This window comes from Rhinichthys klamathensis, unplaced genomic scaffold (assembly GCF_029890125.1).
Source record: "Rhinichthys klamathensis goyatoka isolate OS25496 unplaced genomic scaffold, OSU_Roscu_1.1 h1tg000006l_1, whole genome shotgun sequence".
NCBI classification, from domain to species: domain Eukaryota; kingdom Metazoa; phylum Chordata; class Actinopteri; order Cypriniformes; family Leuciscidae; genus Rhinichthys; species Rhinichthys klamathensis.
The window spans coordinates 260839-321786 of record NW_026606559.1 but is presented as its reverse complement, the minus strand read 5'-3'; the positions used below and the strand labels follow the sequence as shown (position 1 = coordinate 321786).

Genomic DNA, 60948 nt, shown 5'->3' with positions numbered 1-60948 from the left:
AAATGGGACACAATGTATAATAAAATACAACTGCAAAAGTCCCCGAATCAGGGATTTTGAGTGTCAACGTTTTGCAAAACAAAAACCTAAAACAAAGATAAAAAGGGTAACTGCACAGCTCCTTCATAGAAGCCATATATGTACATCCTGTTGGACATCTCTAACAGGACAGTTTCATTTCTATGAAACACTGAATAGCCTCTTTGAAATCAACCTCTGTTCCATTTTCTATCATATTTTCATGTTTTTGTCTCTTTTTGCCCATACGCTTATCACAGTTTTTAAAAAAAACTGTCATTATTAATGATTCTGATGTTATGTATATAGTTCCTTCCTGCTATTGATGATCCTTCAGAGGCTCATAATGACTCAAATGTTTAACAAAATGATTTAACAAATAAGCTGCATGGACTTGATCACTCTCACAAACATCTATATACATCTATCACCATCTACACACACAGAAATATATTTTTAAAAGAGCAGATTGGTCATTTCAAGGAGCAGTCTGAGACACAATCTGACCAGAAGAAATGCTTGAATCCATGTCAAACTAGTCTTCATCATCATCATCATCACCAAAGGACAGCAGACTGTTGTTCTTCACCTTCACACCAGCTTTTGACTCTTTCTTGTCGCCATCCTCGCTTTTCTTCTTCTTGCTAGAGCTGGCCGTAATGCCTTTGAATTTATCAGAGGAGCGTTTGACAGGCTTCTTAAAGACGATCTTTCCGTCAGATGGAGGCTGTTCATCTGGAGAAAATGAAAGCATTTACTTTATACTCACTGAACACCAGAACATTAAGGGAGACTGGATTGATTTTCTACTTTTCCTATCATAACTCACAGACCTCTACAAATGTACCTGCCAGCTTTGTTATAATAAACATGTATATGCGTCGCAAGTAACTATCATTAACAAACCAGTAACCAGACAGAAATAATATAAAATTTAAAGAAGCCAGAGTGGGAGTTTGCAACTTGGGCAAAACTGAAAAATTATATTGCATATTTGCTCACCGTCTCAAATAAAAGCACATAATAAAACTTGCCTAATAGTAATTATTTATGTTACTGAATAATTTTCTTCAGTGAAAAGACAATAAAATTGGGATATAAAAAAATATCAATTCAATCCGTCACAGTAGTCTATACAATGAGAACAAATTGCCATTGCACAACCTTCGAGAACAGCCGCTTAGCAATTTAAATATTTAAAATGTGTGCAAATTTCACCGCAAAAGATCAAAGAGCTTGTATAATTATCTTCTTTCTTTCTTTCTTTCTTTCTTTCTTTCTTTTCATTTTTAGGCAAGAAAAAAAAAGTCTGCCATCACCCACATTCCGTCTGAGTAACACACAACCTAAAGGAATGTGGAGGACTAAAATATTTAATACATTTAATTGGCAAAATAAATATTTAGGTGGAAATTATGTCAGTGTCATTAAAAATCAAACCTTTTCTTATGAATAACATCTTTTAATGTGAATACTGTACCAATATTTATTGTATTCGTTTTATGAAATAACTAGAGCTATATTATGAAACGTAAAAATAATAAAAAGTATGCTTTTATCTATGGAATATTTATAAAAAATAAAAAAACATGCACCTTTATTTAATTGTAATTTAGATAATTATTGCATTCAGAGTATGTGGGTCATCATCAAGAATTTACTTAGAATTGCAATTCTAATGAAAGGTTTGGTTTGATCACATTCTTATCCATGAAAGCCATGCACGTCCAACGCATTACCTGTGTCTGAGTCTGTGTCCTTTGTATCTTTTTTGACTTTCAGAACCTCTTCAGCACTCAGATCTCCCTTCTTCAAGACCACGACCTGCGGCATCTCGTCCTCCCGATCACTGTCAGCACTGTCACCATCATCACACTGCGGCATCTGCTGCTTCTGCAACAACAACATTTACTTCATTTCCCACACTAAACATGTCATGAATACAATAGAGGCCGTCTGACAACCGATGGGCTGCCTAGATAGACAACATTGATTTAGGAGACATGCGTTCAGATAGCATTTTTACGCTAGCATCTCACTATGTTTTGAGGCATGACCAATGTGACTAAAAACACTTACCTTAGTGTCCACTGTCGGCCCTTCTTTATAACCAACATCATTCTTAAATTTCTTCAAAAAAGATGGTTCGGCTGGCTTCACCCATGATACATTACCCTTTTTACTCATTGTGTTTGTAGTTCAAATCAGACTGATAAACTGTAAATGTGCTTAATGTTTCACAAACACTAAACACACAAAAGCCAGGCGTGTAAATTTTGCGTCATCAATAAGTGCCTGGGAATGACCAATCAGCGCGCGCCTTCATGATTTCTTACATTGAGCAGCCAATGTTGCAGGCTACTAACTTTCCACAACATTTCCTCAAGAGGCGCTTGGCGGCTCAGAAAGCCGAATTCTCCATTGAGCCCCGTTTATATTACAGTGTTTCCCCCCCTATTGGAGACATTGTATACTAAACTGTATAATCGATTAGATGTATAGATTTTAATAGCTATTATTTGTTATACAAATGGAAATCCAAAAAAGCAATTCTGACAAACTGACTTTTAAAAATGTGTGATTATGCAGTGATCACAAACGAATGTGATTGGTCCATTATGAACAGCATTGAGAAAAGTAACACGCATCACAAGAAGCCTACATATTTTTCTACATAGGTGATAATTTTAACATAAGTAATCACACTTCAACATTAAAAAGCAATTACACGGGGTGAAGATGTTAAATACGACGTTTTTATTTAGGTCAACAGTGCATGTTTTTTTTTAAGTCCCGCCCATTATTGACACCGTGATTCATGCTGACTGTCACTCTACCTGTTCGATTTATTTCTGTGATGCACAGTAGGAAGTTTCATTATCATTTTATGTCTTAAAATGTTGTCTTATGTCTCAAGATGGTGGTAAAGTAGTGGTGTTACCATAGTCAAGTCTGGGTGAGGCAGTAGGACCGAGCTAGAATTATGTTGCCTGGGGTGTTTTATGCGTTGATCGCTGGGTTTTTGGCAGCTTTAGCATCATCTTCTGCTAAGTTGTCCTTGGGTGCTGATTATCTGAAAGGTGTGTGTGAAACAGCGCGGATCTGGATAGATGGTCAAGGAAACACCACAGGAGTTGATACCACAGCTTGTGACTGGGTAAGAAGTGTTATGTATATATATATATATATATATATATATATATATATACATATATTCTTATATCAGAATAAATGTGTGTGTGTGTGTAAGGCAAGACACCTCAGGTGAATAGGGTAAAAAAAATGTTACTAATAGATATCACCATACTTCACCAGTTGATTGAGTTTAGTCTGAAAAAAAACATTTTATGAAAAGCCAAAATCTTAAAATTGACAGAAGCATTAAAAACACTGTTTTTGCCTGTAGTGTCTCGCCCTGAATGAACAATGAACATAATGTCATTTTAATGTTGTCATTAATCGCAGTTACATATACCTCTGCGGCTGCTTTGTGGTGGTCTTCTGTTCACCTGCAATGCTGTGATGTGGACCTTCTTCGCCAAAGCCCTCCGACACTCGTCTTCCTCTGCCCGGGCCACTGTGACCACCACTGCCTCAAATTTTATCTTCTCTGTAAGATTGCTCAAACCCTCAAGTTCCTATTAGAAACTAGTTACTTACTCGTTTAATATGCATTGTCTTTTTCCCAGGCTATCCTTGGACATGTGATCTTTGGCGAAACTCATGCCACGTTGTGGTGGGTCGGTATCATTTTGACCCTGACAGGGCTTCTTGTCTTGCATGGATCGACTCCTCAGGCTCCACGGGAAAATGTGGAAAAGAAATATGAGTGACAGAACAACACAAACATTGCCTTAATCTAATGCTTGAAGTCAGATGGTGTGTAACTTAAACCATGTAAAGCTATTGAGCTAATAAGAATTATGCACAACTGTATGATATGTGCTGAATGTTTTTATTTCTGTCATGGGATTGTTTTATAAAATCTTTATAGTTAATTTATTATTGTGCTATGTGCATCATGGTAATGTTAATAATGACACGATGCAAAGCCTTGAAATGTGTCTCACTTTGTGCCTACAGTCCTGCCTCAATCATGTAGGTTAATGCATACTTCAGCCGTCAAGGGCACATTATGCAAGTTTATAATAAATTAATTTATACTCTTGGTAACTACTACCTTAAATATGTATGTCATACTGTGTAAATATATAATGCTGATACACAAACACTATTTTATTTTTTAAATGTATTTATTTTTGCTGTATATTTGACCAAATACAGCTGTGGATTTCATTTTGTTTTACTGCTAAACTTAAAGGTGCTCTAAGCGATGTCACGCGTTTTTTAGGCCAAAACATTTTTTGTCACATACAGCAAACATCTCCTCACTATCCACTGGCTGCCTGTCCCCTGAACACACTGTAAAGAAACGCGATCTCTGTAGACAGCCCAGGCTCCACAAACAGCAACAAAAGCAAACTGCGGCGACCCGCTCCCCGAAACATAACAAACTGTTCCAGCCAATGACCGACAAGAAGGGTTTGGGGGCGGGGTTTGGGGGGTTAGTGTGCGGATGAGGAGGAGGGAGGGTCTAGCTAGCCTCCGTTTTGTTTGACAATAGTTCGAACGTCAACAAGAAGTGATGTCACCCAGGATCGCTTAGAGAACCTTTAATGTTTCTCTGATACATCCTTTTTCAAGTCTTCCAAAGTAAAACCTATTTGCACGTGCACTCCAAGTAGTGAACAGGATGCACACTCAGATACATTCATTTTCGTATATTTTTTAATAATCATAAATTACACTGTTTTGGTTCATATAAATTATATTTGGATTAAATAGCACCTGATAAACAAAATGTGCTTTAAAAAAAAATCCACATGCATTTTTAAATGGAAAGTTCTTCTATTGTGTGTCATTTTGAGCAAACCACTGACCTGGACTCTATTTTGAACCCAACCACAAAGGCAGCATCTGTTGAGCACAGCTGGCCATTACAATGTATTCTGCTCAGAAATCACATCTGAAAATTGACTTGGTGCTACCAAGTCAGCCATGAGAAACATCAGGTAATGGAAAAAATCCAAAACATAACAAACAACGAGCCTGTAATGGAAAGATGCACAAGTATTTTTTTTATTTTTTTAAAAAGGTCGTAAATACAATGAAAAAGAAAGATATGACATAGAACAACAATAAAAATAAGCATTATATCAATCAGATCCTGGGATGGTAAATCGGATATGTGTTTTTGACAATTATGGAAAAGTCTTAACAGGTCTACAAATAAGCACCATAAGTTTATATTATCAAATACTGCACCAGAATTTGCATAGTCATGGGTTTATGCCTGTTTCAATGTCAGGCCATGTAGTACATTAAGGCAACATTAGAGATATTATATAATTGTTTTAACTGTGATGATACATCTTAAAAAGGTCCTATAGGAAAAAAGATCTCTTCCAGTTACTGAATACATGTTCTTTTAACCAAAACCAAATTATAAACTCCCGGGCAAAGAATAAAGGTCCAACCAAAAATGGCAAAATATTTAGTGGTCTTTTATTGGTCTTAACCATTTTAAATCACAAAGAAATCACTGGTCAGGAAATAAGCAAGAATTGCACAAACACTGCAGATAAAATAACTTAGCAAGGAATAGCCTTCCCCTCTGTTTTCTTTAAACATTTAAGCCATGTGGGTAAACTTACAGACAGCTTTTTACAGGAAGAAGAGTCTGTGTGTTGTTCCACTCAATGATGTTAATGGCTTCAAGCAGTTCATGAGTAGTTGAAAAATGTCTCCCAGTTCATTTGAGTTTAATGTGAGACCAAATATTCACTATAGGGTTTAAATCTGGACTCTGACCAGGCCAAAACATGAGCCTGATGGACTTGTTCTCAAGCCACTTCTTGGTTGTCTTTGCAATTTGGGCAAGAGGATTGCCGAAAATAACATTTGAATTTATTAAATAACAACTTTTCAATTGTGGGAAGCAAGCCATTCTGCAATATTCTCCTATACTCCAAAGCATTAAATGGCTTTTCACAGTGAAGCAGCTCACCAATACCAGCAGCTAAAAAGGCTCCCCACACCATGACACCTCTTTCTTCACTGTGGTAGAGATGCATTTATTATTAGATTTCTCAGCAGATTTTCGAAGACACCGCTCTGGAGCATCACCATGTGACTCGGGTTTCATCGTGACCCATCACTCCACACACAACTTCCCATATTCTGCCCAAAACTTCACTCTCTTTGATGTTTTTCCTGCTTTTTAAGTAGCGCATTTGCTTAAATCTTGCCAATTTCCTGACCAATAATTTGTGGTTAAAACAATTTAAAGCTTAGTGTTTAGCCATTTTTTCGTTTTTGCCCAGGAGTGTAGACATTACTGCTCCAGGAACAGCTTATATAATGAAGTACATGTTAATGAGCTAATGACAGAGTCACATCTCTCTGTGCATGACACAAGTTTCTCTTTAGAAGAGTGAGATGTATTTTTGGTTGTAAATACTGTTTTAAGGCACATTGGTACAGTACATAAATGTGGTTTCCAGAGGTAAAAAAGAAAAAAGAAAAAAGAAGAAGTAAAATTCAAATATTCACAGTAGTCTCTTTGCAGGTCCAATTGTGCCATTTCAGTCATCAGGAATTAAGCAGCAAACACCTTTACATCGAATAAGGCTCCAGAGGAATTTCAATCACATCCTCCTCAATGATCTCACCCTGTGGGAACATGGGAACAGGAGCAGAAGCATCTTTCTGGCACGAGAGATCTGTGAAAGGGCTCAACCAGGACACAGAAAGAGGACCTCCGAAAGCTGACTTTATAGCTTCCCAGGATGGAGTCTTCTCCCATGTAGGGTCTTCACGCTTCAACTTTTCAATACCCTGCAAAAAGAAAAAAAACACCACATCTGTGATTCTGTGTCTGTTGAAAGAGATAAATATAATCCATATAAGCATGGAAAACAACATCCATAGTGCCAAAAAACGTACATTCCATTAAGTGAACGGAAAAGGAAAGCAAATGGTTACCACCATGGTTAAAAGAAAAAGGAATGGGAAGTGATTTATTTTACTCATGCACCGGCGTGTTTAATAATCCAACTGGAAGAAATGGTTCAACTGTCACTTTATGGGAAAAAAAAAAAATCAAAAACACATGAAGCATGCGGCATGCCTTCACAGCATGTATCTAAAGAAAAAGAAAAACAGACTATTTTAAATAGCATGCGATCAGGCAAAAGGCACATCGAATGTGTTTGAACGGCCTTTATAGCGATAGCAATCAAGCTTACCTCCATCACACCAATCAAACAGGGACATCAGCCTGATTTAATACTAAACGTAATTAGTTGTTTTTAGATTCATTTTAATTCCCCAAACCACAAAGGCTGGATATGTCTGAGCAAGGGAACCATTCATAAGACAACACGAAAGAATAAAATAAATTTACAAAGACTGTTTGGGGAAACTAGGTTAGTGTTAAAGACAGAGAGGAAGTGGACAGAAAGATACAGACCAAGCACATTTGAAAACATTTAGACCCTTTGAGAGATTACAACACAGTGATTTTGCAATGTGAATAGAATTTCAGCTGCTGAATTTCCTGTAATACAACTTTAGACTTTTCAGAAGCAGAGATGGTTTCGCCTGCGCTTGTGCATTTAAGAAATCCAATGTCAGACACTTTAAAAGTGATACGTTGTTACATAAAGCACTAATGACCAAGTGTTTTAGGTTTTTAATTCACCTTTTGACAAAGAAGAACAGAATGATTGTCTTTTTCATACATACTTAAAAGTTCAAGCACATATCATCCGTTCATCATAACAAAAAATGTATATTAATAAAATGGAAAATATATGCAATTAACCAAAACAATGGCAACAATGGTGAATCAATAAAGTTGTCGAAAACACAATTTATCTTTCATGTAAGCCATAAAACATTTAAAAAATGTGTATACTGTATATAAATGTAGTTCATCTTATGGTCAAATTCCCACAATTTCTTAAGCCTGTTCCTTTCTTATACATTTCTGCAAACCAGGTTTATGGAAACATACCAAGTAAATCAGCAATTCTGTTCTGTAATGGTAAGTGCTGTTATCAATCAAATTGTTATGTATCACAGCAAAAGTACTCATAATATCTCAATGCAGAGTCTGTACATTTATAAAATAATTATTCCGATGGAATTATTTTCACTGTTATGGTTTAGGGGTGTAACAATGATCTGACATTGCACTGATTATGGAATTTATTATTTAATAATATCCAATCTACATGTTAAATTCTGTGGTATAATACATGTGAATGCAAAAACTGGTGGATCACTTTGCCAATATTCAACTACAGTAGGAACAGTCCCTTTAGTTACATTTCTTTAAATTACCATGTCAAGTTATTCTAATCAAAAAATCAAAAGTAATCGAACCAAATTGTGATCAGATGTCATGACTGCATCATTTAGTGAAGAATCATTTAGAATCCAAGCTTTGTCAGAACAAATATTTACACCCCTATTAAATTTCCTATCATTTTTTTTATAAAGCCAAAGTCTATAACCCATATTCAAGAGATAGTTCACCTAAAAATGCTATGCTGTTACCTCATGTTATTCCATACAAACACAAAAGACTTTAGTTCATCTTCGAAAGTCCAATTTTCATTTTTGAACTACCGCTTTAAGGCCTGATCACACCAAGAACCATAACAATAATTATATTGGCACCCACACCAACAAATGATAATTCTGTTTATTATAAGTGCGCATGGCAGGTATGTCATCGGCCGCTTAACATTTTTTAGCTGCTTAAAGTCATGTGGTTTCTGATTGGCTGTCACTGTTGTTATAATTCATCAGCTGGAAAAAAAAATAATTCTGAAAGTGATTCCAACAATATTGTTCCTCTATGTCATTATAATTATACAGTAGCTGTGGTGTGGACTTCCCTATTCTCCTAGTATTACAATCAGGGCTTGAAATGAACACCATTTCATTGTGTAACGCAGTCACTCCTACTAGCCACTTTGGTGGGTTGAATTTTACATATAATGAATATTTATTTTCAATTGTAGTCTTTTAAAAAGGCATCTGAAATAATAAACCAAGTGCAATGTAGTGTTGTCAAATATATATACATTTCTCGATGCATATCGATACTGAAATATCTGAAATGCTTCCAATACTCATTTTGGCAGAACAAACACACGATACTAGCTGCGCTTTTCTCGCTCTCATCGACACACGAACCCGCCTCCCCTCACTCACTCCTTTCATTTGCTCTGGATGAATATTGTTGCTGTTACAGGGCTTGAATTTTGGTGTGGGATTGCTCGTATTGCGCATAATTTTACTCAATCCCACAGATTTTGTGCTCACACTCAAAGTGCCCGCATATAAAGCCGTCTCTCAGTACTAAATTGAGTTCTTTTCTGCTGCTTATTGCGCTTAAACTGTCAAAAACACACAAAATAATGTCAAAATGCCAGTCTTGGTGAGTATTCACGTAAACACAGTCAGTTATGTTTTAAATGAACGACAATGCATGTGCAAAAGTATAATGGATCCGTGTGTCAGGTCTTAAAGTGACAGCAGCCTAATGTACCTGCTGTCAAATTATGAAATAATATCAAAAATATCTATATGTCAGTTTTACCCATGGAATCGATGTCAAAATTGTGGCCAGTGAAAATGCTGAGTGGCTAATAACTTTGGAAAACCACTAGCCACGGTGGCTGGTGAGAAAAAAAGTTAATGTCAAGCCCTGATTACAATAGTTATAGATATCGTTATGGTTATTACCATCCTTGGTGTAAATGGCCCTTGGTGTAAAATGTCTTGTATCTGTAAGAATAATAATCCTTTTTAGTGAATGGTTGTCAGTGCTCTTATGCCGTTAACCAGGAAAGAACATGGGTTTTATATCATAGATGGGTATAAGGAATTAAAAGAAGGTATTTCAGAAAGTAGGTTACATTCTGAAGAGATTACAATAGTGATTATATTAGCATAAATTGGCTTCTATAATCTGCACATCATCATCTTTATTTCAGTGTAGCTAGGCAGAGATGCTTGAGAGTATGACATGAAGCTTCCACTTTCTGTTTTTAATTCAAATAAATAAGAGGCAAGAATAATTGGATATGCAATGATTTGTTCCCTGAAAAAAGAAAAAAAAAAGAAAGATGAAGGTGATTTAGTCTCACTGGTAAATGCTCCGCTCAAGTCCGGATTAATTAAAAGACGCTCTTTAAGGGCAGTCCAAGTGCACTCGAGTCTCTAGCTTAAAGCTTCCTGAGCTCAGACCACATACTGGTAGGGGTCGGCTTTCCCGTGTTCGGGTGTGGAAAACGGGCTAAACCATGCTATCGAGAAGGGGTGTCCGAATACCGCCTTCATGTTCATCCATTTTGTTTTTTTAGCCCATCTTCTCTCTTCCTTTTTCAACTGCTCTATGCCCTAAAAACAAGAGATAACCGAGACTTCAGAGTGTGTGAATATTACAAAACAAGAGGAAAAGAACAACTGACCCATTCCATAAAACAGACCTGTAACCATATTTTCATCTTAGATTAGATAATATAGTGATTTTCATAATGAAAAATCATGCCAATAAGTTTATGTTCAGAATAAAATACTAGCATACTGCTTAGTTCAGTGCAGTATACTATACACTGCATACTGCCCACTTATTTTATAAAAAGATTGTGAAACAATGCATTGCGTAATGATATGTATTTCAAAAAGTATTATGCTACAATTATATTTTAAACAGTTTTCATTCAAATCAAATAAGGATTCAAGAAAGTTAAAAAGTACATCTGACATTACCTCAGGGTTATTTGTCACACTAGGAAAATAGGTCAAATTAAGTGCATTGCATTTTGGGATGATGGTTCACATATAGTATTATTCTTGGAAATATTTTTATCATTTCCTTTCAATAAATATGCAATCATTTTAGTTCATTCATCAATCTGAGAAAGGAAGGTCAAGTTGAACGCATTGCATTGTGGGAAATTTGCTTACTGCACACAATATACACTACCATTCAAATGTTTGGGGTCTGTATGATTTTGTAATGTTTTTTATGTTGTTTAATCAAAAATACAGTAAAAACAGTATAATTTAAAATAACTCTTTTCTATTTTTAATATATTTAGATTTAATTTATTCCTGTGATGGCAAAGCTGAATTTTCAGAATCAGAAATCAGTATCAGAAAGAGCTTTATTGCCAAGTGTGCTTACACATACACACAAGGAATTTACCTTGGTACTGAAGCTTCCAGTGAACATATACAAATACAACCACAGAAACATAGTAGTAAAAATTTAAGAATAAATATAAATATTTAAATAAATTCAAAATCAATACTAACAAAAACGCAACATGAAACAACGCCTAAAAATCCCAAAAAAGTATCCGTGTACTTTCTTCAATGAGTTCTATATCTCCAGACTGGTTTGTCTGATGATGTGAACGCGATACCTTCTTGTTACGACGAACACAACGGATATATATTCACCTCAAAGAAGAAGGAACATGCATTGCATATGCGTGTCGCGCTTTTGTTAGTCTTGATTTCTCACAACTTGTGTGCTTTTTCTGGGCGAGATGGAGTGACATGCGGTGCTAATAGGCCGGGAGCCAGGTCCACTCCTCAGGATGTATTTGCTACCTTTTTTTCACTACACTAACATGACCAGTCGTCTAAGTACAGCATGGATAAGCAGCAAAAAGATCTATGAACCAAAGATTCATTCTATTTTATGCTTTAATAAATCTCACATTTGGTTAATTGATTTTGTATGAATGTACCCTATGTTGCACCCTGACCCCAGTCCACCTAGGGGCATAACATTACTCACTTTTCATGCATTTCACTTCATATAGTATAGCAGTACATAAATCAAGTCTCAACTCTTTTTAGAAATATTGTTCATATGCAAAAAAATATGGAATGGTAATGCTTGAAAGTTCTGTTTTCTCCGATTTGAGGTACAGTGGAGAACTTTGGTTATACCAACTGTAATCCTCTATAGAAAGGTCATCTTGGACTTAAATTGAAGCTTATAAACTTGGGAAGTTTTTCACGTACATTTGAGGCATTGATTTGTATAATAAAACGCTTGAAAATGATCACTTTTGATTACAATTTGTCAGGCGGACAGAATCTTTGTTGTCTTTTGGGGTATGTTGAGGCTGATATTTGACAGCAAAAAGGCAGCAATCCCCAGAATAGCCTATTTTTCTGCTAGTTTGCCCTATCTGTCAGGATACACCATGCAAAATTGTAGGGTTATTTGACCATTTATGTAGCTGCAATACCTTAATATTCACAATTACACCATTCTGCCAAAAGCTTTTCCCAAAAAGGGTGTTTTTTGGCCCCTGAGGACAAATGGGGCCGAGTTGGGGGTGGTCATTATCAACTTGTGATGGCCCAAGGTATAAGATAATAGGAAATAATAGTGAAAAAAAGGTAGCAAAAAACATCCTGAGGAGTGGACCTGGCTCCCGGCCTATAACAGAACAAAGCTGAACGCTGGTCACTATTATATGTACTTGGGGTGTAACGGTACATGTATTCGTATTGAACCGTTTCGGTTCGAGGCTTCCGGTTCGGTACGCATACAAACCGAACGATTCCTTGGACCATTTTTCCTGCCGACAAAATTCGCGCTGGCGCGATCACCACAACGTTGCGCAACATCAAATGGCAAACGTAATGAAAGCGGAACGAAACTGCGCTATTGTGCTTCACGGATCGTTTATCAGTTCGGAGCAGCAACATCTGTGCAGCGGGAGCCGATCTCGATCAAGCGACACTGTTAAACTTCATTTAACTTCATTTATTCACTTATTCAACTTTCATTTGTAATGTCATTTCATTGTAATGTAACTTACAACACAGCGCTAAGAGATCCAGTAAAGAAAACATTTGAGTTCGCCATTGAAGTAATAACATCGCTGCGAGATCTAGTGAGAAGCATTCACATTTCTCCGTTATTAACCATAGATCTCTATTAGATCAAACAGCGCTGACGTGGACACCAGGAGAAACATTGTGCCGTGAATTAACTAGTAGGCTAATACTTTACGTCCACAGACCAGCAACATTCACCATGGATTTAATATAGTAACACTAATTGTAACCAGTTTGGCTGGAATAGTGAAATGCTTTCAAGTACTTCACACATCTTTTTCCAGCACTTCAAAACTCAAATATTATATAAATAAATAGCCTATATGAAGAGTTCAGATGCAAAAGCCTCTAAGTGCCATTTGAAATTTTCTTCTAGAATGATCATTTTTATGAAGCTTGTATATTTAAGTTCAGTAATTTCACTCAAATGACAATTAATAGGCAATCTTCATTGCCATTTAAGTGAAATTACTGAACTTAAATATACAAGCTTCATAAAAATGATCATTCTAGAAGAAAATTTCAAATGGCTTTTGCATCTGAACTCTTCATATATTTAAATGTTATTTTTAATGTGATGACCAAAACATTATTTGTTCATCCTTTAAAGATGACACCCATTTATAAACCTGAAAGTTTCAAGATGAAGGAAAACTCACACTTATTTAAAAAATATTTTTTCTTTTAACAAATAGGAAATTTCTCTTACTTTTTGCTGTATCGAAAACGTACCGAACCGTGACTTTAAAACCGAGGTACGTACCGAACCGTGATTTTTGTGTACCGTTACACCCCTAGGACATTTTTTTTTTTTTTTTTTTTTTTTTTACAAATTCTCCTTTTGTGGTCCATAATAGAAAGAAGGGAATACGGCATTAGAACAACACCAGGGTAATTAATTTATGACTTAATTTTTCATTTTAGGGTGAATTATCCCTTTTAAGTGTCACATGATCCATCAGAAATCATTCTAATGTACTGATTTGGTGCTCAAGAAACATGTCTTATTATTATCAAAGTTGAAAACAGTTGTGCTGCTTAATATTTTTTTGTGGAAACCATGATACATTTTTTCCAAGATTCTTCTTCACACATAATTTTCAAATTAAAAAAACAACAACGTTTTAATCAATGCTAATGTCTTTACTGTCATTTTGACTAATTTAATGCACCCTTGCTGAATAAAAGCATTACAAAAATTGAACGGTAGAGTATATACTGCAGAAATAGTACACTACAAGTAGTATGATAGTATGCTATTCTGAGCAGATGCTAAACACCTGCAATTATCAAAGGCATCTAGTGAACAGTATATACATACACCATTGTAGTCCATCAAAGAGAATCTGATGGCAGGGTCAAATAGCATTCTCCTTAGAATAAGTTTTAAAGGATCGAGTTGCATCTTTAGCATGGGAATATATGTGGGTTTTGTTTTCCAGGTCAGTTGTTAGAAATTCACAAGATCATGTGTTGTGTAAGTATGTTACCTACAGCACTGGACCATTTGAACTCATATGTCAGATGTCAATATCACATGTCACCAATATACAGTATATTTTAATAATAAATAGCAAATAAAGCTGCACGATTAATCATTAAATGATTGAAGCATCCAAGTGATTTTATTCCTAAATGATCCTATCTTTTTGTCAGAACCTCTAGTAAATTTTGTTTAGTTGTCTATTCAGAATCCTAATCTCTATTTTAAACAAAATAAATTCATGATTCTCAATTTATCCAGAATCGTGCAGCTCTACTAGCAAGGTACGGTAACATGACAAATAACCAGCATGAATGTATGTTAGCATACTACTATTCTCAATACACAATGACCTACTTATACTTCTTGTATACGTGTTACATTTCACTTCAAGCACAATAGCATTTTAGATAAAACTGTCCACACATTAACCTCAAAATAACAGCGCATATCAGGCCACAAGCACTACCTCCACCACATTCGCCCACTGCCTAAAGGAAGCGATCTCTTACCGTCTCATCTGTGCAGATGGAATGGATTTGGGTGCCAAACATCACAGAGGTGAAGATGAGGAAGAGGAGGGCCTCAAAGCACAGGAGGATGAGGAGGATGACAGTGGCTGGAGGGGAGAAGGAACTGCACTCTTGGGTCAAGAGGGGAGAGGGAACACATACACACGGGATTAACACAAGCTATACAATTTACTAACACAAGCTATAAATTATTTGTAACTAGAAGAAAAAAACAGGGTTAGCGGGCATCTAGATTTGCATGTGCAAACTGGGACAAAACACGGTTGGAAGAATCTAAACATTAGAACATGGGTTAAGAGATTTTATCTTTTAGCTAAGCTTGGTTAGCAACATTCAGCTGACCTGTTTGAAAACACTGATTACACTGTTTGGCATATATGGATTTCTCTGATAATGCGTATCTTATCTGTAAGAAAGCAAATCAAAAGCTATTCTTGCTAAGGATATTGAGAGAATTTTCTATAAGTCAGGTTCTGCAAAGAGTTTATATTAGTTTAATTGAGAGTGTTTAACATAACTGTGTGGTTCGGACGAGTTGCATCTCTGAATAAAGTAAAATTAAACAGATGCATCTCTGAATAAAGTAAAATTAAACAGAATTACAAGAGTAGCAGGTACAGTCATAGGATCCAAGCAAAAATCAGTCGATCAATTATATGAAATTGCTGTTCAGAGAAAAGCTTTGACTACAACAAGAGACACAACACACCCCTTGAATCATGTTTTTGAATTATTACCATCTCGTCGTCGTTATAGAACACCAAAAGCAATTTTTAGCGAATATATAAACAAACTTTTGTACCAAATGCACTACGTCTTTTGAATAAGGGGTAGGGAATGTGAATGTTGATATTGTGGATGTTGTGTATTGTTAGATGTATTGGGTGGATGTTGTGTATTGTAACTAAAAAGACTCTCATCGAAGGCTTCATCGATACGACAGCCTGATCCTCAACAAACCCGTCTCCATCCCGGAGTGATGACTCTGATCTTAAACCAGATGGAACAGGATAATATTCTAATTTGTTCCAAACCAATCTGACTTCTGACCTAAAATGCTGCCTGAATCATAATCATACACTGCTCGTTCAATGGCCAGAGGAGAACTGTTTTTTTTTCTCTATTCTGCCAGCTGATGGAGTTTTGGTTCCTTGCCATTGTTGCCTTTTCCCACCTTTGTTGCCATAGGCGTGGCTTGCTTAGTTGGGGACATTAAATGTAACATTTAATTTAATATTTAAAATTTTATTTAATATTCAACAATAATATTGATCTGCCTGCATTGACACTATTATAAAAGAACTGAACTGGACGATGACATCACGGTTTACTCCAGAGCGGCTATTTATATATAAATGAACTAAATTAATAACTTTTTTAAAACAAAAATGAAACATCACTGAACTTACTTAAGCTGGAACTTTTATTTTCTTCTGGAAACAAACTTTTTCGCATTATTTTCCTGTTATCTCTGTAAAGCTGCTTTGAAACAATCTGTATTGTAAAAAGCGCAATATAAATAAATGTGACTTGACTTTTGATGAAACTCATTTGAACAGAGTGACTTCCCAAAAAAACCTCCCAATAGTGCTGTGAGTAGTCACCAGCACACACTCTTAACATTAAACACAGGTTAAAATGCATTCATGAGAGGAAAAAAATCAAATAAATCGCAATGTTGCATTAAAATGTCATATAAAAGTGTCACTGGAGCTGTGGTAGGAAGGCTAGCACACATCCTCGAACATATCGAGCCGTGGCGCTCATCTGTGCAGTCTGAGTTTGAATCTAGCTTTCAACATTTGCTTACATGTATATCACTTCCCCTTCTTCATTACCTGCCCTTTGACCACTCTTTAGTACCAATAAAAGTGGCATTACATTACATTTGCATTATATTGCTTGGCCGACATTGCAGCACTTCCCCAAGCACACAAACTATGGTCTACTTTTAGAATACATTTATGGTGCTTTTGCATCCTTTTTGGATATTAAAACCGTTATTTACATTGTAAGTGAATTAAAAAACGACCAGTATATTAATCACAATGTACTGGATAGAAAAACACCTTTGGAATGAGGGTGATTAAATGACAGAATTTTGATATTTGGGTGTACTGTCGCTTTAAGAAGTACTTATGGTTTGCAAAGGTTGGACTTCTTTTTCCCAGTAGACAACGTTCTAAATTGCATGCTTGTCATCTGACCCTGTCATCTAGAGGTCACTGGGGGTCAAGTTATCGGTCTTGCTAACAATAACCTGCTTTTCTCACTTACTTGTCCAGTCATCTTCAAAGCAGTAGAGAAAATGAAAGACCACCATGACCAAGGTATGCAGAGAAATCAGGCAAATGTACATCTGGAAAACACATCAGAATCAACATTAGATGGTTTTTAGTGCTGGTTTCAAAGAATCTGAATGAAATATGAAATAAAATATGCATTTAAATCCTTGATTACAATCAAATTAATATTATTACTACCAAATTCAGAGGGGAGTAATTAAAATCTTATATCAGAGAGTCCAAGACTACTTCTGAATCTTTGCAACACTTGTGTTAGCCACAGGTTGTAAGCATTTTACAACTCTGTTTGTGGTATTTATAGAAGTGTGCAGGATGAGACTTTTTTTAGTACTTACTGTGAAAAGCACAAAATACTTTTGGTTATTTTCCCCGACGCAATTGTTTACCCAAGGGCAATGATGATCCATCTTCCGTACACAGCGCTTGCAAACACTAAAATAAGTTTGAAAGAAAGGGTGGAGAGAGAAAAGAGATGAAAAAGTAACTTTGATGCTTCGAAATGGTTGACCCTGATGTATAGTGCTGCTGCCATTATGCATCTATATGTCTCCATATGTTCCTCTCTCACCTGCAGTGGTGAGCTCTATCCGGCTTAATACTGCTGCACTTGGGACATTTGTAAACCACCTGGCCTGGCTTCAGCTGCAAGCTCTCAATGTACTCCTTAGTGGCGTTGCCCTTTGGCACGGCTCCCTAAGAAAGCATAAGGCAACTTCAGTAACATTTTAATAGTTTATGACACCCTGCTGAAGATTTCGGGGAGACGGGGGCAGACATCACACAAGTCTCTTATCGTAACACACGAGAATGAACATTATTGGTTTTCGCATGTCAACTGAACATGCTTGAGCAGAGCTTCCGTTTACCACAACTGATTAATGTTTATATGTGCATAAAAGCCTAAATTTAATCTGTTCATCATATAAAGTGATCAAGTCTCTTAGGAAAATTTTGGACTAAACCACTCAATTCATATGGATTCGTTTTACCATTTATTCTTTATGAACTTCTTGAAGTATCAGTTGCGTAGCTGTCTAAAGAGGGACAGAAAACTCTCAGATTTCATCAAAAAGATCTTGATTTGTTCCGAAGATGCACGAAAGTCTTACGGGTTTGGAACAACATGAGGGGGAGTTTTTGGGTGAACTATCCCTTTAAATTGCAAACATGCTACAGTGATGACATTTATGCCCAATATTTTTATTCTGCTGTGTAAAGTTTGTTTTGACACCGTCTGAATTCAAATTAATGTATATTTTTTATCTAGGTTGTAAACGGGGTTGTTGTGGGCCCCTTTTATGCTCATGTTAATTCTGTTTGCGTTATGTTGACATGATTTAATGTTCAAAAAACATATTTTCTTTTAATTTACATTGTTGCAGGATTTTTTTCACTCTTTGTGTTGCCTTGTCCAAATACCCACACTTGCTGTCTTCGCACTTGACCACTTGTCTACTTGCATGAAGTGTTCAAGTAGGCGTAAAGACTGCAAGTGTGTGTAGAACCTTTGATTTACTCGATGGGACACACTTATAGTCTTGCAAAAAATGCAAGTGTATACAGAGCTTTTATTTATTGATTTATATTTTAAAATAAACTTCTACATGTCTGTTCAGTAGTTGCTATGTTACTAACATACTTCAAGAAGTTCAAGACCTCAAGTGTGGGTATTTGGACAAGGCATCTGAATGGTCTGTTTTAGTTTCTTTCTTTTTTTTTAAACCCCACCTTCCAAAAAGCATAAGCTGCTCTGATTGGTCAGCCTGTCCCCAGTCAGTTGCGATTGGTCTACCGCTGTCGGAAATGTAACACCCTTACCATAAACATTAATGTTATGTTGTAACATTTTAATTATTATTAAACCATTAATAATAATAATAATAATCATATAACATTATTATTAAAAATAATATATATAAGTGTTAAATATGTGATATATAGTGCTATAATTCCCCCTATATACTGTATAAAATTCCCTCATAATGGGGATGTTGTCTCCCCTACCCAAAGGCACCATGAAAGCATGCATTTATTGCTGTAAGTAAAACCCACCGGGTCTGTGCACATGGCTCTGAAATGAGACGCCAAGGCGAGGAAGGCCAGGCTATTGAACAGGGTGCCGTTCACCAGGCAGTAGGTGAGGTTCTTCGATGGAATCAGCATGAGGAACAGCACGACAAACTCAGCAAAGAAGACAAGAAACCAGGTGATGATCGCACAAACGATGCCGCAGGCATCTCTGATGAACCACATGTTGTTCTGTCGCTCATGACAGGGAGGAAGACACTGTGCGGGCTGCTGGCCACCGGCCTGCCTCTCGACGTCCCTGAAGCGCGGCACTGGACTTCTCATCCTACCACAGAGATGCCATCCTGTCGGGGATGATGGGGGAAAAGGAGTCAAAGTTGGATTAAACCGTCTAATTTCATAGCAAACGTTTGTGCACAGTCTATTTTTAGTTCACAAAACCAAATGGTTAGCAGAAGTATAGACGTGTGAGGACAGTGGATCACAGAAAACGTCCAAAGCGACCGCACGATGAATTAAAATGATTTAAAATAAGACAAAACAAGCATTAAAATAAGCTAAAACGAAAATCAAAAAGAAATGATAGGCCTATTTCTTGTTTAAATCATTCACTCAACAACTGTCATTTTTATGTAAGAACCAGCATTTGCAGTCTTGGAGAACCTCATATATAAAAAGTGTGATTTCTAGACATGGAAGAGTCAAATTAATAAAATGATAGATGGATGGATGGATGATTTTAATTAATACAATTGTTCTAGTTATGTCAAGCGCTAAAACATTTATTGGAGTGGAAATTGCTATTTGTGAGAAAAAATCATTTCAAAACCATGTCATCACAAATTACTAGAAAAGTCCAAATTAGTGTAAAAGTAAAACGAAAGCCTGGAGTCATTTAGTAATTAACATTTAGGCCCTAATTTGGGAAATTAATAATTTAGTAATATTTCATTTAATTGTTTTAATATATTTCCACTAGTTTCTGTAAATAAAGTTTGAAAACAAGCAGTTTTAGGCAGAAGTACCAGAGATAATTTGTGTAGTTATTTAATTGAACTATTGTCTTTGGTAATCGGTGGACTTGGAGTCAAGAAGCTTGAGATCCACTGGTTTAGGAGACACAGAAGGTCATATTTAGTGGACACAGCAGTATGGGAGCTGCAGTCTCTCTGATAAAGTCACTTGAGCAGAACCAACAATGTCAGTAGAGGACACACTGTAGTCCCAGTCTTTTATTTCCCCGGTTATGGCCCAGAAATCAATACTACATCCAACTTTTGTGCTTACTGATGACATTCCTATCTACTTGAGTCCATAATGAGACAGTCAAGCACCGTTCAAGAGTGCCAGACATTATTAGCATTATCACTATGCGTTTCAAAATAAACCTCAATAAACAGCCCAAAATCTGGTTTAACAAGCCAAAGAAGCCGAAACAGGACATAGTAACACAATGGCGTAAATAACGCACTGACTGTGCCAACTGCCAATTCAGCAATAATATACAACAGCATCCAAGCGCACTGTTTATCATTTAATTACATCTCAATGGAATATTAATGACAGTTAATAATAACAACACGATATTGATTGAACAACACTGAAATCAAGCAGCCAGCTGTGTGTAGAAACCTGCGTTACCTGGCCATGGCGATACTCACATATTTGGCGACATTGGTGCTCCTCGCGTTTGCTCGCCCAACCAAGGCCGAGAAGATCCAATGATGCATGGATCACACTAACAGGGGAACATGTTCTAGGTTAGTTTTAACACAGTAAAAAGTGGTTTACCCGATTAATGCACAGAGGCTGGTGAAATGCTGCATTTTTGTGCGGTGCCAGCTCCTCCCTTCGCTGGAGAAACTGATAGCCACACCTCCCTAGCTTTCACTGGAGGCGCAACTGGACCACGATCCGAAATGGAAACCACTTCCAGAAAATTCATCATTGGACTGCTAGGCGTTGCCAAGGAGACTGAAACTTGAGTTATCTTATTAGGGGGCGCTTCGAGGCTCTGAACGCAGAATGTCCCATTGACCCGCATTCAAATATATGGTTGTTTTTATACTATTGTATATATGTTGTACTAATACGATTATAATCCTTTAAAACTGTCACTTCATAAAAAATTGAATCAGATACACAAATGCATATAATCTCCATAACGTATTGTAAAATTACTTTTTAATGTAGCCCTTTAAGTCATCACAAACGACTGTGATTGGTTCGTCTTGTCCAGCGGAGAGAAAAGTAACAGATTCCTCGTGGTATCGCTAGATGAACCACACGCTAAATAGAGTTAACTTCCGCTCATATGTTAAGATTGCTGGTAGCCATTCTAGCCTCTTATTAAATTTCTGTATATTAAATCGACTCAATATATTGAGTAAAATATTATGTGGGCCGTTGATAATGCATTGCATTATTTTTGTGAAACCCAAACAGAGCAATAGTGTCATGAAAAACATCGTTTGATTGTGTGTACATATCTAAAATATAACAAAATATATTTATAACATAAATAAATCAATTTAGTTCAATTTAATCGCTAATTTAGAACTGATGCTAATAATTGTGCGATATATAGATAGACAAATAGACATATAGATAGATAGATAGATAGATAGATAGATAGATAGATAGATAGATAGATAGATAGATAGATAGATAGATAGATAGATAGATAGATAGATAGATTTGATTAATGATATTTCGATTTGTTTTGTATTTTAATACATATATATATATATATATATATATATATATATATATATATATATATATATATATATATATATATATATATATATATATATATATATATATATATATATATATTTATTTTATTTTTTTTTAAGAAAGAAAAAAGTTCATTTTCAAGCATGGACTCTTATAACCTGGCCCTAGCCAGATGAATTTCGCTCCGCCTAGCTTCTAGCTAGCTTCTAGCTAGCTAGGCGGAGCGAAATTCATCTGGCTAGGGCCAGGTTAGGACTCTTATGGCTAAAAATTTAAAGCGTCCCTTAAAATTTGCGCAAAAGAGCCTAACATGCGGGTTGCCAGGTTGCATTCTAAACCACGTTGTTAAACAAAATTATATATTTTGACAAAACCGTACAGATTATTTCATTTGAAATTGTAATTTTATTTAATATTGCAGTCTCTCTGCAAGAACAACATGACTAAGTATTCGTACAAAAGAACCCTGGTTAATTATTTTTGCGTTTAAATCAATGGTCTATATGTGGCACAAATACAGAACCAGTATGAAGAACAGGTGTGTATTTCTTTCTTGTGCAAAAACAAAATTTCCAGTACAAATTGTGTATTTTTGTCTTTTGCTGACACAAAAAAAAATATTACAAGGTTTAACCATTGTGGTTTTAACCAGGTTTTAACCCATGGCGATTATTTTATACGACCAACCTGGCAACCCACGGCGCGGACACCAGACCAGTTCCCTGTTGGTGTGACGTGGGGTGGTACAATGAAGAGACGATGGCTGCCTGCATCAGAGTAATATGGATGAGATTGACCGTCTTGACAGCCGCTATTCATGATGGTTCTGCTCTCCTAAACTCTTTCTTTGCCAAAACACACTAATCTCCCTGTTCGTGCCATCTGCACAGATCAAGTGTTGTATTTGCATCAGACTGCTAGCCCCGTGCTATGGTTCTACCTATATCAACTCTCTTTAATTGACCTGACGGGTGAGTAACTAGATGGATCTGCACCATTTTATAATTAATTTACCCATACAAGACCTGTGAATGTAAACTAAAGCGAAGTAACCTCGTTAGGCAACATAGTTGTTCAGTTAGCTGGCTATAGCTAACATTAGCAATTGCTATTGCAGTTCACTTGATTCCTTGATTGTTGCTGGTTAAGGTCAATATGCCAAAATCGGTGAAACAAAATTGTATGATATAATGCATGGATCATATTAGTTTTTAAACCTCAGAACAGAATATTTGCAAATCCTGCAAATAACATGTGTCCAAGGACTTGGACATGGATTCTTTCAGTACCATCATATAATCCATATGTCTGGATTGCTAATGTTGTTTGTGTTCTTTTTTTTATTTTTAAACGTGATATGTTTCTACTTTGAAATGATGAATTAATACATCACCCTTTCCCTCTGTGCTCTCTTTTTCTCTTCAGATATCACTCATAACATGGCCATTACACAGTTTCGACTTTTTAAAATATGCACCTGCTTGGCATATATCCTTTCATTCTTGAAAAGACTGATTTGCAGGTGGGTATAAATTTCGGTAACACTTTATTTTATGGTGTCCTTGTTACATTTAGTTACTATAGTAATTACTATAGATTGTGCAAAATTACATGCAACTAACCCTAAACCGTACCCTAATCCTATAGAAATTATTACTCACTACTTAAATATATAATTAATTACACTGTAACACGGACACCTTAAAAAAAGTGTATCCTTAATTTATTTCGTTGAATTGTTTGCAGATTTATCTTGTAGATTGTCAATCTGAAGCCTTAGGGCATCTATATGAGCGAGCATCTAGAGTGTGTCTCTTACCACAGCATCACTTCTGTAATGAGTTTCCTCTGCTACACTGTGTTTTGACTGTTGTCTTTTGTTAATGTAGGACTGGAAGGTCACGCAAACTGAGTGGGGATCAGATCACCCTCCCGACCACAGTTGATTATTCTTCACCAAAGCAGGTCAGAGAAAAAATAGGTTGTAAAAAACGTAATTTACAGTATGGCAAAGCGACATTAAATTGATCAATCGTGACAGTGAAGACTTTTACATTGTTACAAAAAAACTTTCTATCCATCAAGTTACTTTTACTGTTTTTACTCGAATAGATGCCATGGTGAGCATACTTTTTCCAAAAACATAAAAAAAAATATGCTTGTTTATTTTTAGAGCTGCAAAATTTATCGTTAAAAGATTGCGATCTCGATTCAAACACCCATGTAATATTCCTAAATGACAGCGATCACAGCGGAACATTAAAATCTGCATTCTGAGCCAGAGAGAGGAGTTGTCAATGTAAAATTATGAAACAGCTTCATAAACAGTCTTTTCAACCACACAGTATCATTATTTCTGTGTTACAGCAATTCATATTATCACACAAGTAGACAAGATAAAAGTTTATAGTTCGGATATAAACAATAGCTAGGTTTACATGGACACCTTTTGGTTCAATCGAAAAGAAATCAATCCGATTGATGAATCCGAACACGGTGTTTACATGAACAATAAATAAAGTAATCGGGTTGATTTGCGCGTTTATATGTCACAAGAAGATTCAAATCGGAATTGATTTTTTGTCATGCACACACTGCACGAATATACTCGCTGTTCGCGCATAACTATTCTCCTATATTGGTTATTTATTTGTTTTAAACAGCAGACTTAATATTTATCCTTCTCTGGTCATGATTTGGAGACGATGAGCATATGAGAATTTTAGAATGACGGGACACTCATTTAGATGACACTTTATTCAACAGGAAAAACAGCTCGTTCCACACGTCATTACGCTGAGCCGTCAATCCGATTATAAGGGTCCATGTAAACGCAGCTAATGATGTCTACGGTAGCGATCAAAATAGAGTAAATCACCTTTTGAAAGTGACTTGACACTTCAAAGAAACATTGTATCATTACATTGTTACTAGAGGTCGACCGATATGGTTTTTTTCAGGCCGATGCCGATCTTTTGAAATCCGGGTCGGCCGATTAATGCTGCCGATTTATTTTGGCCGATATGTGCTTGTTTTTAACCTCTATTTGAAAGATCAAATGTAACAGAAATAATAATTACTTAACATAGACAAAATTTCTCAAAAACATTTATTGAACACTTGAACAATGAACAATCTGCACTTGTACACTTAAATTAAAAATGTATAATGTCAGTGCATTGCAAGTAATACAAGGCTAAAAACATTTCTATCCTCTTCCCAAAAACTGTCCTGAAACATGGGCTGTATTTTTGGTTTGTTTGTTTTGTTTGTTGACGGACAAAGCCAAATGAACATAACCTAATTATCACAAAAAGGGGAAAAAAAACCTTTTAATTATTTAATATTTTTTTATATATAAGGTTTATTATATTTTATTTAATTTAACTTATAACAATAACGTATTTCACTAGTAAATTGCTGTTGAACGACAAAAACAACCACCAGATGGGAAAATGATATTTTACAAAAACTTTAAATTCCCACAACGCACCGTCCGTCTGTTGTTCTTCAGACAACGGCATCCCGCTGTTGGACCTTTTAGTCTACAGTGAAATACAGTCACACTTTACACTGTTTGGCCAGCATTTTAACCATGTTTAATCCAGCTACTAACTAACAGTATGATCCGTTTTCTGAGCATCCAAGAGAAGCACTGGCATAACAGTAGCACCGAACTGAAGCACAGAAATCCGTGTTGATATTCGGTGCGGTAGATAGCTACCCGCTAGCAAAGCAAAGCCAGTCTGTCACTAGCCTATAGTGCGTTGGTCTCTTTTTTTATTACGTTACTTATTTCTCTGCATTGAGTGACAACCCTCTCAAATATAAGCCACGCAAACAGAACAAATAAAAGTCTCAGATTCACTCTGTAATTGCAAAATTATTGCTTACTTATTGTGACATGATCGCAACTCTTCTACTGTGATAATGCAACTTCAACTACGATCCAAAGTAGCCGAATGTCATGTCGCTTATTCAGGTTTTTTCTCGAAGTTGGCAGTAACATATCAAAAGTTTTTAATTAAATATATAGGAGTTATAAGAATTGAATCCTTATCGTTTTCTCCAAAGCACTTAGTTAGCTCCTGCCTTAGGCACTGTATGAGGTCTGCTCACTCGGCTGGAAAATGACTCAAGCGGCAGCGCGCGTCAAACACGTGTTCCACGACAACACTAGGCTGCCCACAGATGCGCCTGCCTAATAATGGGCTTGATATAGGCTACTTCGATATTGGCCGATGCGAAAAATCGGCCGATTAATCGTCCGACCGATTAATCGGTCGACCTCTAATTGTTACACCAGTATGTGGAGACAAGTGACTGTTAAAAAATGTATTGGCATTGATACATTCATTTAAGAGATTCATTCAAAAACGCTGATTCATACAACAATGAAACAAGTGAAGTGTTTATGAGTGAGTCATTGAATCACTCATTCAACCCAATTAAAAAAGACTGTAGGAATTAACTTTTTCTCAGAACCTCTCGTAAATTACAGGTTATTTTGTTTAGTTGTCTATTCAGAACCGTGGGAGTGAGAGTTGTGATCTCTATTTTAAACTATTTTAAACAAAAAAATTGTGATTCTTTATTTATCCAGAATCGTGCAGCTCTAATATATTTATATTACACGTACTTGTGCAGTATTTTATGTTAGTTTATTTCGTTTATGTTTATTTTATTTTGTAGTATAAATAGTGTGAGTAGTGTGTTCACGCTGAAATTCCAAGTAGAAAAAGTGCGCTTTAAATACCTGCATTATCCACTTAATTAACTGAAAAAATAAGTGTGTAATGATGGCAACTTCATGTACTCAACTGTCGCAGCTTTAATTACTTAGCGATGGGGGAGGGGCTATCAGACTCTGATGTTGAATGACAAAATAACCTTATAAAATTCATACACTACATGCTTGAGTCAGTGCATAAGTACATAGTGTGTAAGTGTATAATAATCAAATGGGCAGTGATGATGTGAAGTCACATACTTGACTGACTTACTTGCATTTTTTTTATTTCTACTGATTATTTGTCAGCATACATTTAAAAAAATGAATTCAATAAAACTGTAAAGATGACTGTTTACTAGTATTGACTTCTGCTTGATTAAAGGAGGCAATTTTTAAGTTAATCTCGATCGTTACACCTTTGTGAGTACTCTCTATAGAAAAAAAAACGAACCGGATCGGTGCTTGCAACACGGAGCTGTTCCCGCAAATGCCCAGAGCTCCCACTCAGCTAAAACGGCAGTTATGGGGGCATAAACAAAAAGAGTGTCTTTGTACCTCTTAACAGACACAAAATGCAATTAAAATGTCTGTCCAACATGAACAGGGGCCTTACATGTGAACAAGATGCGTTTAGCAACTTAGCCATTGTTTAAATTCACCTAAATAGTGTTTTAGACGGCAAGCTGTAGTCTCGCGGTGAAGTCCCGTGGGAACTCCGTTGTAGCCGGAAAAGGTAAACAGTGTCCAGGTGGGAGGACTTTGTTTAAATAAAAAAAAAACGGAGTTCTCCTTTAAATAAGTGAATATTTGGGAGCAGTTGTGGCCGAATGGTTAGAGAGTCTGACTGGTAACCAGTTGTGGGTTCGATTCTCAATACCGGCAGGAAATGACTGAGCAAGACACCTAACCCCCAATCACTCCCCGGACACCACAGCAAAATGTCTGCCCACTGCTCTTGTTGTTGTGTGTCCATGGTTTTCAGTGTGTCTGTTCACTACTCACTACTCCTAATGTGTGTGCACTTGGATGGGTTAAATGCAGAGGACAAATTCCAAGTATGGGTTACCATTCTTGGCCTTCACATGTCACTTAACTTAATTTGTTTGTTGTATGATTAAAATAGCCGGAGATTGAGGAGTGGAGCTCATGGGATGAGGAAGCTCCCACGAGTATCAAAATTGAAGGTGGTAACGGGATAGTTCCACCTCCACAGAATGAAGCTGAAGAGGAAGAGCCGGACTATTTCAAAGACATGACTCCCACTATCAGGAAAACACAAAAAGTAGGTTCAATATTTGGGCCTGCTTCATTTCCTGCTACATCTGTTGCCATTCCATGGTCATACGTTTTCTTTTCTGTCCTAGGAAATGTCTTTCTCTTGCTTTCCCTCTAAAACAATAAGGATCAACATACATTTGTTTTTTTATTAGTTAGGGCAAGTGGAAATCAAAACCTGTTGAAATAAAGATACTTTTATAGTTTAATGGAAGAAATTCAAGAAAATCTTGTGACTAACAGTGATGAAAAGCAGGGCAAATGTTGTAGCCCTGGTGCAGTGGTAGTGCTGACCTTCTCAATCACATTTATTTTTGTGTAATACATTATATACACTACCGTTCGAAATATTTAAAAAATAAAATAAAATACTTTTATAGTATTACAGAAGATTTCAATTTCAAATAAATGCGGTTCTTTTGAACTTTCTATTCATCATGGATTCCAGAGGAATGTGTCATGGTTTCCACAAAAACAGCACAACTGTTTTCAACATTGATAATAATAAGAAATGTTTCTTGAGCACCAAAACGGCATATTAGAATGATTTCTGAAGGATCATGTGACACCGAAGACTGGAGAAATGATGCTACAAATTAAACGTTGCCATCACAGGAATAAATTACATTTTTGATTTCCATTACACGAGAGTAGATGTTAAAACTTCATGCTGATTTAAAGTAGTATTACTTTAATTAATTAATACAGTTATTAATAATTAAAGTAGAAAACAGTTATTTTTCTGTAATAATCAGATAAATGCCGCCTTAGTGAACACACAATATTTCTTTCAAAAAAATCTTACACACCCCAAAATTTGTCTATACTGTATTATTCTGTATTATTGATAATGCAGTATATATACATTTTTGTGCTCTTTTTCCAGATTGTCTTGAAGAAAAGGGAACCTCTGAATTTCTCTATGCCAGACAGCTCCTCGGGTTTCTCCAGCCGACTAGCCGCCACTCAGGACATGTCCTTCATCCAGCCCTCTGTGAGTAATACAAAGTAACAATGTTAATCACACGGCTATTGTGAGACCAGTTAACACTCTAAATGAGCATAAAGAGAGAATTTATGGAGAATAATTCTTTATCTGACTGCAACCAACTCCATCAACGCACATCACATTTTATTTGTTGGACCAAATTGTACAACATTCACAAACACTGTCTGTGGGCTGCAGGCAGAGCTGGGGGACATGGACACCTGGCAGGGGAACACCAATGCCTGGGAGGATGAGGCAGAGGCATCCTGGGATGCAGAAGAAGTGCTAAGGTAAGGTACATTACCAGCAGACAATGAGGTGTTCCCCAATTTTATATACAGGGGTTGGACAATGAAACTGAAACACCTGGTTTTAGACCCCAGTCATTTATTAGTATGGTGTAGGGCCTTCTTTTGGAGCCTATATAGCATCAATTTGGAATGACATATATAAGTCCTGCACAGTGGCCAGAGGGATTTTGAGCCATTCCTCTTCCAGAACAGAGGCCAGGTCAATACTTGATGCTGGTGGAGGAAAACGTTTTCTGACTCCTCCAAAACAGTGGTGGCTCAAAAATATTTAGATCTGGTGACTGTGCAGGCCATGGGAGATGTTCAACTTCACTTTCATGGTCATCAAACCATTCTGTCACAAGTCTTGCTGTGTGTATTGGTGAATTGTCATGCTGATACATGGCACCTCTTTCAGGGTACAATGTTTGAATCAATGTTTAACCTCCTAAGTAACAGGTTAACTACCTTTTCTTATAACAAAAATAACTGAACATTTAAATACAATAAAACGATACACTAAAAAATATATATGAAATAAATTAAAGTGCAAAAGAACTAAAAAGAACAATTGGTAACAATTAGGTCCCATTAGTTAACGTTAGTTAATGTATTAAACATTAACTAACTGAGCAATAGCTACATTTGTTACAGAAATTATTATTCTTTGTTAATGTTAGTTAATAAAAATACAACTGTTCATTTTTGGTTCATGTTAGCTCAAGTCCATTAAATAATATTAACAGATACAACTTTTACATTTGAATTATTAGGAAATGTTGAAATTAGCGTGAACTAAGATTAAATAATGCTTTAGAAGTGTTGTTCATCGTTAGTTCATGTTAAAGCAACACTAAGTAAGATTTTTTTACCTTAAAATAATATTTCCAAAATCGTTTCAGTGGTTTATTAAGTCGTACCGGTGAAAGGCACTTATGCCTCCGCTTTGCGGTCCTATATCTGCTATAACCACGCTATGTAAGATTGCCAGATCGGGTCGCGTTTCTGTAGTTCTAATGAGACATAAGAAAACTACAAATTTGACTTGCTTTACGTCAAGCGTTACAATAGTCATTATTTTGTTTTTCTTCGTTTCTGATGTCGCAATACATCATACTTTCATGAAATCATGCAACATACTCTACCTCGTCTGTGGACATCGTTCATTCCAAAGCCGGCGCTGGATAAACAGCGAGCGTGCGTGCGACAGTAGGCTGCGGTAGGCTAAATTATTTACGACAGCGGTAACGGACAATTCCGCTTCCAACCTGCAGGCCGACCGCAGAGGAAAAGTTACTTGGTGTTGCTTTAACTAGTGAATAAACAATGAGAAGCAGAATATTTTCAATCAATATCTAGGGCATGTTTTAGTCAAGGGTTAAAATGTAAAATAATGTTTAAGTTTGAAAATAAACTGCTATTAAGTCTTTAACTATTACATATTTAAGTATTTGGTGCTGTGCTAACACCATTGTGAATACAAAAATCTGAATGGCTGTTTAAAACATTTAAATATTGTTCAGAGCAGTGGCTTTGTTTACGGCTGCTTTCTGCTGATCCTTAAAGGGATACTCCACTTTTTTTTGGAAATAGGCTTATTTTACAACTTCGCCAGAGTTAAACTGTTGAGTTTTACCGTTTTTGAATCCATTCAGCCGATCTCCGCTTCTGGCGGTACCACTTTTAGCATAGCTTAGCATACATCATTGAAGTGGACAAGACCATTAGCATTTCTCAAAAAAAAATGACCAAAGAGAAACTTTACTGCCGTACCATGAGTGCAGCAGGCGTAATGATATGACGCAGCGCCTGAAAATAGTCCCCAGCTCGGTAACTTCCAACGTGACCGGGACTAAGTGCCTGCGCCTGCTGCACTCATGGTACGGCAGTAAAGTTTCTTGATTACTACGCAGGAATGAGAGTATAGTTCCTAGCCATATCAGCCTAGAAAATCGCAACTTTACATTTTTCGTCGGTCTTAGTGCACGATGTAACTACAGAAGAGTCAAGTTTTAAATAGGAAAAATATCGAAACACTTTGGTCTTTTTTTTTTTGAGAAATGCTAATGGTCTTGTCCACTTCAATGATGTATGCTAAGCTATGCTAAAAGTGGTACCGCCAGAACCGGAGATCGGCTGAATGGATTCAAAAACGGTAAAACTCAACAGTTTACCTCTGGGGGAGTTGTAAAATGAGCCTATTTCCAAAAAAAGTGGAGTATCCCTTTAAGCGCCATCTGCTGTCCGAGAGTGAACGTGCGTTTTCATTCAGCGCGTCTCCTTCACTCGTTCCGCCATTTTGCTCATGCGTGTTGGGGTTTTATTACTGTATATTGCACATGTCTAGTCAGAAGTTTCAGTTCTTTAGAAATCAGCTGAGCAGATTATGTGTGTGCCTGGCAATTACACATAATTCACTCTGAGGGAGAATCTGGTGGCTTTCTGCTTGTTTTTGTCCACTAGGTGTCATTGTACAAGCACAGATGAATTCAATCTGCACTGCATTGTGCCAGTCCTTGATTAAGCGTTACTTTGATAAATCATGTATCACATCATATTTGAAAGGTCATGATTGTTGAGAGTTTTTTCCCCTTAATTTCACTGAAATGAACATGTCAGTTAACAATGTTCTGTCTCTGTCTATCCTGAACTCAGGCAGCAGAAGTTGGCTGAGAGAGAGAGACGGTCCATGGAGCAACAGAGGAAGAAAATTGAGAAAGAGGCACAGAGAATGATGAAAAAAGAGCAGAAGATCGCTGTCAAACTTTCATAACATTAATACAGCGCACTGGACACTCAAAACAACAGCCAAACAACTGTTCATATTGCATTTGACCTTGTTTTATCCTGCCCTCTACACTGCTGTCTTCAACACTTTGGGATATTTTTTTTAGTCCATCAGCCGTCTTGGGAGATTTTTTTTTTTGTGTGTGTACATGTCCCTTTGTGGTTTTTTGTTGTTGTTGTTGTTGCATTGGACAGAAATCAGCACAAAAAACCCTTTCCTTTCAGTTATGACTGTTCTTATTGTGCGCTCGATGAAAGAAAAAAATAGTTTCTTTTCTGTCAGTATTTATAACACTTGAACGATTTTTTCCCAGAATAATTTTAGATAAGGAATTCCGTTCTTTTTGGGGTTTTTTTACATTTTGCTGCTGTTTTTTATTTAATGCTTTTTTTTTTTTATGCTTTTTTTCCCACCTGTTTTTCTTCATCAAAGTCTTGTAACTGCTTTAAACACTGGACCTCACCAGAAATCGGTGATCTCAGTATTTAAAAAAAAAAAAAAAAAAAATCAACAATTTTATGCAACCTTGAGTTTCTGCTCTCCACATTCTATTTAGCTGGCTATCTAATCTTTACCAGTCAGTTTACCTGATTATCGTGCTCTTAATTGTGAATAATCCTTCAAGACCTTATATTTCGATCTTGATTTTTATAAAGACAAAAAAATGATTTGGGTAATCTGTGTATAGAGTTAATAATTGTCAGTGAGAATGGAGAGCAAAAATGTACAGTATGTACTAAGACTCGATGAGAGCGCTTTTAAGAGGATGTGGGTTGGTCGTCATGGAAACGCTGAAATTTTTAAATATCCAAATTGGCAACCAAACCATCTTTTATCTTAAGTAAGACACTGTTACTGAGAAGAGCATTAGCTGAGATAAACATTCACAGATAAACATTTTAAGGGAATTTCACCATGGGAACAACTTTGTGTCTTTAACTATTAAAGAATTTCCCATCTCTTAAAAATATATAAATTGATCATGTTTTTTGACACAATGATGATGATGGTGAGCTGAAATTAACCTCTGCATTCTATGATTATTAAGGAACGTGAAGCCATGAGAGCCACAGGTACAGATAAACAATGAAAAACTGAATAAAATCAAAAAAAATTTTTATCATTTATGCTTCCCCCTCATGCTTGCTCATGCCTTTTTAAGTTGTTTTTACAATTTTGCACTGTCCAGCCTTAGCTTTAATAAACATTTGGATGTCTGTTCAGTGGTTTAATGGTATTCGAAGGGTTTCCGAATCTTCTCTCATTTCTTCATAAAAAACAACAACGACGAAACATTCTCATTGTGCTGTGGTAAAGATGATGTCTTGGTTTTTTTTACATAATCAGTAATAGAAGACTTTATTTGGTCTGTTTGTACGCAGACTGTTAAACTGTAAACAGCATCATGAAGCTGTCATCATTTATGATATTCAAGGTCAGACGCATTGTCCGGATGGGTGGAATATTCCAGCTCTGAGAAAGTGATGTCATAATCCCATCTGCCTCAGCAACGCCCCCGGTCGACCAATCCTCCCACAGCCTGACCCACTTACACGGAGAGAGGAAAATAAACTATGACTGAATTATACATTACATGCTGTCTTCTGCAGCCATGCGCATCTTCATCACATTTGTCTTGGGTTTCCCACGACTTTGTCTTTGTAATCAAGACTTCTGGATCATGCTCATTAAATAAAATGTATATAAACACTGTTTGAAGATTTTATGCTCTAAAAATGCATTGAGAGAGAGTGTAAAACGCCACAACAAAAGCTTATTAACACTGTTATCTTTTTCAATACATGCATTGGATTTCCTCATTTCTTAGTCACATATCCAAAATCTATAATAAGCTAAGAGTACATAACAGCAAGCATTTGCTCAGTCTTGACACTTCATGCATGTGGGGCTTCATGTTATGCAACAGTCAAGTCCCATCTGGTAACAGGTTTACTGTGTGTTCTTCAGGCAGCCCTTCCACATCTCAGCTTCTGAATGTAGAAGTGCTTAGGTTCCTATACTCCATACATTTTATATTATACATATTACACACAATGTATACACTGTAAAACCCAACAAGTTATGCTAACTCATTTCATTTGAGGAAACCGATTGCCTCAATTCATTTAAGTTTAGTATAAACAATAGGTATGAGTACTCTGAACTTATTTTATTCGAGTTCACTAAAACAATAATTTTTCTTAAAACACAAACTTCACACTGCATTTAATACTGTATATAGCGGAAACTTCACTTTGAGTAAAAACAGTGTACATATTCTACATTTGTATTATATTTGTGTGTGTCCTTGTATTCTCTAGATTATGGGGACCAAATGTCACCACAAGTTTAGTAATACCAGTAAATTTTGACCTTGTTGTGGGGACATTGTTTTTGTCTTCCCTTTATATCCCCAAAACAGCATGTAAATCATTAAGAATTATCTTTTTTGAAAATGTAAAAATGCAGAAAGTTTTCTGTGATGGGTAGGTTTAGGGTTAAGAGGATATAATATACAGTTTGTACAGTGTTTGTTGTGTTTTTCTATCCAGTTGGGGACTTACCTGAATGCACACAGACTCATGTGGACTAAATTGAGGTATTCCCCCATGAGGAAACAAGGTTATAAATCATACAGAATGAGGTTTTTTTTTTTAAATGTTAAAATCTTTTCTGTGATGGGTAGGATTAGGGGTAGGGTTAGTGTAAGGGGATAGAATATACAGTTTGTACAGTATAAAAATGATTACGTCTATAGAGAGTCCCCTCAAAGATAGTGAACCAGACGTGTGTGTGTGTGTGTTTGGGTCTTGGGCAGGTCTGTCGCTGCCTACAGGATTTATCTTAAAACAAATGACAGTTTATAACCTCTTTATGGTTGTTTCGTCAAGTGAGGGCACTTTATGTCAATTTTCTTTTTATTATTTTATAATTATTATTTTACGTTTTGTTATATAAAGGTCATAGTACAAATTCAAAGTAGCTTTATTGGCATGAATGTGTACAATAGCACAATATTGCCAAAGCAATAGACATATACAAACATAGATAAATAAAAGTGAACAATAAAAAATAAAATAAAACAATTACTAAAATATCAAGCAATCAAAATAATAATTATTTGAAAAATTGTACAATTAATTATCCATCTGAGGTTAGACTGAGGTACAACTGTCTTAAAAACTTCTTAACCATATTTATGTTTTATTTGGATTCATTTTTATATTTATAGTTTTGCTTTTCAAACTAATTTGATCTAAATATTAAAATCCATTATAAAATGAAATAGGAGACATGAGGCATGAAACGTAAACTATTACTTATTACTTGTTTAAAAAGTGTAAAAATATTTTGTATGTGTGTGTATACACAAAATGCTATAGCTGTGACATTAGTTGGCAAAATTATTTGATTAATATAAAAATATGTAATGCTATGAAACACAATGTTGGAAATGCTACTGTAGGTATGGCATAGACATAACAAAAACTATATTTTGGTTTGTTAAAATGTTGCTTTATAAACAACTAGCTTTCTAAAGAAACTTAAATCTTGTGAACAGCAAAGAATTAAACTGCGTTAATCTAGGATTAAAGCTAATCCTGGAGATTAAGACTCACTTTAACTCACTTTGCTGGGCATTAAACCTTTTTCTCTTCATTCTTGGGTTATGGAGATTTGTATTATATTTATTTAAAAATGTATAGATATGAGATGCACCTGAAAAACAGGCCCAGATAATCTACCAACTGTTTTTTGTATTTTATGCACCGATTTTAAAAAATCTGCAGAATTTTACTTCTTACAACAATACTACAACTCTTATTGGTAGCTGAAAGCATGATCAAATTATGCAAACATTTATAACAAGCTAACATGCAAATGGTTGGGGGATGTGTAGTGGTTTTATAAATGACAGTCATTAAATTTTGTAGATCTTTCTGTGGGAACCTATTGTGGGGCTAGATACTGGCAAGTTTAGACATAAGACCAATTTACCACACAATAAAAGGCCAAACTTGAAGGGGTTTTCCATGCTTTAATAATAAATATAATGATATACATCTGATATAAACAAAAATATTGCACATAGCTCAGGCACATAACAAGTGTTCGCTGGCAAATGCTGCCTTTCAGGAAATGTCAGTTTACAGAGCAACATGTGAAAAGCTCGAACTCCATGGAGAGAAATACGGTTTCACTTAACACAAAAGGTTGAACACATTTAAGCTTTGGCAGAAGGTTTTAGTTCTTTTGGAACACAAGTGACATTTTAACTACAACAAAAACGACGGTCAACTGACAGTCAACCCCTATTGTCACTGCAAATGACTCTTATAAAAAGCAGGGAATAGCAGTCAGCAAAGAACAAGACTTGAGCAACATAACCACCAACATGATCAGATTCTGCAAAAATATTTATATATGTATACACACAAACATAAGGGCAATAAATAACAAAAAGAAAAGACAAATCAAGTCCCTTTATATCCCCATAAATTCAACCTTTGTGCCTCAGCTGGCAAAAATACACAGTGCAAAGTAGGAATGTCACAACTAAACGGAAAATAAGTGTATGCGTATAATCACGTGTGCAAAAACACAATTTTTACTTGAAGATAAAGTTTAAGTGCTCTTGTTGTAGATGTGGGTGAGGGCTACTAAGTGTCTGGCCCGTGAGAGACATGGCGGAGTGAGTGCAATCCCACAATGCAACAGCCTCGAATCAAAGCTACAATGTTGTACACTGGAGCCCCTCCGACCAAACCGTGCTGCGAGTAGAGCCACGCCACGGTAGGCAGCACGGGTGCCGCCACAGCAACCAGATCCACCAAGAAGTTGTTGCTCCAGTGGCTTTTCCCCACCACTGCCATGCTAGAGGTATTCTTTGAATTCTTCAGGTCGAAATTCAGCTCCTCCATGAACTCGGGACTCATTCCGGGCTCAGAAACACACAGACCGGAATCACTAGGAGCATTTTGGGAAATGTTGGTGCAAATGAGGCCAACATCTTTGACTTCTTTGTCTTGTGCTTCAGGAGACTTTTCCTCCTTAATGGGGTTTTGTGCTTCAAGCAAGTCCTCAAACTTTTTGGGAACCTGTTCTGAAGGTAATTCCTGGGATTGGTGGGGAGAAGGAATAAGGAGGCCAGAGAAGCCGCCACCCTGGAGCTTTAGCAGTTGGAAAAGGAGAGCTTGGAGATCAGCGGTGTAGATCTCATCCGTCTGGACACCTTTATCTTCTGGACCAAAGGGGTCGCTTGAGATATGCTCCTCGGTGCTCTTTTCCGAGACACTCGTCTCCAAGGTGGACAGTCCTGGTTGGGAAATGATCTTGGTGCCACCGTCCTGGCTTGAATCGACAGCAGTGGACATGAGAACCTGCTCCAGAATCTCTGCTCTGTTGGCCATCTCGTCATTGGCCAACAGCTCACTATCAGCCATCTCCTCCACCGCTTGTTCCTCGCCATGTAGATCCATCTCCAACTTGCCAGCGGTAGATATTTCTGAAGACTCACAGATAAAGTCTAACGTCAGCTCATCCTGTAAGTAGCAGCCATTCTGCGCTAACTCCATGTTGTGGAGTAAGGACTCCAGCTTCCTGTTTTGGATGTTTATGTCGATGAAGTACTTCTGGATGCCCTTGTCCTTCTCCACAAGGCTGTTCTTCATAGTTTCCACCACTTGGCGCAGCTGCTTGATCTCTTTGCGTGCTTCTTTAAGAGCAAGCTGAGCTTCCACACGGTGACATTCCTCCTCTATCCAGTCCTCCCGCATACGCCCCAGTTGGGACTTCAGCTCCTCAATCTCAGTCTCCCTGTAACCCATCAATGTGATATCAGTGTTTGAATTGTGTCAGAGCTCTTGAGGGAATTGCAATTAAAAATCTCATTCGTTTCAGTTTTAGTTGAATAACTTGACCTCAATGCTGCCTTTTCTTGTAGTTTTACTAGAACATAATCATGCAGTGACTACTAACTAACATTAGCTGAATATCTAACTGTTCGGAGGTAAAAACAGGGATTAGTATAGTGATGAATGTGTATGAACAATCATACAATAATGAAAACTGGGCATTTTAACAGATTTCCAATGGAAAATTTGTTCTTAAAGAAACAAAATGTAAGAGTTTTTTTTTAACTTTTAGTATGAATATGTTAGCCTTAAAGTTATGAATAAGCTGGTGTGTTCCAAAACAAAGACAAAATGTGCATTTAGGAGATGTAAGCATTCAAAACTTACAGTCTCTCACTTCCGCTAAAATGGATCACGGATTTTATGACATCACCGCGTACTTCAGCTTCTCATCACATCTTCCGTCCAATCAAATGCTCTCTAGAATCTGAAGCGTCCCACTCCCTATGCTATAAATATACTACCTGGCCAAAGCGACCGTTGACACATCACGGAGCAATATGGGTTGGAGATGTGTGTTCGGTTGCTCAAACGCTCGAGTTTTATTCCGTGAAATGATACGAGAATGAAATGAATTTATTCACACCTCTACTATCAAATCCAACGTATCATCGCTTCCATGGTGCTGTCAAGTACGATTTGCAGTCTGTGAGGTAAACTAAACGCTATTGGCCATTTGAAAAGGGGGAGGAGCCATTCAATATCAGCTTCCTGTTTCAGTGGAAATTACGTCAACGCATCATACAAAGCTGCGCGTTCCAAGGCACTTCAGTGAGCCTTTAAGGGAGTCCCCTAACTAATCCCATCAATTTGAACACAGTGACATATTAGCCCATGTATGTCAAAGCAGAGTCTTACCGGTCAGAAACTGTGTTCTGTGAGTCTCTGAGCTTGGTCTTGAGGTGTCGTATGGATACCTCTTTCTGCTGTAGAGGGGTAAGGTACTGCTCTGGATTGGGAGGCTTGATGCCATGATTGTCTCCGCAGGAATGGTAGCGCACAGGAGTAGTTCTTCTGAAAGTAAAAACAGGTTTACCTTTTTAAAATGTGATGCAGCATGGTAATATGAAAGCTACAACAAGAGCTTAAGTAATGCTACATGGCCTGTTGTGTCTGTAATCAGTTCCTGTTTCCAATGCAAAATCTAAAATGTTCAAGCTTTTCTAATATGAAAAACTTCATAGAGCATACATTACACAAGTCATCACAACTAACTTTATTTTGTCAATTAAATTTAGTTTACGTCAGTGGTTCTCAACATGTGGGTCGTGACACAAAAATGGACTGCAGTACTGTTCAGGGGTGAGTTTCTTATACAACGACGCAACTCGCTGCTTAACTACCATAGTACGGTGCATCGTTGAAGATATCAACTAGCTAGTTACGACTGTTTCCCGAAACCGTATTGTCGCAAATTTGTAGTTCAACCGCGTTGGTTAATTATGTCACACAGGTGGTGGAGTAATAACTTCTTTTAATGAATCAGTTTGAGATCGAATTAATGCCAGATTCTTGCCATGAATTACGGACATGGCAGTCCACACATAATGCAAACAAGAAACTGTGCTTCACAGGTCGAGAGCTGTCGTTCCAACCACATAACTTTGCGATGCTGTTTGCGAATGTTCGTTGGAACTATGGTTTCGGGAAACACAGACTCGTTGATCTATGCTGATTACGAAGGAACTTGCGACCATAGTTGGCTAACGATGCTTTTGGGAAACGCACCCCATGGTCAATAGAGAGAGGGGAAAAAAACCTAAACAATCATGCATTAGACAGCAAAATATTAAATAAAATTATTAAATGTATATATAATATAAGTTTAAATTTACATAATTTAATAATTTTATTTAATATTTTGCTGTAAAAACGTACAGCAATATACCGATATAAAATACAGCATATATATATATATACTTACAGCACATATATATAAAATTAAGGACATGTATTATATGATAAACAATTTTAGTACTGTCGCCATTTGATCTTGAAAGAAAGAAAGAAAGAAAGAAAGAAAGAAAGAAAGAAAGAAAGAAAGAAAGAAAGAAAGAAAGAAAGAAAGAAAGAAAGAAAGAAAGAAAGAATCAAAGTAATGGCCCTGTTATCTGACTAGAGGCACAATCTCCTAGCAACCTGCTAAGTTGCTTTGAAGTCAAATTTGCATCTGTGCCAGAGATGGAACAATAGAAGAACAAACAAGGACTCTGAAAAAGCCCAGGCAGGCATTACAGAGCACACACATTCTGTGCTTGGATAAAAAAAGAATCAAAATGGGGAGTGTGGGTTATAAAAAAACAAATAAATGGAAGCTGTATATACCAGAATGACCCAGAATCACTCCTTTCCACCATGTCAGCAGGAATACCCACTGTTTTTTTTTTTTTTACCCTCCATCCCATAAAAAGGAAAGTTAAAAATCCAGAAACACCTCATCATGCTATTAACAAGCAAAACGACACTCCCTGACTGCGCACACATTAAATATTAATGCCCCCCTCACCCTCTCTACAAACACTTGGCACTGAAAAACACTTTACTCCCATCAGCCAGTCAACAGCTTTGCTGTCTGCATGGGCAAAATGAGAGCAGACAATTTTGTCAAAATCCCCACAAAGCCTCGCAGAGCCAAACCGTGACCAATCTAATCCTTTATTCTGTGAAGAGTTTGGGGACACGATAACACACTATCTGTATGGTGCCTGAGCCCTCAGCCTCCTTTCTGTCTGTTTGTTGGTTTCTGCCCCTGGTTCATACCTTCTGGTAGAGCTGGAGTTGGTACTGCTGTTGGTGACAGAAGGGGCTTTGAGGGGCATCCTGTATGGGGCATAAAGCTCTGCGTCGCGAGAGGCGGTGGGGCTTCCCACGGGCTTAAACACAGGCAGGCTCCTGATGTGAGGCTCACGACTGAGGGAGATAAGAGCAAGCAAACAGGACAGGACTGTGTCATTATGGGAAAGACATGTAGGCTATCTTTGGAATAAAAAACAACCATGCAACACATTCTATCAGAATGCATGGAACTTACTACTGTACATTTGCCAAAATGTGCATCATGCTTAACTTGAACTTGTTCGCCATATGTACACCATTTGCTGAATTTAACATGCATGTAATGAGATCATGTGACAACAATGATAAATCATTGTTTAATGCACACGATTTTATTTTTAAAAAAGTTTTGTTTTGTTTGAGGCAACATGCAAAATTGTAAGACGACTTGGATGAAATATCAAATCGTACAGAAACCCCCCCCCCCCCGAATATCAGCCATCTTGTATTAGGCTACAGATACAGTGCATAAAATAAAGCATAAACCATACCTGCGAGAAGATGAGATCTTCCCTGTGGAGTTGCTGGGCAGAGTTTCACGTGTCTTGTAGCTTCCAGTGCTGCTAGATGAGCTGAAATCTGTCTCACTGACTACAGTGCAAAAAATGGAGATCAAAAGTTTAAAGTTTCCTCTAAAAAAAAAAAAAAAAAAACTTTAACATCAGTACAACTTTTTCCATTCAATGACATCCAAAAAAGACAGTGTGGAAGTATAGACTTCAAACCTAGCAAATGCACAACCCAAGCACATTTCCAATTGTATTTCCAGTAGCCAGAGGCTAGAGGCTTGTCAGAGGATATAGGGTTACACACGACAAACACTGTCTGCTTCCATCATGGAAGAACTATAGCTGGGAAAGTTCTTTCACATTTGATTTCTCTTGAATATCACCTTAGCTGCAAACATAGTTAGCATTAGCACTTAGACCACCGTTTCTTCTTTGACAGCCATTCAAAAGTAATGTATTCCATCTTGCAAGCAACATATTAATTTCAAAAATATATATATTTTAGGTTTTACCAGTGCAAGGGTTCTTAAAAGCATGAAATATTCTTATATTTTTTCCCTGTGTCCTGCAAAGAGATCTAACATTGAGTACGTACTTCCTGGAACTTCCATTGAGATGAAGTAGGAATGCGAAGAGATAACTCTCTGAACTATATTAGACATCCTTATATCAGATCAAGACATGTTTCAGATAATGCAGTATATTTGGGGAAGAAAAATAAATAAATAAATCTATTTAAGCATTTCATTCTAAAAGAGGTGACTGAAAGACAAGGAGAGATCATGTGACAGATCGTGTGCCAAGGATACTGGGGGTAAGATAATTCAAGATCTTCATTTTTTCTAAAGTTTCCCCCAAAAATATACATACACACCTGAGAAGCATCTCTTTCCTTTTGACAAAACCATGATAAAGTGTACTTTTTTAAATGTGCTACCAACTAAATAACCGAACAAATGTGATAACTCACTAACAATCACAAAATTGTGCAGTTGCTCAATACAAATCAAGCTCAAATGCTGTGGATTCTCACAAGCAGTGGGAGGAGCCATCTACTTTTAATTGCACTGATTGGCCATCTACAAGCCAACCAATCAGTGGCCTCAATGAGACAGGGTAATCAAGCTAATGGCACCTGCTGCTTCCTGGATTGTGTTGCCTCCAATTATTTATGCCTTCAAAGTAAAGACATGAGAGAAACCCAGTCTCAAAATTCAGTCTTTATAGGATAGGGGTGTAAGAAATTATACACTTAAGGAATTATTAGAAGGAACAAATTATACAATACACAAAAAAGTTTTCACATTTTTATAAATGACACAGAACTGGTAAGAAAGATATACATTTTTTTTTTTTTTTTATCAAGTGTATTCTATCAAGTAGTGCTCCATACTCCAATCCAGTAGGTGGCGGACAATGCACCTTAAAGTTGGTTTGCCAACCGCCATTTAAACGACAGAAGAAGAAGAAGACGAAGAAGAACCCAAGCTGCGTCCCAATGTGCATACTATGCCCTAAATAGTATTGAAAATTACTAATGTCACTTACTATTTAGGATGGATACTAGTATGCACATTGGGACGCAGCTCCAGTCTCAAGAACATCTAAATAGATTAAACAGGCAGGTGTGACCATCACATTAAATAAATGAATTACGCATCATACTTTCAAAGTAAGAAACAGGGAGCTAGGAAATAGAACTGCATGTGTTTACATGTTTGTGCTTGCATCCCAGTGGATGAGGTTGATAAGGATTTCATGCACAAACTTTCCTTGTAACTAGTCGTGGTTGTTTTAGTGACTAACCAAACATTAGCTTTCTAAACCTAATCATTCTAATTTGACATACTTTTCTGAATACAGAAAAACATGCGGTTCTATAAACATTCACTCAAAGCATGACTATTTGGCCTGATATTATAATCATGTAAATCACATATCTATCAAAAGATCATGTTTTTTTATTCCGATTGATTGTAAAGTGTCCATGAGCATCAGAAATGCACTATATAAAATATAGCCTAATAATAATTATGACTATTATTTGAATAGATAACTTTTAGAATATAAAAAGTAGCTATAGCAGAAGTAAAATGACCTTTATGCATGATGGAGGCAGGCTGTTGCTTCTCTCTCTTGTGCTTCTGTGTGGGTTCGCTCCACTCGGCCACTACGTTCATCCGAACTCTCTTCACTTTGACCGTGCGCTCTCCCAGAGAGGGCGAACCCATTGGACTGTTGTCAGAGCCTGAGAGGGTCTTGGTTGGTGATGCACATTGACTGCTTGGGCATCCAGTATCATCTGAGAAGACAGATCCATGTTTAAATACTGCTCCACAATGATGTAACACACATTTAAAAGTTATGCTATAGTGCTTTTCCTTATCGGAAAGGTCAACTGCACTAGGACATCAACACACAAAATCCATCATACAGCAAATAATGACATTTCAGTGCTCATTTATTTATCTAATACTACATTATACTTGGAATCAAATTCCCAAGTATCCTATCAGGATCCTATCAACCTCACATGGCCTACCAGAGGACAGGCTGTTTGGGCTGATGGTTCTTTTCGAGTGCTGGGAGCTAATGTCAAAATCCTTGCTCTCCTCTTCTGACAATGGCATGTTGGACACCGATGACTCCTTTGCTTTAGTACGCAAGGGGTGGAGGACAAATCGAGGGATACGGCTGCGCATGCTTCCCTTTCCCTTCACCTGCAGGAAATGGAATATTGATAACTGGTGGTGCTACGATTACATAGAGACAAGCAACCGGCATCCCAGGTGAGTTATTTAACCTTTTTTAAAGCTGATATTGAGCTGAATTATGCTTGCGTCCTTAAAGTTATTTCAGTATGCAATGCAAGTCTTGCATGCTTGTCTCGCTGTAAGGAAAATGGGTTTGGGAAGGAAAAGGAAAGTAAGGGAAATGATTTAAAGTTAAGATAGTAAAGCACCTCATATATCTGCAAAGGTCCCATTCTTCTTAAATAGGGAATACTTCAAGTAAAACTGTAAAAAAGAAAGAAAGAAAGAAAGAAAAGGAAACGGGTTATTTGAGCATGAAGTGATGGTATGACAAGCAAACCAGAAAAAGAAAGATAACAGTGCACAAAATTAGGTCATTCCACAAGATGCCAGGCTGTTTTAACCCAATTCATGAATGGCTCTATAAATAGAATGAAGCTTATATGTCTGAAATTGAAGTATGATTCTAAATGTCCAAACAAGACAAATGACCCCATCAGCCACCCACTAAATCTAAATTAATTTCACTAGTGCTTGGAATTTAAACTGCAGGAACTCTTATTCTGAATTAATCCAGTGCTCTTATTTAACATGATTCATTTGACGGTCGGTGAATTTAGCGAGTGTTATGTAAAAGGCTTTGCACTTTGAGAAGGAAGTAATATAGTCAATTTAATCCTTGTCTGTTTTTTGAGAGATGATAAAACCCCACCCTTCTGGTTAACTTATTTAACTGCTTTGGGTGCTCCAGATCTGCTCATAACTAACAGACCAAAACATGCTTCTGACTCATTTAATATAACGTATCACGCTTGATTGACTATGACGTCATCGGTCCATTTCCTGTTGTGTATGTGTGACTTGTTCTTCAGTATCTTTTTGATGTTGGTTATGTAAGGGTTAGAGTTGCTTTCAGTGCGGATGACGTAATTGACCCCTTAGGTTTCACGAAAAGCTGCGTTCTTGCCTCTTTCCATTTTGCATCCGGATGCCATGTTTCATTACAAAAGAAGTCAAAGCACAACCTTTATGTAGGTTTCCCATTCCTTTCAGATATGGAAAACATGTTTCTTGATTTTGAGTATCTTATGTCACTGCATTGTTATAAATTATGAAGTATTAAGCCACTTTTTAAAAATCGTTTATGCTTAATTTAAAGAAAAAATAGGTTGTGTGAACTGTTTTGAAAATGTACACTACCAATTTAAATGTTTGGAGTCTGTAAGATTTTTTTTCTGAAAGAAATTAATACTTTTTTTATAATGATATAAACTATTTCTATTTTAAAAAATGCTATTCTTTTGAACTTTCTGTTTATCAAAGAATCCTGAAATACATGTATCACAGTTTCCTAAAAATACTGAGCAGCACAACTGTTTGATTATTGATACAAAATATTTCTTGAGCAGCAAATCAGCATATTAGAATGGTTTCTGAACGATCATGTGACACTGAAGACTCTGAAAATTCAGCTTTGCCATCACAGGAATAAATTACATTTTCAAATAAATTAAAATAGAAAATACTTATTTTAAATTGTAATAAAACTTTACAATATTACCGTTTTTTGATCAAACAAATGTATGCAGCCTTGGTGAGCATAATAGACTTCTTACAAAAACATTAATAAATCTTGCCAGCCCCAAAACTTTTGAACATTAGTGTCGATTATTATTATTTTTTTTGCCTTATTCAATTAGCTATCAAAATATTTTGACTGTCAAATTGCCACCCATGGGAGCTAGACTGTTCTCTCTTGGAGCCCAAGTCAGAGCCTTAGCAACACAGACCTGGCAAGTGGCAACACAGAGAAACAGAGCCTTTAAAGAAGCCAGATAGTGGTCAGTGAGTGACACTAGGCAGCCATTCACTTAACTGATGTCTTGTGTCAGGACAAGAAGCTTAGTGTTTTTACTCCTTGTCAGCCTAATAGAAAAGCTGAGACTATAGTTTCAGCCTGACACAGTTAGAAGTTACTGATGCAATCTCTCTTCAATCACCTTATCCATCTTATATGGAAATGACTGGCTTGATGTGATAAACAGGAGTGAAGTCACAGTTAGGTTATATTCATTGAATCACAACAGCTTATGTAATGTTGCTCATATTTAATTAAGAAAAATGATTTCATGCATAAAACATGACAGTAAAAATCAACATCATCTTAGATATTATTCTTTAGCCTTTTTATATTTAAAATATACTGTAAATTTGAACTACTTTTTAGTTCCGATATGCAGAAATACAAGTAAACAGACTGTCCTCTGGCTACTAACCTAGTCAACACAACACATTGAGATCTAGAGACACTAAATTTAGTTGCCTCAGCACCAGTGACTCCTCATTCTGTCATTAGTCCTCTAAAGCAACGATGACTCAATGTTATTGGAGACAGAGAGTAATGTGCACAAATGCATTTGATACTGGCTTTGAGTGCTTTCTCTGCTTACTTGTTTTAGTGTTGCCATTTGAGCTTGACCACAAAAGACGATGCCTAAATACAGGTTGACAATGTACATTAGGCAGTGAGTACAAATCGCAGCAATTCCTTTTCTCTAGTTGCTTCTCTTTTAGTCTACACACTGTGCAGCATTCCATACATTTTTAACTGACTAGGATTTTTTTGTTGCAGCAGATGTGAAATTTCTATTTCCAGTGAGAATTCAGTACACTCTAATACTTTTTGGTGATATTTCTACCAGCTTTTGAGAAATATATAAAAATAAGAATATGTTCTTAAGTAACTTGCCTGGTTTAATAAATAAAGGTTAACTTTTTTTAACACACTGTATAGTGATTTATAGCGTTCTGTGTTTTTTCTTTCCGCTTTCCCACAAAGGACAGATGTTTTATAATATTTTGGCTTGCAAAAATGAATCTCAATTAAAACAAAGTTGATTAAGTTACCTGACTGACAAACGTTGACGCTTCTGCCCCACCTAAACAGCAAATATGCATCAAAAACACGATTTAAAATAAACTGCTTTTCTAATGACACAATTTTATGTTATTCCTATTGTTTCTTCAAAATAAACATCAATCTTACACAATGCGTTAAACAATAGCAGTATTGTTTAACGCATTTGTGTACACAATAACACAGTGTTATTCAGATTTAGAGCAAACGTGTTGAATTGAAGCTTCCGTACCAATGTCTTTTTCGAATTAAAAATAGTTCTATCAAATAATATATAATATAACATTCTTTTCGTTAATATATTTTCGTAAAAAAAAAACCGCTGTGGAAAACAACAGTGTGACGCAGTAAGTAAATACACTTGCCTCGTGAAGTGCTGAATGGATTCCTGTGAGTGAGAGTGAAGGATGCGCAGCTCCGTATCCCTTCAGAACAACACAATGCGCGCTCTCGGTCCTCTGCTCTTGTTTTGATCTGATGTGAAGGACTCTCAGCCTCTGTCTGCGTGAGAAGCCAGATTATTCCGCACAGCACATCTCAGTGCATCAGTGTTTGTGCTCAAGCAGAAGAGACTGAGGAGATTGACATCGCCAGTACGACGTGAATGTTCCAAGTGTGTTATGTAACGACTCCGAGCAGCAAGAATTAACTCTTACGTGCCCGAGTGAGATTTAACAAGTCGGTTTTATTGACGTGCACGGTTCACAGCCTATACTGATGACAGTAGTTATTTGGCTTAATGTTTATCAAAAGTGACTACAAGTCCCATTGTTTTAGAGTAGTGATGGATGGTTAGTGGATTGGGGTTGAGTCTGACCTGCAACCTTTTATTTACCAGCATAGTTCTTTCACCACACCCCATGGTGTTTTTATTCCTTATCATAATAGACAGTTTTATAACAGCTTTCTTACCAAGAAGTGACTCCATATGATTCCTCTTTATTCCTAAAATAAATAGAAATAAATAAGCTCGTGCGGAAAATGCAAAAACATTTTTACTTTAATATTTTTGCTTGTGGATATTTTCTTGTGCTTATTCGTTTATTTTTATGTTAAGAAAAAAGTACTTATTAATTTATTTTTAATTAATAAAATAACATAAAACAAAAATGCACTAAAGAAAATAATTTTGTATTTCAATCCAAAGATCTACAATAAATTTTTTTAAATAAATATAGCAGTCTCATTCAGTATCAACATTATCAACATCAGAATGAAAACTCTACACAACTTTTAATAGGATGCACCAGGTAAATGACTTGTTGGTTATGCTATAGCCATACTTTGTCAACAATACCACTACTTTTTTTTTTTTAAATACCAAACCAAAAGTAGCATAAAACTTTATTCATGTATCTTTCAAATTAACACTTGAAGTGTTTGAATCAAGTACATTCTCTATTATTCCTACAAATCCAGCCTAAAATGGTTTAGGATCGTAGGCTGTCCAACTGACCTGCTAAAAAGTGCCCAAAACTCATCTTAAATTGACCGGGCTGGGAGACCATCTGAGATGAGAAAATCAGCTTAAGCTGATTTAAGATGTTTATTATCGGTATAGGGTTCTTACTTGAGTAGCACTGCTGACAGAAAAGACTGAGTGCAGTTGAGTGGAGACGTCGGCTCTCCATGGTGCTGAAGTCAACTCACCAAACTATGAGATCCCATCCCACCCTCCCTTCAGAGCGTCTCCAAAGCCACGCCTCCTTTAAAGCACATGAACGTGCGCACACAGCAGCGTCTGCAAAGCATTACAAGACGAGAGATGGCGTTAAATTACCTCATGTCTCAAAGCACATAACATTACAATAAGAATGAATGTAAACAACATACAGTGCTATAGTTGTACCACCTAACTTCTGTAGATTCATTTCAGCGTTAATAGTGTTGATATAGCATAAATCAGGTTGCCATCTTGTAATTACAGTTAAGACGTAAACGCAGTATAAGCTCGTTGTTTTGGTTCAGGATGACTGTAAACAAAAACAGCTGCTTTTTCTTTGTGGCGTTCGGCGACTGTCTGTCTACAACTCTGATAGCCTTACTGAACACGCTGTGTGATGTCTGCATGAGCAGGGTGCGAGGAGGTATGGAAATATGTTGACAGGGACATCGTAGCATTGAACATTTTTGGTCCGGTGACTGCCACAGAGGAATAAGCCTATGTACATTCAGTCCACTTCTATTATTGATTGTTATCAGGATATGAGAGTTTCAACCAGCATAACAAAAAGTGTTTGTAAAACAAATTGCTATACCCTACCTTTAACGCAACAAATTAAGTTACCCAAGGAAGCCAACTCTGACTGATTGAATATATCTGCTGTTTGTCATATGATGGTCGCGCAATAATAATAATATGGTGTTTCACTGCCCTCTGCTGGTAGATATTCGAACGACAAGTGACGTTTCACTGTTTCAATTATTAAAGTGTACTAAAGTGTGATGGAGTGAGTACTGATGCATTTGTTGTAGGCGCTGTCTATCCTAATGTAAAAAATTTTTTTGTAATAAAGTATCTTTATACAAATATGTACAAGGTTTCATGTTATTTACTAATTGTGTTGTGGGAAAATAATGAAACTAGCCTATGCAATGTGATAGGTTGTCATGCTGAACTGAACATGTGTTTTATATGAAAACGAATACCATTTATTTTGCCTAAAACAATGTCTACCTGTTACATTCTTGCTGTTTCATGATTTTCTTTAGTTTTTTTTTTTCAGATTTGTTTACATTTTTGCCCGTTTAAAGACAGATTATATTCTGTCTCAACAATGGTGCATGCAAATATGGAGAAAATGACTTAAAATTAACTTTCCCTGAGAAATCTTCAACGAAATGTGACAGCTAGCCCCCAGTCTCCCATGTATGTGTCTGACCATCTTTGTTGTGTTAGTTTTGAAAAATGTTATGAAGTTTAAATCGACCTATAGTACACACACTAACTCAACATGAATTTTGCTGGCTTCGGAGGCTTTTCTCAGATTTCTATTCTGCCGGGTTTTTTTCTTCCAAAATGCAACATTATTGCAATGGATAACCGCAAGGAGGCAGTGCAGCGCAAGGTAACGGGACATTTGAAACCGGAGAATTAACAGTGTCTTGCAGCCGCTTATTCTGAGGATAGAAGTGAGACGACTAGTTACAATAAATTCTTTCAGCTTTAGGACTTTAACATACGCATGAGACAAGACTGTCTGGAAATAAATAGCCTATGTCCATAGATTAATAGAGTTGTATTACGTTGAAGATTGAAACTTCCAAAAGATTAAAGTTATTTACCAGACCAGACATTCTCAACTGACCTGCAAATAAGTTCTCTATTTCGACATTTCATATGAATGGTATTGATCTATTAAGCAACTTCTTTGTAAATTGGTGCAGTTCTTCGCGAGACGAAGCGCCCTGCAGGGATGCGCTTTCGCACCATGATCAGCCAGTGCAGTTGATCTGTGAATATTTTTGTCAACCTGTTAACCTCTGTCAACATGTTAGTCTACTTGGAAGACCTGGCATCCTGTTGCGTTGCCTGGTGCAGAGACGGAGATTAGCCTAATGACTTATTTTCCTTTCAGGACAGACTCCTGACACCGAGCAATTGTTGTAGGCTACATAGTATTTTATTAATTTCTGAGACCAAATTTTTTATTTTTAAGCTCTACCCTGTCCTTAAGAGCACATATAATTTCTAAATGTACAATTATAATCATATTAGATTCAGTTTTTAAAAAAAGAATAATTAAGAAAGTAGGCTACATTCATTCTAATATATTATTATTATGTTATTGTTATGTATCGCTATTATGTAGCCTAAAATGCCTAATAATAATAATAATCATCATCATCATCATATAGCCTAATACGTTCACAACTGCTACTACTATACTACTACTAATATTTTTTACATTTTTATACAGAAAAAATAAAATAAAATAAAAATAACCGACAACAACTCAGAAGGTTTTCAGAGAGTCTGGAGAAGTTCTCCAATAAATACTGGAGCTTCTGTGTAGTGGGCGTGACTCGTGAGTGAGTGAGTGTGTGTCTCCAGCCTCGCACTCTTGAGCGTACAGCGCACTTCACTTGAGACACGCAACACGGATCTCACGCTTTCCGCGTTCGTGAGACAAACACAAACCAAAAAAACAAAACAAAACAAAAAACTCCCGGCTTCACTAGGAGACACGGCTCGGCTTCACTTTTGGGGGGGACAGTAACACCATGGATGCCTTGAGAGCAGTCGCCTTTTACACGCTCTTCATTTTCCTTTGGAGTTTACCGTGTTGCCAGTCAGCTGCGCTTCTATCGCAGAAAAGGAGCAAGGGTGCCAGGAGCGCGTATGATGGACAAAGGTCACCCAAATTTCTTAAAGAGATTTTCGCATCCTCCCCGGGCGTGAGTCGTCGGGATGACTTAAAGGACCCGGTTGTGCCCCACGATTACATGATCTCTATATACAGGACTTACTCCGCTGCTGAAAAACTGGGGCTCAATGCAAGCTTTTTCCGCTCTTCAAAGTCTGCAAATACCATAACGAGTTTTGTAGACAGGGGAAAAGGTTTGTTTTGTTTTATTCTCTTGTCCATGCATTATGTGCACTATGCACTCTAGCATTTTCAGTCTTTATTAACTATTCTTCTTTCTTGAAATCTTTATATAGCCTATAATCATTTTAAAATGATGTAAGATATGCTTTAAAACACGCAGACTTGTAAAGCAATAACTTTTTAGTAAAAAAAAAAAAAACTAATTTGCGCTAAAAAAATGATCTAGATTATTGTTAAAAGGGAAAATAATGATATCTTCCGTTGAAATTGGAGGAATAATTTTCAGGGTTTGTTCATGTGCTAATGGTTTGGTAATCACTCGTCCTGGGCCGCAATTTATTGGTCAGCACGACCTCATATTTTGGCTAGTATAAAGTTATATTGGCTTTACATTGACCCGAAGGTAACGTGCCAATAAAACACTAATTGGTCCGTTTTCTAAATGAAGGCAATAAATCATTCCCTTAACATCCTCGCGTGCAAGCAGTCTCACAAACGGTTCTCACAAACCTCACGAGGAAAAATTACTTGCATGCGCACATAATATATTATTAAATTGGCTCTTTTTTTGACCTGAAAGGAAATATTTGTATTTCTACAAAACGGAAAAAATCTTCTTTTTTTTTTTGCTTTTAAAAGTAAAAAAAAAAACTTTTAATCCAGTTTAGAGTTCCCAAGTGGATTCTTTTATTTACTAATGCTGTGCGTATTATTTGCAGTTAAATTGTATTTACTTGCAACAAAGTAATTGTGTGAACATTGTGGAGACAAACGAAAACATGCAATAAAAAGAGCAAGTCGGCGCAAACATTGCACTTTTCGTTTGCAGATAAACGCGCTCGCAGAAAGAAGAGAAGCGCACACTGATTTTATGAAAAAAGCTTCACTTTCCTCACTGATTTTGATTTGATGTGTCATTGGCTATGACCCTTCACTGGACCCTCTGAGGGTTGCTTTGCATCAAACCGCTGATTGGAGTATTTGAACTGGGTGATCTAATTGAGTGTCCATGTCATAACATATCAAACACTGTCTATTCTCCCGTAATGAACTAGTTCAGCTAGTGGCACATCACCAAAAGAGGAGAGCGAAAACTGGAGAGGACCTTACGTCTGTTCAAGTTTGAAGAATTGTTAGGCTACTTTATGGACATGTTGCTGGCTTTATAGCATTCAAATTGTGGATAGTTTAGTGCATTACGCGGGGGTACAGATCAAAACTTTTTTATAAGCATCTTAAAGTGCAGTAGCAATCGGTGTGTAACATTTACCGTCAGTGCTTAATGCAAAATCATACTGTTCTAGTTGCCTGGCTGCACTACAGTGTCTTGGCTATATGCGCCATGCGCGTCATTCGCTGCTGAATGTCATCAAGAATCATTTCCACTCAAGCGCCGTTCAATTATGATAAGGCGGTAATCTTTTTGTGTAACAGGAAGGAATTTCCTCCAAAACAGATAAGACATTTCCCCAAATTTTAGATCGTTATGGTTGCAAGATCAGACAAGAACAAACGGAATGTATGAAAATTACTTTTGGCACTTGTAAGTAACTCATTAAAACGCAGATGGTGCCCCGGTAGCCACACCAAGAGAACTCTCTCTCTCTCTCTCTCTCTCTCTCTCTCTCTCTCTCTCTCTCTCTCTCTCTCTCTCTCTCTCTCTCTCTCTCTCTCTCTCTCTCTCTCTCTCTCTCTCTCTCTCTCTCTCTCGTCCAACAGATTCGAATTATTGGACAAGAATGTTCATTGATCAAAAGCGTAAGATTGTGTGGCTGGGATGATTTATGAATTTATGTTCGTGGCTAAACTTGCCTCACCTATCTGTTTAGGCCGTCGCGTAAACTCGTCCAACTCTTGCTGCATGCAATTGCATTTTATACGGGCAGTAATCACTTTTGAAGCGGTATGTTTGTTTTTGGCAGAAGGGATGAAATATAAGAGGGGTGCACTTCAGTGGGGTGGGAGGGAATTTGGAACTGTTAATTATTTGGTGACCTTGTATTCGATTTGTTTGTGGTCTTATAAAAACGCAATTGTGGAACCATACGTGCATTCAATTTGAATCATTTTACAAGTTCACGCACGGCCAAAAGTCGCATAGCCTATTATTATTATTATTTGATTTCGATTTATTTGTTCTAAATGGCCATTAAAAAAAGGCTTTGAGGTTTGAATTGATTTTAATGCAGTGCATTTTTGTATTTCTGAACATTAAAAAGCAATCTGCTCTCGAACAGCCAAATTAAAATTAATGGTGTTATTGGAAATTATGCACGTATTTATCTGGCATTTTTGTTCAGGCTAAATTATATATGTGCTCGAGGCGTATTTGGAGCGATAATAGTCTAACAGTTCAACTACATTTCTTACATACACAAGCCCACGTGAATTCAGATAAATGCTTCTCGTTTGGTCCGTCAGAGAGATAAAAGGCGGTGATAAAGTGCGACTAGGCCTCTGGATTCCTGAAGGGGAAAGAATGCATTAATTGTGCATTGTTCAACACGTACAGTATGTCGCTTTGTGTCTGGCGCACTCTTTCCCCCACTCTTTCTTTCTCTCTCCCTCACTATAGCTAACAGATCTCTCTTATTATCACCTGCACATATTTATGAAAAAATATTTTGCTAACAGTTTACCCTAGACAGGAATAATGAAAAATATATATAGCTACCCACATGCTATGATTTATAAAAATGGGATAAAGTTTCAAAATATAATGAAAACCCCGCTTTAGATTCACATGATATATTTTTTTAATTTTGTAATTGTTCATGGTGCTTTATAGCCCCAGAGACCAATGCTGATCTGAAGAACCTGTAAAGTACCGCCAATAACTTATTTTGAATCCCAAACGACAAATGTAGCCAAAAGTGTTTATTCAAGCTTGCTATACCTGAAGAACGGAGGGAAACCAAAAAAGAAAAAAAGAAGAAAAAAAAGAAGATATCTCTGAAAATATTGGACAACAAATTTGTGGGCTATACTGCTGTTTCATCATGTTCATTTAGTTTCTCCTTGATTTTTTCCTTCATACAATTTAGTGTGAGTTTGCCCAACTTTCCAACTAAAATAAACCTGAAAATAAGGCGTTTTAGAATGTGAGTCAGCAGAGAAATTATTTAACCATCCATCTTCCTTTTATTTTTACGACAAGCAGCATTAAAATATTGATAAAATATTTTAAAATGTTGTATATGCTTGTTACGGTTACCAAACATTTTAGAAAAACAAAAATTAAAATATTTATCTAAAACGACGAAACTGTGAGTTAAGCTATTGCATCTTCTTCATCATATTCGTTTCTTTCTCTCTCTCTCTCTTAAATTAGCTATCTCTTATGCTTAATTTTGTATATATTTTTTCCTCTGTTCAACTTTGTTCAACAAAGACTAAAAGAAAGCCGAAAATAAGGCTTTAGGTTTTACCTGGCCTCTTTATTAGAATGTGAGTCACTCTAAGTGAATCTGACTGCAATTATTTCTCTTTATCTTGCAGACGATCTCACGCTCTCTCCTTTGCAAAGACAAACTTATCTGTTTGATGTCTCAACTCTCTCAGACAAAGAGGAGCTGGTCGGTGCTGAATTAAGGATATTTCGCAAAGCGCCCGGGGATGTCCAAGCGTCCCCATCAGGCGTCTACAACATTCATTTACTCTCATGTCGATCAGAGAGGCCACTGGCTTCCAGATCCCTTGATCTTCAGGATTCCCGAAAAACAGAATGGGAGGTTCTGGACGTTTGGGGGATTTTTAAAAACAGGCATCAAGGGAATCAGCTTTGTCTCCAGCTCAAGGTTACGCATGGCAAAACTGACACTGAAATCGACCTAAAGCAACTGGGTTTGCACCGGCACGGCCGAACGCAGCAAGAAAAGGCCATTTTGGTGGTCTACACGCGGTCTAGGAAGAGAGAAAATTTGTTTAATGAGATGAAAGAGAAGATCAAGTCTCGCGGAGACCATGAGGAGGAGGAGGAGAGCGCGCTGCAGTTTAAAGCGCGGCGCAGACGGAGAACTGCGCTCAATAATCGCCATGGGAAAAGGCATGGCAAAAAGTCCAAATCGAGATGCAGCAAAAAGGCACTGCATGTTAATTTCAAAGAGCTGGGATGGGACGACTGGATCATCGCTCCCCTGGATTACGAAGCCTACCACTGCGAGGGGGTGTGCGACTTCCCATTGAGGTCGCACCTGGAGCCGACCAACCACGCCATCATTCAGACGCTCATGAACTCCATGGACCCCAACAGCACGCCACCGAGCTGTTGCGTCCCCACAAAACTCAGTCCCATCAGTATACTATACATAGACTCCGGCAACAACGTCGTGTACAAACAGTACGAGGACATGGTGGTCGAACAGTGTGGCTGTAGGTAGCGAATCACACACGAGGGTTTGGCACCAAGGCATAAAAAAAACAAAAACAAAAACCACTTGAACGATGCGTAAAGACGCGCTTGAGCCGCCCAAACTGCGCATTCTCACCTATGCAAAAGGGATTCTTCATCAGAGACATTTTGACATTTTAAATGATCTACACCGGCCAATGCTCATGGTTGTGCCAAGAGCGCGTGCATAGTTTTTCTAGACTTGGAACAAAATCTTGTCATTTTCCTTACACATGCTGGGTTTCTTTTTGTAATTACGTGCCCAAAACCCCAAATATTTCTATAACGATTCGTCTCTCGGACGAGGCAGGTAGAAGAAACGCCAGATTCAGTGCATAACCGTATGGACAGGATTGACTGAGGATTGTGTTACACCATTATCTGTGTGGACTCAGAAGAATGTGGAGACGGGCACCTGTTCAAACTCATCTGTTAGTTATATCGATAAGATACTGTATGGTATATGGATATGAATGAATGAGTAAAACACAGTGCCCTGGAAACGCTTTTTACGACCAACGATGCGTAATCGAGTCAAATTCAGGGCAAAGGTGAATGTACCAAACACTAAAGCGATTCTGCTTCATCCCTGCAGTGAGAAACAGAGAGACTGGCAGATGCTTTTGAAGGAGCATCGGACAACTGGTTTTTTGAAGTGCCTGGACATTTTTACTACGGTAAAAATCCACAAAATGTCATTTTGTACTTTCAGACAAGTCAAAAAGTGGAAATCCATCAACGTTTGCATCTTTACAAAATGCACTTCCGCAACTGTCCAAGTAGTCTGGAAGGAGCGTTTTTTCACGACCTATTGACTGACAAGAAAAGAAAAGAAAAAAAAGAGACTCGCAAGCGAGATTATATTTAAATGCACATTAGCTTTGAATGCACTGTTGTTCATTATTTGAGCTGTAAATATTTGTAAAGTAAAACCTAAAGTGCAACGTATGAAGAAATGCAAAACCACATTTCTTTGTTAATGTACATTTATAAATGCACTCAAATCGCTATAATTTCTATTCTATAATTATTTTATTATTTGTGATGTACAGAGTTTTCATGATAATCGTGTATTTCTTACGCTGATAAAACAAAATTAATTTAAAATGTATTCATTATTGCTGAGGGTGGAAATACCATTATCGATGTCTACCTCATAATTGCATAGAATATACGTCCTGAGGTGCATTCAGCTAGAGTTTAAGGTTTTTCCCAAATATATATATATAAATACAGTATATCAATGGATAATACTATATCCACACTATTACTGTACTAATAAAATGAATAAATGCACTTTGTGTGGTGCCAGTGACTCCCCAGATCCATTTAAATATTTTGTCTTTAAAAAAAAATATTTTGAATGATATATCATAGTTTTTGTTTTCTCTCATTTAGTTCCAGTTGTTAAATGTGAGAAAGTCTATCAGACAGATCAAGGTTTTCCTCTCTCTCTATATGTAGAGAAAGATATCTCCTCAAACAAAGATTTTAATGAAATGTGATTCTATTGACCGGAGTTAAAATAGTTAGTTACACTTTATTTTAAGGTGCCCATGTTACTGTGTAATTATATTACTGAATTATAATAATGGTACTTACTATAGTGTTAGGATCGGGGTGTTGTTTGGAGTTAGTTGCATGGAATTATGCACAATTTATAGTAATTCCTATAACATTTAACAAGGACACTGTAAAATAAAGTGTTACCAAATTGTTCAATCTGTAAAATTACACATAGATAAACTTTTCCTTTTATGTGTGTGTAACACATTCTTCTCCAGTTCTTTAACAGAGAAAGCAATTTTATAGGGTTAAATAATGATTATTTAATATGATTTAATAGGGTTAAATATTAATATAATGCAGCAAAAAAACTGTATATTGCAGTATTCCTGTAAACTTCATGTTGGCTTCTATCATTTCGAATGACATGTCACTTTAGTTTTTAACCACACAAATATGATGTCAATATTCTGCAGAAAAACTCAATATCTATACCAAATTGCATAGATTAGATTAAACAATTCATTCAACGGACATTGCTTTCTCATAGTTTGGGGCCTGAGAAGTCTTTTTTGTTGTTGTGTGTTTTCCCATGTAGTTTCATACAGTGTCATACGAAGTTAGAATGCTAGTTTCAGTCCTGTGTGAAGTCTTGTTTTCACTCAGCAGCTTCTTTTCATGTGTCCATCTTTTGTTTCCATTCTACTGACAGTTCCTCTTGTGAGATAATCCAGCTCTTCGCCTGATCTGTTTCACATTTTTTATTAGCTCTCAGACAGTTTAAAAACCCCATGAGAGTTCTGTGGCTCATTTTCACAGTGCATTATTAGCAGAGTTTTTATCCTCGCATACGTTTCTGCTCCAATAATCAGCTCCGCGTAATGGTGCTAATATGGCAGAGTAATGCCTTGCACAGTCACCTCTCAGTGCTTAAATAGTGTTGAAACATGTGGACCACAGAGATTTAAGGAAATACATCTCCAGCGTGGATCTGAGTGTACGAGCAACAGGCTTTTTTCCCCCAACGAATTAGCTATCCGCAGGTCAAGTTTTCTTAACACTGTAATGTTTCCCGATCTTCAGATGAAAAGGTTGAAGGCAGGGATTGCTTCCATATAGGCATCGGCCTTGGCCTGGAAGCAATTAGGAAATTGCTTTGAAATGCTATATGTTGTCCAGACTCTGTTACAGTATCATGCCACTCTACACATGTTTGTTCAAGGAGGGGGAAAAGATGCTAATGTGCCCTTTTGCTGTCTGTGCGAATGACACTTACAATGATAATATCTTTCAGAATGAGGACAGCATGTGCAGTGTCAGGTGGGATCTCATCACCCCATTACACGTCCTTTTAGAATGGATACAAACACAGGAAATCTTGCATGCAAGTTCTACCATTTTCCTGGTAACACTTTACATTAGGGTCAATTTGTTTAGCATTTGGTAATTGATTAGGTATCACAGATTTTTAACACCATTTATTAATCAGGGTTTAAATATAGTGTTTATATAAGTTCAAAGGAACATAATTGATTTGAAATAGAGTTTTTGTAACAATAAAAAAATTCATTATTGTCATTTTTGATCAACTGAATGCTTCCTTGCTGAACAAATCGTATTTAATAAAAAATATATGATTTTGTATATACATAGATACATGCATACACTACAGTTAAAACATTTGGGGTCAGTATTTTTTATTTATTCATTAAAAATAAATGAATGCCTTTATTCCTATATACAGCACACACACACACACACACACACACACACATATGTATATATATACAGGTGAAACTCGAAAAATTTGAATATAGTGCAAAAGTTCATTTATTTCAGTAATTCAACTTAAAAGCTGAAACTAATATATTATATAGACTCATTACATGCAAAGTGAAATATTTCAAGCCGTTATTTGTTATAATTTTGATAATTATTGGTTACAGATATGAAAACCTTTTCACAATATTCTAATTTTGAATTTGGGGGTTTCATATCTGTAAGCCATAATCATCAAAATTATAACAAATAAAGGCTTGAAATATCTCACTTTGCATGTAATGAGTCTATATAATATATTAGTTTCAGCTTTTAAGTTGAATTAAATGAACTTTTGCACTATATTCAAATTTTTCGAGTTTCACCTGTGTATATACTGTATATATAGTATGTATGCACGCACACATTTTCTTATGCACATTAACAAATTGGAGTATTATACATGTATTATTATATTAATCAAGATTAATAATTGTTGTATGGTAACATGTTACCATCTCCATTTATGGATTGCACTAATGTTTTATAGTGGCCAAAGATTGTGTAGAAAGACGCACATATGGCATATACTTTACTGTGGATATGATTAAAATAATGGGGATTGCTTTGCTAGATATGTCATCTTGACCATATTGTGGACTCTATTTCAGGCTTTCAAGAACTTTTGAGTATGAAAATGATCAGAATCTTTTTTTTTTTTTCTCAGAAAAGTTTTTTTTTTATAGAACATCAGTGACCTTTCAAAGGATAAAAAAGGAGACTGATTGCAGACCCGAGACTGTCTCTTATTTGATTTTGATTTATGAAATAATGGCCGGGTTCATAGAAAGAGTAGATGGAGATCGGAATGCAGGAGATACAGAGGGTGTTTAGCAAAATGGAATGCAGAGTTTACCATTCCGGGTTCCTCAGTGCATTCCTGGACTCAGTGCTGCATTAAGTAAATGGCTCTTCCTGGTCATTGGAGAGCTATCTTCTACTTTCGGGAATGCCTCTTGAGACATCACTGTTTATTTGAATGTTATGTCTAATGTGTGTGTATGTGTATTTTTGTCTTTCATAAAATTGTACAGTGAAATGCCTGGCAGAGGGACAGATACCATTCAGTGGAGTTTTGGGGAATGTTCTTCATAAATAGCCTTGACACATCACATCTGTGCACGGCGCTATCAGACAGGATTTCGACTGCGGAGGGCTCTGCTAATGCTTAATCTCAAAGATATACAGTCTTGATTCTTCCTTGATTCTGGGAAGCTCTCGTAATCTTACAAATCAATTACTGTTAATGGATTCATCAAATAGACATTAAGAAAGCATAATTCAAAAGTGGGACGGATACATTTTAATGAAATGTTAAAAGAAATATTCTGGGCCCAGTGCAAATTAAAATTATTCTGTTGGTTAGCACAACATATTTATCTAAAGCAAAAATCTGGGTTAAAGTGAGGTATACTTTCAATAAAAGTAAATGGGGCAAGTTCATTACCATTAAAATACTGTTTCAATGGCAAAAGATGTAAACATCATGTGTGTCAAGATGATTTTAGTGTGAAAAAACTTGCTTATTTCTGTGTACATTTATTCAGTTTTTACAATGTCGACTTGAAAAAAAAATGTGTAATTTAAATGGCTTTACAGCTCAAATAAAAATTCACTACTTTTTATAAAA

The 60948-nt window shown here is 36.7% G+C and overlaps 6 protein-coding genes and 1 long non-coding RNA gene across 10 annotated transcripts; 3 read left to right on the top strand and 4 right to left on the bottom strand.

Moving 5' to 3' along the window:
• Positions 1–287: 287 nt before the first annotated feature.
• Positions 288–2321, bottom strand: kiaa1143 (KIAA1143 ortholog). The gene is made up of 3 exons (XM_056258410.1): positions 2098–2321; positions 1758–1911; positions 288–753 (listed from the first exon to the last, which is right to left on the bottom strand). Exons 1-3 carry the CDS (start codon positions 2203–2205, stop codon positions 554–556), a joined length of 462 nt encoding a protein of 153 aa, XP_056114385.1. The 5' UTR covers positions 2206–2321; the 3' UTR covers positions 288–553.
• Positions 2322–2889: 568 nt separating this feature from the next.
• tmem42a (transmembrane protein 42a) lies at positions 2890–3890 on the top strand. Its single transcript, XM_056258397.1, has 3 exons — positions 2890–3175; positions 3484–3630; positions 3708–3890. The coding sequence occupies exons 1-3, from the start codon at positions 3002–3004 to the stop codon at positions 3849–3851; spliced, it is 465 nt and encodes a 154-aa protein (XP_056114372.1). The 5' UTR covers positions 2890–3001; the 3' UTR covers positions 3852–3890.
• Positions 3891–6412: 2522 nt separating this feature from the next.
• zdhhc3a (zinc finger DHHC-type palmitoyltransferase 3a) lies at positions 6413–21224 on the bottom strand. 2 transcript variants are annotated; one of them, XM_056256869.1, is made up of 7 exons: positions 20975–21222; positions 19338–19657; positions 17854–17978; positions 17621–17717; positions 17257–17338; positions 14959–15089; positions 6413–6915 (listed from the first exon to the last, which is right to left on the bottom strand). In XM_056256869.1, the coding sequence occupies exons 2-7, from the start codon at positions 19635–19637 to the stop codon at positions 6694–6696; spliced, it is 957 nt and encodes a 318-aa protein (XP_056112844.1). In that variant the 5' UTR covers positions 19638–19657; positions 20975–21222; the 3' UTR covers positions 6413–6693. The 2 variants fall into 2 exon arrangements, with proteins under 2 accessions (XP_056112844.1, XP_056112852.1); XM_056256877.1 differs by lacking the exon at positions 6413–6915 and adding an exon at positions 9665–10494 and having other exon boundaries at positions 20975–21224.
• A 1541-nt stretch (positions 21225–22765) lies between these two features.
• ebag9 (estrogen receptor binding site associated antigen 9) lies at positions 22766–32265 on the top strand. Its single transcript, XM_056256856.1, has 7 exons — positions 22766–23023; positions 23478–23574; positions 23942–24017; positions 27908–28066; positions 28946–29053; positions 29246–29337; positions 31993–32265. Exons 2-7 carry the CDS (start codon positions 23492–23494, stop codon positions 32108–32110), a joined length of 636 nt encoding a protein of 211 aa, XP_056112831.1. The 5' UTR covers positions 22766–23023; positions 23478–23491; the 3' UTR covers positions 32111–32265.
• A 3879-nt stretch (positions 32266–36144) lies between these two features.
• Positions 36145–44426, bottom strand: sybu (syntabulin (syntaxin-interacting)). 3 transcript variants are annotated; one of them, XM_056256823.1, is made up of 7 exons: positions 44347–44426; positions 43927–44104; positions 43483–43686; positions 41367–41466; positions 40801–40950; positions 38899–39054; positions 36145–37942 (listed from the first exon to the last, which is right to left on the bottom strand). In XM_056256823.1, the coding sequence occupies exons 1-7, from the start codon at positions 44368–44370 to the stop codon at positions 36787–36789; spliced, it is 1968 nt and encodes a 655-aa protein (XP_056112798.1). In that variant the 5' UTR covers positions 44371–44426; the 3' UTR covers positions 36145–36786. The 3 variants fall into 3 exon arrangements, with proteins under 3 accessions (XP_056112798.1, XP_056112808.1, XP_056112817.1); XM_056256833.1 differs by having other exon boundaries at positions 38899–39051; XM_056256842.1 differs by lacking the exons at positions 43483–43686; positions 43927–44104; positions 44347–44426 and adding an exon at positions 42259–42574.
• A 6713-nt stretch (positions 44427–51139) lies between these two features.
• Positions 51140–56036, top strand: gdf6a (growth differentiation factor 6a). The gene is made up of 2 exons (XM_056256805.1): positions 51140–51615; positions 55103–56036. Exons 1-2 carry the CDS (start codon positions 51279–51281, stop codon positions 55981–55983), a joined length of 1218 nt encoding a protein of 405 aa, XP_056112780.1. The 5' UTR covers positions 51140–51278; the 3' UTR covers positions 55984–56036.
• A 164-nt stretch (positions 56037–56200) lies between these two features.
• On the bottom strand, positions 56201–56395 carry LOC130089491 (uncharacterized). The gene is made up of 2 exons (XR_008807583.1): positions 56264–56395; positions 56201–56230 (listed from the first exon to the last, which is right to left on the bottom strand). It is a non-coding gene; the product is annotated as an uncharacterized LOC130089491 (long non-coding RNA).
• Between the last annotated feature and the right edge of the window lie 4553 nt (positions 56396–60948).

Coding starts and splice junctions, on each gene's coding strand:
- tmem42a (XM_056258397.1), top strand. CDS start 3,002: ATGTTGCCTGGGGTGTTTTATGCGTTGATCGCTGGGTTTTTGGCAGCT. Junction 3,176..3,483: donor ATACCACAGCTTGTGACTGG/GTAAGAAGTGTT, acceptor CATTAATCGCAG/TTACATATACCTCTGCGGCT. Junction 3,631..3,707: donor CCTCAAATTTTATCTTCTCT/GTAAGATTGCTC, acceptor TCTTTTTCCCAG/GCTATCCTTGGACATGTGAT.
- kiaa1143 (XM_056258410.1), bottom strand. CDS start 2,205: ATGAGTAAAAAGGGTAATGTATCATGGGTGAAGCCAGCCGAACCATCT. Junction 1,912..2,097: donor GGCCGACAGTGGACACTAAG/GTAAGTGTTTTT, acceptor TTGTTGTTGCAG/AAGCAGCAGATGCCGCAGTG. Junction 754..1,757: donor GGACACAGACTCAGACACAG/GTAATGCGTTGG, acceptor CATTTTCTCCAG/ATGAACAGCCTCCATCTGAC.
- sybu (XM_056256823.1), bottom strand. CDS start 44,370: ATGGGACCTTTGCAGATATATGAG. Junction 44,105..44,346: donor GACCTTTGCAGATATATGAG/GTGCTTTACTAT, acceptor CATTTCCTGCAG/GTGAAGGGAAAGGGAAGCAT. Junction 43,687..43,926: donor CCCAAACAGCCTGTCCTCTG/GTAGGCCATGTG, acceptor CTGTCTTCTCAG/ATGATACTGGATGCCCAAGC.
- gdf6a (XM_056256805.1), top strand. CDS start 51,279: ATGGATGCCTTGAGAGCAGTCGCCTTTTACACGCTCTTCATTTTCCTT. Junction 51,616..55,102: donor TTTTGTAGACAGGGGAAAAG/GTTTGTTTTGTT, acceptor TTTATCTTGCAG/ACGATCTCACGCTCTCTCCT.
- zdhhc3a (XM_056256869.1), bottom strand. CDS start 19,637: ATGAGAAGTCCAGTGCCGCGCTTCAGGGACGTCGAGAGGCAGGCCGGT. Junction 15,090..17,256: donor CTTTGAAGATGACTGGACAA/GTAAGTGAGAAA, acceptor TCTTGACCCAAG/AGTGCAGTTCCTTCTCCCCT. Junction 6,916..14,958: donor CCATCTGCACAGATGAGACG/GTAAGAGATCGC, acceptor TTCTTTTTGCAG/GGTATTGAAAAGTTGAAGCG.
- ebag9 (XM_056256856.1), top strand. CDS start 23,492: ATGGCCATTACACAGTTTCGACTTTTTAAAATATGCACCTGCTTGGCA. Junction 23,575..23,941: donor TTGAAAAGACTGATTTGCAG/GTGGGTATAAAT, acceptor TTGTTAATGTAG/GACTGGAAGGTCACGCAAAC. Junction 29,338..31,992: donor GATGCAGAAGAAGTGCTAAG/GTAAGGTACATT, acceptor TCCTGAACTCAG/GCAGCAGAAGTTGGCTGAGA.